At 44.4% G+C, this 70,587-nt stretch overlaps 2 protein-coding genes across 2 annotated transcripts; one reads left to right on the plus strand and one right to left on the minus strand.

Moving 5' to 3' along the window:
* The first annotated feature begins 3,532 nt into the window (after positions 1–3,532).
* On the plus strand, positions 3,533–30,200 carry ATP2C2 (ATPase secretory pathway Ca2+ transporting 2). Its single transcript, XM_041400785.1, has 27 exons — positions 3,533–3,631; positions 8,663–8,773; positions 9,380–9,496; positions 11,517–11,606; positions 12,204–12,239; positions 12,332–12,393; positions 13,568–13,676; positions 13,753–13,902; positions 14,265–14,333; positions 14,640–14,715; positions 14,941–15,007; positions 16,209–16,333; positions 18,097–18,194; positions 19,581–19,682; positions 20,503–20,592; positions 20,999–21,100; positions 21,658–21,814; positions 23,382–23,552; positions 23,884–23,981; positions 24,071–24,121; positions 24,667–24,833; positions 25,481–25,549; positions 25,629–25,745; positions 26,348–26,495; positions 27,065–27,160; positions 27,462–27,603; positions 28,241–30,200. Exons 1-27 carry the CDS (start codon positions 3,533–3,535, stop codon positions 28,351–28,353), a joined length of 2,832 nt encoding a protein of 943 aa, XP_041256719.1. The 3' UTR covers positions 28,354–30,200.
* Positions 30,201–31,303: 1,103 nt separating this feature from the next.
* Positions 31,304–41,556, minus strand: MEAK7 (MTOR associated protein, eak-7 homolog). The gene is made up of 9 exons (XM_041400786.1): positions 41,381–41,556; positions 41,030–41,144; positions 39,752–39,928; positions 36,935–37,165; positions 36,265–36,409; positions 35,187–35,627; positions 33,851–33,969; positions 32,860–33,039; positions 31,304–31,846 (listed from the first exon to the last, which is right to left on the minus strand). The coding sequence occupies exons 3-9, from the start codon at positions 39,917–39,919 to the stop codon at positions 31,712–31,714; spliced, it is 1,419 nt and encodes a 472-aa protein (XP_041256720.1). The 5' UTR covers positions 39,920–39,928; positions 41,030–41,144; positions 41,381–41,556; the 3' UTR covers positions 31,304–31,711.
* Positions 41,557–70,587: the final 29,031 nt, after the last annotated feature.

A 70,587-nucleotide genomic window follows, 5' to 3' on the forward strand; every position in this document is an offset into this window, starting at 1 on the left:
GCTGGATTTCCCTTTGGAGGTGGGGTTGGATGTGCATTGATTGTCTCTCTATGGCAAAAGGATTTACTGCATCATCTAGGATGCTTTAATGGTAAATTAAAAAAAAAAAACAAACAAACAAACAAACAACAAAAAAAACATACGAACAAACACAATCCAAAACAAACAAACAAAACCAAAAAACAGCCAAACAAAACCCACCAAACCCAAAACAAACAAACAAAAAAACAACAAAAACAAACAATGAAAAAAAAACAAAAGCAACCCACCTTATTCTGGTGAGTCTGCAGAGGTAAATCCTATTTCTTCCCATTATTTTCTCCTTGTCATTTTTCCATGTAGACAAAATAGCAAGAACAAGAGAGGCTGTGTAAAACAAAAAAAGATCTTTAGAGAGTTTTCCAGACAGAAATGTGGATGGTGGGCAGGTTCCACCCATCCTGAGCCCCCCACCAGGTGAGTCTCCCAATTTAAGCAATGGAAACTGTGCAAAAAGAAACCAAAAGCTTTCATTAAATTCCCTCTTCCTTCTCCATTACACACCTGGGGACAGACCTAAGGATTTTACTCAAGCTTGATGGGAAAAGATGTTTTTTGCTTTAAAAACCAGGAGCAGCAGAAGTTCTGCCCAGGAAAATCCCAACCCAAAAGTGAAGTATTTGGATTTTTGGGTAGCAGCAAACTCCATTCTACCCGTGCAGAAGAGATTTTTTCCCTCAAGGTGGCACAAGAGGAACAAAAGTGCAACAAGCCCTGGTTCTGGCAGGGGAGCAGGTGAAGGAGCTGTGAGTTTTGAGCTCACAGCATCATAATTTTGCACTCAGGGAGTCTCAGAGAATGGCTCCTTTGCTGTGTGTGTCTTTGTAACAGATATTTTCTACTTAAAAGACAAAAAAAAAAAAAAAAAGGTTTTCCAAATAATCTCCTTAGAACTGGAGCTTTATTATCCAATTAAATAGGAAATACTGTAAGGGCATTGTAATTGGGCTGTGTGTTATGTTTTTAGAGTGTGAAAATGATAGAGTGAAGAAATACAACTTGTATTAGTGTTGTTTTCTTAACTTTATTGTCCTGATTCAGTCTATTCCCAGCATTTTCTGAGCCATGGGATAGCAAAATACATTAATTTTTCATTAGATTTCCTAACATGCAGAAATCAACAGCAGGAAGAAAATGAAACTTGAGTCCATTCAGCAATTTCTCAGAGTGAGTGGCAAACAGCAACATTTTTTTTCCTGCATTTATTCCATCTCACCAAATATAATTTCCCATAACAGAACTGAGGGAGCACAAAGATGAGAGAGAGAGATGTTGTCCTGAGCCCAAACCACGCTGTTCCTCCCCAGTTTCCTGGATAATAAACCATCCTGCACTGATTGTTATGGTGCATTATTATACTCATCAACACGTTTTTCTCCTTTTCTGTGTCCTTTTTGTCTTGGAATTTCTCCCAGTCCCACTCAGGGCATTGTTCTTCCTCCCTAACCCGGGGTGTGGCCGTGGTGCAGATTCTGGATTTTGCTCTTGCAGCTCCATGTGTCTCTACAAGCAGCAGGGTTGTGCCAAGGGGATGATGCTAAACAAGGAAAGGATCAGCCTGTTGCTCAATTAGCCACGGTGGCTAACGAGGGCCACGCTGGGGCTGCCCAGACCACGGGCACACCGAGCACAGGATGCTCTTCATGGGCAGCAGCTTCATGGATGATGGGTGAGGATTTGGGGTGAGAAAATCAAAAGCAAAACCAAAGGGAAGTTTTCTTCCTACCTGCCTAGAGAGAGGGAAAGTATTTTCCACCACTTTTCTGGCAGAAACACAAGGATTTGGAGTGATGTTAAGATTGTGGCGACCACAAACACGCTCAGGTGGGCAGGGGGAGGGATTCCCTGGCAGGTAGTGCTGCTGTGCCATCTCAGGAGCTGGCAGAGCCAGCTGGGCGTGCTCCAGCTCCTTGGAAGAGCTGCACTAGGAGGGGGGACCAGTTCAAAAGCACAAATGAGCTCAGAGATGTTTCACTCCTGATTCCCATACGATAACGTCCAAATCCCTCTGTATCTGCTCCAAGCCCTGGCTAAGCACCTTACCTAAACCCTGGGCAGGGCCTGGATGTGAGATTCCCAAAAATCAGAGCCTAGCATCACCCCTGGCTCCTTTCCCATGGGAAGGAGCGCTGCTGGGTGATGCAGGAACTCCCTCCCTCCCTCTGCCTGACGCATCCAGCTCGGATCCTTGCGAAAGCATTGCTCAACCGAGGGAGCCAGGAAGACCCAGCTGGGTTTTACCAGATGCTGGCTCCCTTCAGGGTTTCCCAATCGCTCTGTTTTTCTCCCCAGGCTGGGAAGAAGCTCCTCCCTCCCTCCACAGCACCTCGGTGGGTGCTCTCTGTAGCTGCCTGGGGTGGCCCAGGGGCTCCTCAGCTTTTCCTGGACCTGGTGAGACCCGGGGGATGCAAAGAGGATACAGATGCTCCATGGAAAAGCAGTGTTTTGGTGAGGGTTTTGGCACCACAGGCTGTCACAGATGTCTAGGGGCTTGGCCTCATCATGGTCCAGAGCAAAATAAATGTGCAGTTTTCTGGACATTGTCCTTGGAGGAAACTCTTCTCCTGCAGAAAACTGCACATCTATTTTTCTCTGGCTGGGAATGACTTTTATTCCCTGGGTGCAGTTTTTACTGTCAAAGGAGGATGTGAATCTCAGGGACAGTTTGAGGGTAAGTGGATCCTGCAGTCACGGTGCCTGGAGGAGGATGTCGGTCTCCTGGGGCAAACCAGAGCATGATGCTCCCTGACAGGTAGACATAAATCTTTGGGAATGATGCAACCAGTGCACTTTATCAATCCTAGAATCACAGAACCAGAGGATATCACAAGCTGGAAGGGACCCACAGGGATTATTGAAGTCCAGCTCTGGACATCAAAATCCAACCTGAGCTGTGTGTTGGGCTTCACCACGAAAAGAACAAATGAAACACTGTGGATTTTATAAATGATCTTTACAAATGCCCACATCACACATCCATGATGTAAACACTTCTAAATCCCGGCGTTGTGCTGACTGGAGCATTTCCTAAGGAGAACCATCCCAGCCTGGAAGTTTACAAACAGGCTCGGCCGTGCGCGGAACCTGCCCCTGGCCAAACACCTTCCCTATCTCCCCGCCGACGCTCCTCCCGCAGCAATCCTTCGGAGGGCGGAGGAAAAAACCCCAACCTGCTCTTCAGGTGCACATGGAGGTGTGCCTCGTGTCGCAGCCCGGTGTCACACACAGCCAGCTTTCCCGGCCGGCTTTTATGGGAGCAGCTCGCAGGGCGCGCACCTCCCTCGGGCTCCGGCGGCCGAGGGAAGGCGTGACTTGGCGGCAGCTCCAGGTGCCTCTCTCTCCCTGCAGGTAACCCCGAGCTGCCGGGGAGACCGAGCCAGCCCTGCCGCTGGTCCCAACCTGCTGCTCCCGGTGGTCCCAACCTGCTGCTCCCGGTGGTCCCAAGCCGCTGGTCCCGGTGGTCCCACCCCGCTGGCCCCGGGGCGCGGCGAAGATGGGCGAAGGGAGCATCACCAAATTCTTCCAGAAAAGGTCGCTCCTCCGCTTCGTGCAGAAATATCAGCCCCTGGGAAGCGGCGAGCCGGAAGAGGAGGTGAGGATTGCCTCTTGCCCGGACCTGCTGAAATAGTTTGTGTGGTTGGGGTTCGCTCTGTGCGCTTCGCCTGCTTTGTCCCGCCGGTAACTCGAGATCGCTGTCGCTGCGCTGTCCCCGCTCCGTGCGGGCTCCCGGCAGCACGGGGATCAGGTGGGTGCTGCTTGCCAGGGTCAGGAGCCATGGGGAGCCTTGTTTCTGTGCGGTAATCCAAGAGCTGAGTCCCGAATCCTGCCCAGGAGCTTTGTTCTCTGCTCTGAGGAGCTTCCAAGATAAGGAAGAGCCTGGGAGAGCCCTGGAGCGCCGTGGGAGCTCTCTGGAGTGCGGGCACAACAGGGGAAATGGAGAGCAGGGCTCCCCTGTCCCCAGGGTACCCCTGCCACCAGTGCTGCTCACTGGCAGAGGGGCTGTGACCCTTGGGCTCTCCTCCGTGCTGTTCCTGCAGTCAGGGCTGGTAGCCAGTGGCCAAGGAGAGTTTTGGCTCAGAGCTGCAGATTCCACTGGGAAATACTGCTTTCCTTTCCCGAAAAATGCTGCACTGATGTGCCCTCCCAGCACAGATGGAGCGGCCAGTGGTGGTTTGGGTGACATATTTGCTGTTCTTCTTGGTTTTTCACCACAAAATCTTCCAGTCTGGGATTATCTGACTATTTGTTCGGCACAAGGTTCCTGTGGCTCAAGCCCCAGTTTTTCTGGCACTTGGCAGATGGGTTGGGTGCTCTGCCACGTGAACCCCATTTGTCTAATACCTTCAGCACATGGGCCCTGCCCTTACTCCCATCCCAATGAGCTCCATCCACACACTTGGAGAGATTAATTAGCTTTTCCTGACTGACTGAAGCCTTTCCCAGATATCATTTCAGCTAATCCCCTTTCTGAGGCTTGTCTGTCAGTGTGGCATGGGTCAGTGTCACTGAAGAAGAAAATGAGACAATGAACTCCCACCCTGTGCAGTGCATGGGGTGATGCTGCTCTGCACTCCTCACCCAGAGCTCAAAACCCCAGGAAAAGAAGATCTTGATGAGGTTACAGAAAGTCCCTGTGACCTGGCTTGGTGGGAAGCTGAGATTTCTGATTGCACGTAGGCAGGAGGCCACTGGCAATTAGGCTGGCTTGTTCTTAGGCTGCACCATTTATGCTGTGCCAAAATAAACAGTGACATGTATTTACTTCTAAATCTAAACCCCTCTTGAAATTTAGCTCTGGTCCTTGCAGAGAGTGGTCTGTGTGTAAGAGGAGAGGGAGCTGAGGAGAGCTTTGGCACGGGGTAGGAAGTAGACAGCAGCTTAAAAGGAAAATAAGAACCTGGTAAATCAAGAACTTATTCCCAGAGTATGATTTAGGCTGGTAAATTACTCATTTTTCCCCTACTTGATGGCATTTTGCTACTTCACTTGAAAATAGTTGCAGAGCACTTTCAATCTTATAAATATTTTGGTCAAAGCACTGTGCTGGGCCATAAAGGCGTGATTCCAGGTGATCTGGTGGGATTCCATGCAGGATAAATGCCCGAGTGTTTGTGAGGAAATGCCTTCACAAACATTTCCTGTGAAGGAAAGCCCCAGAGCTGTCACTGTGTCACTGTGGGGCCAGCTCTCCTGTGGCCATGGTGTTACCTGGAGATGGCAGGGCACTCCCCTGGCACAGCAGAGCACACACCCAGCCCTGTCCAGGCTCATGGTTTAACCCCTTTCCTGCAGTGCCCCTTGCAGAACCAGGGGAATTCTTGTGAGGCTGACTTCCAGTTTAGGAAAATTGTGTGTTTCCTGCAGAAATCTGAAGAACAGTGAAAGATTTTTCTTCTGAGCATCCCAGTGTGTGTGTGAAAGTGGGAGAAAAGCCTGGGCACTGCTTCTTTACATCCTCCTTTCCCACTGCCCACGTAGCAGGGGCACCCCAGTGGGCACAGCCCAGGGCAGGACTCTCAAGGGGCTGCAGCTGGGTGCTTCAAATCAGCTTTACTGGCAAACCTGGGGCTTTTTGGACAATCAAAAGAACTATTTTGAGGCTTATATCTGCAAGCAGGGGGACCAGATCTTTGTTTCATGTAAAAAAATATTGGAATTCTGTTGACATATGTTCAACAGTGGAGTGGGAAGTGGTGTGGGAGGTGCAGAAATCGTGGTGGTGGTGGTGGGAAAGGGGTGGGAGCTTGGAGAGGGAAGCCCAGCAAGGCAGCTCTCACCTGCAGGGCTGAGGGTTGCTCTGGGCTGGATTCTGCATTCTGCCTGCACCCCTGCAACACGGGTCTTTTTGCCTGTCATGTCCACCCAAAAAAAAAAAAAAAAAAAAAAAAAAAAGGAAATGTAAAAGGCTTTGGAGAGAATGGTTTGATTAATTTATTGGATTTTTGGCAGGGATAAAGTTTAATGTTTGGAAGGGCTTCATGTAGACTAAATAACCCAGCCCACTCTGGATTGCAGTCCATTAGCTGGTCCAAAGTAACCTAAGACAGGGAAGAGAATATGCAAAGCCTCAGCAGAGGCAGAGGTGGGGGAAAATCCCGAGAACTGATCTTTTGGGCTGTTTGCCAGAGTACACAAAAAGGGCTGTGTGCTCTGCAGAAAGCCCCATGCTCTCTTTCTTCCACATGGGCTGCTCAGTGGCACAATTGATGGATTGTTTTGGGATGAGGGGTGCTCAGGTACCTCCAAGGTGGCTCCCAGCCACACCAGCTGCTCTTTACAGCCTCCAGTATCTCCTGATCTTGCAAAGCAATAGATAAACTGATAATTCCCCTTTTGTTATTTCTTCCTGCCCTGCTGTGTGGAGTCTGCAAGGATAAAGGTTATAAATGTAAATGGATATTGTGGATAACCCACATCTGCTTTGCAATGTAAATACAAAAGCCAGCAATGCTCCAGGAGAGGTTTATTTGTGGAGGGATTTGCACAGGACACTGCCTGGAGCCCCACATCCACGGGGTGGGATGGGATTGGGGCACAGGGGCTCTGCTGAGGCAGCACATGCAGAGGAGGAGGAGGAGAGATTTGGGGCCTCACTGATGCATTTCAGAGGCAGTTTTGGTTGGGAAAAGCTGTGCTCCTGAGGGAGAACCCCTTTCAGGTGTAGCTCAGAGTGCAGGTAACTCATCCCAATAAAGCTGTTCCTGTCACACCAGCCCCTGGCTGCCAGGAGCAGGGAGCTGCCAGCGTTTCTGGAGAAACCAGAGGGCTCAGACCCATCCACAGCCTTCGTCATTTATTTCCTCCACACCTTTTTGAAGGTAAATATTGCTGATAGAGCTGGGCTCTGCTTCCCTTGGGGACTGCAGGCATGTTATCTTCATGTCCAGGTCTCTTCCTGCCCTCTAGCTGCTTTCATTAAAATTTAAACTCCTCCAGGGCAGAGCTGTACCTTGATACCTGTGTGTGTCACCTGCAGCACAGAGGAGCCTGGAGAGGCCACACTAATCAGGGAATTCCAGGATGTGTCTATCCATGGCAGCCTTGTGTTTTCTTCCCTCCAATGCCTTCCATCTCCATAATTGGCTTTTGAGATTTAAGTGTCTTAATGTCAACAAAGTTATAGGGAATGGATGGATTTGTACAACCAGGACACCCAAACAGGGATATAAATACAATAAATCATGAGTTTTAAACATGGAAGGGGTATTTTTGTCCCTTCTCAAGAGGTCTGTTAAGGAGATGTGGAAATAAGGGTGATGTCCGATCCTAGGATGGCTCAAAAAGGGGAGCAGTGCTGCAGCTTCTCTGGGCAAAATGGGATCACCATCTTGAGGGAAATGTGGGAAAATCTGTGGGATCTTGGGCAAATTGCTGGGGGTTTGGAAAGGCAGGTTGTTCTTGGGACAAAATGGTTTCTAAATGAGCCCAGCCCAGACCAAGGGGTCCCAGCAGACTCCTGTGCTGTTCCACTGGGAGCAGGGGGTGCTGGCATCCCTCGTGTTGGCAGCTGGGCTGTGGGTCAGGAAATGGCCCTAAAAAGGGGCTGCAACAGATGGATATGGCTAAAGCCTGGTCAGGAGCAGGGCTTAGAGATGCTCCGAGCTCTCCAGAAACGCCAAGACTGAAACCAACTCCATGAGAAAACAGCCAAGGACATTTTCTGCATTTACGACTTCTGCATTTATGATTTTCTGCATTCATCTCAGGCTTTAGATTGCAAAGCCCTGGATGTTCCTAGAAAGCTTCTGAATATTCAAGTCCCCAAATACCCCTGCAGGAGGATGAGCCAGAGCTGAGTGCATCCCACAGCAAACACTCCGGGGTGCTGGGAGCTGGTGCCAAATGCCTGCCACGCTCTCTGGGGGTTCCTTTCTTAATGAACACACACTCCTGGGCTTTATGGACGAAGGGAAAAGGGAATGGAGCTCCTGCCCTTGGGAAGGGGGAGATTTCTCCCTCTCTGTGCTTGGTCTGATCACAGTGCCTTCATCATGGGCCTGGCAGGGGTTTTGGGGATGCTGCTGCTGTGGGAAGTGCATTTTAGAGAAGGAAGTGAAGTGGATTGGAAGGGAGAGGTTGGGATGCTGAGGGTTTGGGCTGCCTGGATGGGCAGGAAGGGTTTACCCTGCCTGGAGGCAGCTGCAGAGTCAGTGGTGGAGCAAAACAGCCCTGGACACAGGAGGGGAGGTTTCACTTCTCCTTCTGCCTCACATTTCTAGCTCACATTTTCAGTTCATTTATTATATTTTCACATGGGGAAAGGCATTTTCCTTGCTCTGAGCATCGAGTCTGGGCTGTGAGACATTGGCAGGGGACAGAGCTGCTCTGGGGCAGGACACTCAAACAGCACAAACCTTTCCTGAACAGCACCTTGAGCTTCTCTTTGTGGTTCCCCAGCTCCTCACAGCCTCTCTCCCCCCACGAGAACCTGCTCCTGCCTTTGAGCCTGCACTCAGGATTAATTAGAGCTGGTATTAAAGCGCTGAGATTTGGGAAGTGTAATGACTGAAGGAGCCCAGCTGGCAAGGAGAGGGAATGGGATGAAGGGAAGAAGCAAGGAGGTGCTGGAAAGCTTTAATTGACACTGCCCTCACCTAACAATGGCTTTGCTGTGTTCACTCAGCCCCAGGAGGAGTGTGAGCTGAAAATCATCCAGCAGGAGAAGGAGGTGGCAGTCCTGCCCCCGAAGGACGCCTGTAAATGCCACAAGGAGGACTTGGCAAGAGCCCTAAACGTGAGGATTTCCCCTTGGGAATGTGGGAAGGGCCTGAGCTGCAAAATCAGCCTTTAATTGCCTTGCAAACTCCTGCAGTGCCCAATTCCTCTGCCATTTTGTGGGATGGATCCTCTGAGGGTCCCACTGTCAGGGAAAGCTTTGGTGCTTGGCTGTATTTTCTTTTCTGACCTCAGTATTTTTTAAATCCAGGCAGAATAGATTTTATCCCTTCTCATTTTGTTCCCTCTGATTTTTGTCAGGGCGTGTTTATTTTTATTTTCTCTTTAAAGACACAGTGCAACCAGAAAATCCTTCTTTCTTTTACTATTTTAGATTTCTAATTTGTCATCTATGATATAATTTCTCCCTTTTGGAAATAATTTTTTTTTTTAATTAACTTGTGATTACTTTATGGGTTTCTGTGGTGGCTGATGGTAAAATTTTATAGTTTAACAAAAGTACATATTTAAACAGAAAAACAACAGACATTGATTTTTTTTCATGTGGGACTGAGCCATGAAGATCTTGCCTAGTCTGCTAATAGGGGTTTAATACAAATTTGACATAATAAGTTTTCTGTAACTATAATATGAAATGATTGGGTTGGGGTTTTTTCCCCTCTAGGTTGATTTACAGACTGGACTGTCCGAGTTTTCTGTGCTCCAGCGCCGGTCAAAACACGGCTGGAACGAATTTTCAGTAGAGAACACAGAGCCAATATGGAAGAAATATCTGGACCAGGTGAGGATTTTCTGCACAGATCCTCATTTCTTGGCAGAAACAAAACCTGGCTGGGTTACTCTGAGCGTGTGCCTGCATTGAAATATTCAGGGTTTCTACTTCCAGAGGCTGAGCCTTGGAACAGGCTGTGCCCTGGGCACAGGAACTGCTCCTTCTCCTGGGAAAAACCACTGTGAGGCTCCTCTGCAGCTCCCTGAGGGTGCAGATAACATCTGCAAACAGAAATGAACCTTTTTATCTCCACACAGCCCACAAATCAAACGCTGTAGATCAGATTGCTGCAGCATATTTATTCCCTTTAAGGCACGTGAGAAATTTGTGAAAGGTTTGAGGAGAACCAGGGCTGGCTGGAAGATGCTCTGATTTTGGCAGTTCCTCCAGAAAAGGGGCAGCTGTGGAGCTCAGGAGAGTTTTAGGGTTGATGCCTTGTGAAGGCTGACCTAGAACAGGGACTAGATGGAGATAAAGTAGTCTCTGTCAGTAACACACCAGTGACAGGTACATTCAGAAATGGTGCCATGTGCTGTTGACATCCACAATTTCATACCAGCTGCCCCCAAAAGCCAGGCAGAAAGTGATATTTGTTATCTTCTCTTTCCCCAGCTGTGTTATCCTTGAGTTTTGCTTTTATTATCTATTTTTCATCAGTATTTAATACATCTTTCACCTCTCTTTGAGAGCTTTTAACCAGACAAGAAGAGCCTTTTGTTTGTTTGTTTTTATTTTTCATTTCTAACCAGTGATTTGACTGATCTTACTTAGTTGAATCACCAGGATTTGAGTTGCTTTAAAAGACTTCATTTTTATTTCATGGTTTATCCCTTTTTTTTTATATTATTTGATTTTTTTCTATTCTTTAAACTTTAGTGGTAAGGATCACTAAGTCTCTCCAAGGATTCTTTTATTCCTGATAAAAAGTAAGATGGTGTTTTTATCTGCTCAGCTTTAAGAACCAGTTTCTCCTACAGGGACACCAAAGGGATTTGTTGGTACATCTCTGATCCTCCTGCAACCTTTTGGTGCCTCTGGTCCTGCACCATTCAGCAGCCCCTTGCTGTGGCTTTTTCCAGCTGCTATTTTTGTAAACATCCCCTTTGCCTCAGTTTTCTAAAGAGAAATGGAGGGACTTTCACCTTTGGATCCAGCCAGGAATAAATTTAAACCCTGGCTTTCCTGCTGAGCATCACCACACATCTGTTGCACAAAGCAGGCAGATTTATCTTTATCCATTTAATTCCTTTCCATCAATTCCCACATCAGTTAAACAGAGCTGCAATTTTCTCAGGTAGCAAAGGGGCCTCAAAATCTGTTTAGAAGTGAAACAAGTGAGCACCTGACTCCCACAGCCCTCAGTCCAGTGAAGATCTGAGCAGATTAATTAAAGAAAAAATGAAAAAGAAGAAGAAAGAGGATTTCTGGTTTCAGATTCTAAAAAGACAGTAAAGGTTTTGTTTGTCCCTACTGTGCATCTAAGAAGCTTTTGGAATCAGCTCTGTGTCTGCAAAGGGGAGCAGTGCCTGTGCAAAAAAGGGGAAAAGTGGGGGGATTCAGGTGTTTTGGTGTGAACTTCATCCTGCTGGTCCCCAAGGCCACCCAACCCTGGGGGGGGCAGGAACCGCAGAACCTGACCACGATGCAAGGAGGGTCCTGCAGCAGAACTACCCAGGGTTGGTGTGGTTCTTCCTGAGGGACCCTTCCTGCTAGAACCCTTCCTGAGGGACCCTTCCTGCTGCAATCCTTCCTGAGGGACCCTTCCTGCTGTAGTCCTTCCTGAGGGACCCTTCCTGTTGGAACCCTTCCTGCTAGAACCCTTCCTGAGGGACCCTTCCTGAGGGACTCTTCCTACTGGAACCCTTCCTGTGTGACCCTTCCTGCTGGAATCCTTCTTGTGGGACCCTTCCTGAGGGACCCTTCCTGTGGGGCTCTCCCTGAGGGACCCTTCCTGAGGGACCCTTCCTGCAGGGTGTGCAGCCAGCTCACCTTCAGCACCTCTCCTTCCACATTTTCCTTGTGCTCTCAGTTCAAAAACCCCCTCATCCTGCTGCTGCTGGCTTCGGCTCTAGTGAGCGTCATCACCAAGGAGTACGAGGACGCCGCCAGCATCACCATGGTATGTGTCACCTGTCCCCGTCACCATGGTATGTGTCACCTGTCCCCATCACCACAGTGGGTGTCACCTGTCCTCGTCACCATGATATGTGTCACCTGTCCTGCACCCCCATAGTGGTTGTCACCTGTCCTCTATCACCCTGATATGTGACACCTGTCCTATCACCATGATATGTGTCACCTGTCCTCTATCACCCTGATATGTGACACCTGTCCTTTATGCCCATGATGGGTGGCCCCTTGTCCCCCATCCCCACCGTGGGTGCCACCTGTCCTTTATCCCCGTGGTGGGTGTCACCTGGTGATGGTGAACCCATCACCCATGTGACACCCATCCTTTGTCCCTGTGATTGTGGTCCTTGTCCTTGTCCCTTTGCTGGGTGTCACCTGTCCCCCATCACCATGGCAGGTGTCACTTGTCCCCTATCCCCATGGTCAGTCCTTTGTCCCCATGCTGGGTGTCACCTGCCCCCCATCCCCACAGTGGGTGTCACCTATCCTTTATCCCCCATGGTCAGTGTCACCTGTCCTTTGTCCCCACGGTGGTGGCCTCTGTCCTGCCCCTGTGCCCACACGTGTATCCCCCCTCTGTTCCCAGGCCGTGCTCATCGTGGTCACCGTGGCCTTCATCCAGGTGGGTTGTGCAGAGCTCTGCTCCGTGGCCGTGGCCAGCAGGACAGAGCCCTCTGCTGTAACTTGGCTTTCCTCTCCCTTCTCCTTCGCAAGGAATATCGCTCGGAAAAGTCTCTGGAAGAGCTCAACAAGCTGGTGCCCCCCGAGTGCAACTGGTGAGACAGGGCTGCAGCAGGGGCTCAGCAGGGAGGGGGCTGAGAGGGCAGCACCAAAGGGAGAAGAGAATCATTCCAGGTTCTTGTGCACTAGTGAGAACCTGGTCTCTGGAGGGGTGGCACTGTCAATGGGTGGAGCTCCAGGCTGCAGGGAAAGTGGATGAAATAATCAGTATTGATCAGAAATGATTGGATTTTTTTGTTTAATTATTAGGAAAAAATTAGAAATAAGGAGTAGGCACACTGTGGAATTGAATAAATGCTAAGACAGGAGAGTCCCAGAAGAATCCTGCTCCACATCCCTGCAGCATCCTGCATTCACTGTCTCCCCAGGCAGGAAAAACCTCACCTCTGTATATATGTGGGTTTTTTTTTTGCTTTAGGGTAGTTTTTCCCCACAAGAGCTGGGCACGAAGCAGCCCCTGAGTGCAGGTGCAGGTGGGATGGGGTTCCTGTCCTGCCTGGTGCTGCACACACGTGTCAGGCACAGGCACAGCCAGGTCACAGCCCATGGAGCAGCTGCAGGGTGGATCAGACACCGCTTTCCCCACGGCTTTGATGTTTGTTATCAGTGCTGGAAATCACAGGAAACGTTTTCTATTCTTGTCTTTGCAAATCAGTTTTCTCATGGCCAACAGGAATAAGTTGTGAGGCTCAGGGAAGCCTTGCCCTGCCAAAGAGGTGTGGGTTTTCCTCTGGTCCAAAGTTCACCCTGGAGCTTACAAACCCCACTGTTGTTTCTTTATTTATTTATGATATGACACCAGAAGCATCCAACTGCCTGGAAGGCTCCACTTTGAATGCAACAGTGGAATGCCAGGGGTAATTCTAGCTTTAAAAAGCCTCTTTTTAGGTTCAAGAATCTGCAATTCATTATTTAAAGCATGAAAGCACAACTTCTTATTGCTCCTCTACTGTATAAATAATGTTTAAGTCACTTCTGAAATGTAAATCATCCATAAACTGCCCATCTATTTATGAATTACAGCCAAGCCCAGGCTGAACATAATCCTCTGCTCATTGCTATGAAGATTTTCTGTTCTTATTTACATTGGAAGCTCTCTGGGGCAAGGCTTCTTGCTTTCTTGCCAGCCACATTCCCAAGCTTGCAGCAGGAATAAAACCCTCACAGCCTGCTTCCCTTTCTTATTTTTCTTCCATTTTACTCCTGTAGCCTAAGGGAAGGAAAACTGCAGCACCTTCTAGCACGAGAGCTGGTTCCTGGAGATATCATCTACCTGTCTGTGGGTGACAGGGTTCCTGCAGACCTCAGGCTCATCGAGGTAAATTCAGCTGGAAACGAGCCTGGCTGGCAAAGTCCTTGTCTTAACAGTGCCAGAAATGCATTTTTTAAATTAGGTTACAGATCTGCTGGTGGATGAATCCAGTTTTACTGGAGAAGCTGAGCCTTGCAACAAGACTGAGGGTGTGCTGCTGGAAGTTGGGGACATCACCACGCTGAGCAATGTGGTTTTCATGGGGACCCTGGTGCGATACGGGAAGGGAAAAGTGAGTCCTGGCATCACTGATCTTTTCCTGGCCATTAATTACAGATTCTTTTGGTGTGGGCATGGAGAGACAGGAAAAGGTGGATGACACAGGGCAGGTTAGGTTGGATATTGGGAAGGAATTCTTCCCTGTGAGGGTGGGCAGGCCCTGGCACAGGGTGCCCAGAGCAGCTGTGACTGTCCCTGGATCCCTGGGAGTGCCCAAGGCCAGGCTGGACAGGGCTTGGAACAGCCTGGGACAGTGGCAGGTGTCCCTGCCCATGGCAGGGGGTGGAACAAGAGGCTTAAGGTCCCTTCCATCCCAAACCAGTCTGGGATCCTCTAGGTTTTTCCACCTCCATCTCTCTTTTTCCCTTTTTCCAGGGCGTGGTTATTGGCACGGGTGAGAATTCCCAGTTTGGCGAGGTGTTCAAGATGATGCAGGCTGAGGAGGTAACACAGCCCTGTCTGGGGAAATGTTGGATGTCCTGCATGAAAGCTTGTGAGCAGGAGCAGTGCCAGGAGCCAGTGCACTGGGCTCAGCTCTGCTTCTGCCACAAAATGCCCATGTGAGTGAGGGACACCAAAGTGACAGAGAAGGACAGGACAGGCTCTGCCTGTTGGAGGGTTGAGGGTGGGAAAAGCACAAGGGACCATGGATTGAAACCAGGACTGTTGGGTCACTTGTTCTGGGCTAACCATCATCTCCTCATCCCACACAAGAACAAAAGAAAAACCAGTCAGCTCTGACTTTTCCAGACTCCCAAGACACCTCTGCAGAAGAGCATGGACAGGCTGGGGAAGCAGCTGACCCTCTTCTCCTTTGGGATCATCGGTGAGTGGGATGCAGGGCTCACACTTGCATGGTTGGCTGTGGGATCCCCCTGTGCTCTTCCAGAAGCACTGCTGAGTCTGGGTTACCTGGGCTTTGGGGGTTCCAGCAGAGACAGCAGAGAGATTTGGGTGCCTCACTGCATTTTTAGTTCCACAACATCAGCTAAAACAGGTTAGGGAATTTTTTAATTCATTCTTTAATCAGATCCTTTACCCACTCCCCCAGGTTTGATAATGCTCATTGGCTGGCTGCAAGGGAAGCATCTCCTCAGCATGTTCACCATTGGAGTCAGGTGAGGACTGGAGAGCCCTTTTCTCTTTCATTTCTAATGAAACATCCCAAGGAATTCCCTGTTCAAAACAATGGACCTTTCACATAAGAGAACTTGAGTAAAACCTTCCACAAATACATATTTCTCATGCACTGGCAAAATTAATGTGAGGTTTAAGCAGAGTGGAGAAAAACGGAACCAAGCTTGAGGGTTTATTTAATTTTGTAAACTGTTATCTTGAAAATCTTCACTGGCATCTCTACCTCATCCTGCTGTGAGTGCCCTTTCCTATCTGTGCTATGAATTTAGTGGGAGTGTACCAACAGCAAATATTACTCTTTGCTGTTCCTGCTGGATTTACATCTAAAGAAAGGAATGCACACATCACACAGCATAAAGAAGCATGCACAGCTTCTTAATCAAACACAATAAAAATGTGTTTTCAGCAGTGCCCATAAAACCTGTTCACTTGGTGTTGTCATGGTTCTAAAATCAATTCTTAAAAAAATAATTGTTCTATGGAAAAAAAAAAAATCCAGGTGAGGAGACAACAGAGAAGCCAAACTGACTCAGTGCCACCTTCCTGTCTCCAGGGGATGTGGTGGCAAAGGAAAGTGGTTAATCCTAAATTTTGGAGGGCAAATTATAGTTTTGTAAAGTCTCATTTTGCACATGCCTAGAAGCATTCAGAGTTTCCCAAGGAATATCTAATATCCAATATACAGACTAGGCTGGATTTTTCCAGCATATCAGGTGTTACAGGTTTTGATGGTGGGGACATTTGAGGAGCTGGTTCTGTCCCCCACTTTGTGGGGTAAGAGAGCAGGTGAGGGGCTGCACATGGCCAGCAGCCAGTGGCTAACATGTGAGCCCTGATACCAAGGAATATTCAACTCCCATCCTCAGAAAGTTAAATAAATGAAATTAAGTCCAGCCTCTACACCTCTGCTTAACCAGAAATTACTGCTCTTTGGCAATGTAAAGAAGAAAAATAACTGCTCTGTCAAAATCATCCAGGAAAAGTTTGAAGGGCTGGATAAATATCCTGCTTTTGAATTTAAAGTGTGCCAGGATTGTATTGTATCCTGCTTTTGTACTTACAGTGTCCCAGTGGCTATCCCCTTAGGAAAACTCAGCCCTGGGGATGTCCCTTTGGCACCCTTGGGTCAGTAACTGTGGTTTGGCTCCTGTGTTGAGGCTGTTGTGTCTCTGCTGTCCCCAGCCTGGCCGTGGCTGCCATCCCTGAGGGCCTGCCCATCGTGGTCACTGTCACCCTGGTGCTGGGAGTGCTGCGCATGGCCAAGAAAAAGGTGATTGTGAAGAAGCTGCCCATAGTAGAGACCTTAGGTAAGGCTGAAGAGGGGCCACACGGCTTGGTCACTTGCCAGGCTCCAAAATCTGAGCTGGGCAGCCAAGGACTGGTCCAGAAAAATAAATTTGGAATAGGCTTACTGGGACAGAGCAACCCACTCAGAAATAAATACATTTTCTACCCTGTGGTTCTCACTCTTCTCACTTAGTTTGGTGATAGGAATACAGGCATGTGCTTGGAATGGTGAAGCCCAGCCCACAGGGAGCAGACACACATTGGGTTAAAATCTTTGTTTCTCCTTCCTCTCCATGCAGTGGGATCCTCCTGCAGGTCCATCCCATCCACTTCTTCAGTGTCTGGCTAAAAAAACCTCCCCAGCCCCTTCCTGACAGCAGAAATAAAGCCATTTTTCCTTCTGCAGTCTGGTTGGCCATCCTCCTGATATCCAAAAGGTCACGGAGAGGGGGACAGAGGGGACTTGAGAAGGTGCCCAGCACATCCTCACAGCTGCAGGGCACAACACACCGGGGTGGAAATGTTCTTCCACCTCCCCTTATCTTTAATTTGTCCCTCACTCCCAGGTGGCTGTACTCCAGGCTGTGCTGCTCTGCCCTGGGTCAGCGTGGCAGGGATGTGGAGGAGGAGACTCAGTGTCTCTTTAGCACCACTCATTAAAGGCACAATAAACACCAAGGCTGGTCCGTGCAGTTCCCAAAATCTGCACGGCCACGTCCTGCAGCTAAAACCTGTCCTCTTAGGAAACACTGGTTTGTTTGAACTGCCCTTGTTTGTTCTGCAGTTAAGGAATCTTATCAGCCTGATTTTATTGTCTCTGCCCTGACCCAGGACATCTGAAACAGCTTTTCCCTCCTGAGGGAATTTGTTCTGCTAGGGCTGCACCCACAGAGGCGGAACTGCAGGTGCAGAGAAGGCACAGCCAAAACTGGCTGTGGAACTCCTGAAAAGGAGAAAAACAATCCTTCTTCAATTATCAGTCACTATAAATGAGGTATTGGAGGTCACAGCTTTGCTCTCTGCTAATGCTTCCAAAGTGTGATTCATTTAACTGCAGCTCAATCTGCTTTATTTTCTCTCCAGGCTTTTACCTGGAGGTCACTGTGCTCATGGGGTCTGTGCCTGAGCACTGTGATCACCTCCAGAGCCAGGGAAGATCCCAGAAGGGAGCTGGAGCCTGATGCTTGTTTTGTATTCATTTCCCCCCTTCTTGGGAGTAGAAACTGCTGGAAAGTGGTGCCTCTGCTAATTCACCCTTTTGTGGTATTTTGTAAATGGGCTCTGTAAAAGGTGCTTTGCTGGATCAGGATTGGCACAAAGCAGAGCAAAGAGGCAGATTCTGCTCTCAGATGTGGATCTTTGAGTATTTTTTGTGACAGTCTTTAACCCTTCTCCTCTCACAGTCCCTTGGTGAGGCAGGGAAGGGCTGCGATTCCTGATTCAGAGAAGCAAGGCTTAATTGGCAGGGTGGGAATTGGGTCTGTCTTTTTGGAATAGAGCAGCTGTTCTGTTGAGTGATATTGCAACTCAGAACCATTAACCAAGACAATGTGTCCCTCTTCAGGTGTCCCCTACCACATCTCACACCCAAATGAGGCTCACAATGCCCCAGTGTGCACTCAAATCCTTCCCTTCCCTGTTAGGAACCTCACCCATTTCTCGATCTTTTCCCCCTTTCACCGGTGCAGTTCAAACACCACGAGTGAAACTTGTTCTCCCTCCTCTCAATCTCACTGCTGGGCTGCATTATTTACCAGTTCTGACTGAGCCATCCCTGCCCCAGGTTGCTGCAATGTCATCTGCTCAGACAAGACGGGCACTCTGACTGCCAACGAGATGACGGTGACGCGCCTCGTGACCTCGGACGGCTGCCAGGCTGAGGTAGGGATGAGCAGCTAACCCAGCCTTTCCTGCTGGAATCCAGCAGCACTGAATCTGCCTTTGGTTCACTCAGACCCAAACCAGGCAGGCTGGCCAGACCCAAACCGAGCAGTTTCTGTCACTTTCCATAAAGAGAAGGGATTTTTGCAGCCCCGAGGACAAGCAGAGGTGGGGCTGAGGGTGCAGAACTGCTCAGGTCCCACAGAGATGTTCATTGGAGAAAAGGAGACTCAGAGGTGACCTTATCACTCTCTACAACTCCTGAAAGGTGCCTGTGCTCCGGTGGGGCTGGGCTCTTTCTCCAGGCAGCACTGACACAACCAGAGCACACAGTCTCAAGGCTGTGTCAGGGGAAATACAGGTTGGATATTAGGGAAAAGTTTTTCACAGAAAGAGTGATAAAGTTCTGGAATGGCTGCCTGGGGAGGTGGTGGAGTCACCATCCCTGGGTGTGTTTAACAAAGCCTGGATGTGGCACTGGGTGCCAGGGTTTAGTTAAGATGTTCAGGGCATGGGTTGGACTCAATGATCGTGAAGGTCTCTTCCAGCCTGGTGATTGGCATAACCTGCTGTTCCCTGCACTTACTGTAAATCCTGCCACTGACCTGTGGATGTGACAGTCTGGTCAGAGAGAGAAAGCCAGATAAACTTTCCCAGGAATTGTTCTGGGGAGTTTTGAGAAGGCTGAGAGAAAGAATTAAAACAATCTTGCAGCTTATGTTTTGGTCAGTTGTTTTCTCACAAGATGTTTACCAAAGTGTGTCTCCTTAATTAGCCAGTGGTGTGATGGGTTGTTGATTAAATGATCAATCAGGTCCACCTGTATTGGAATGGTGTATAAAAGAATAGGTTTTCAATAAAACTCAATTTAACCTCCTGAAGAAACCTGGAGTCTATGTGTCACCTCACTCCTGTTCCTGACTCAATGGTGACACTGAGCCTTGCTGGTCCATCTCCTGCAGGAATATTTATTGTAAGAGCAGCTTCATTCACTGCTTGGTTCATTCCTCTCTATGCAAAATGAGGGAAAATGCAAAATGTGAGGCAGAGGAGAGACAGACAGTCAAGGAGGCAGGGCTTGAACAAACCCAGTGATGCCACTACTGCCAAAGGTCTGCATTTCTCCCCTGAGCTGCAGGAAACTTCTGGAATCACAGCAAACAAGTTCCCTATAGGACAAATTCATCCTTTTGTCCCTAAAAATCCATTTTTAGTGTGATATTGCCACTGTCTGCAGCCTTTCCTTCAAGCATTGCCTTGAGAGAGAAAGCAGAACCCCTGCACTCCTTCAAAATGAGAATTTTCTTGAGTGCAGCCCCCTGCACACATCTGCAGTCCAGTCCTGCCTGGAAAAGGGGAAATTTTCCGTCTCTGTCTCTCCCTCAGGTCAGTGGGGTGGGCTACAATGGAGAAGGAAATGTTTACCTTCTGCCATCCAAGGAGACCCTTAAAGAATTTTCCAACATCTCCATTGGGAAACTCGTGGAGGTAAGTATAAATTATGAACCAGCTTATCCTAGTTACATTCAGTTTTCAGTTGCACAAATATGTTTGGATAATTAGTGTGAAAAAAACCCACTTTTGTAACCCTAAAATGGACTGGCTTGCTAAAACATTCTCATGGAAAGACTGAGTGTGATGTAATTCCTGAAGTTAGGAGTGAAAAGCAGCGATCATAAGGCATGCAGGGAGAGACCAGAGCCATCAGCTTCAGGAGTCAATGATATTCTGGATAAAAATACAATTCTGGCAGAGGAGAAACCAATACATTTTATCCTGTCCAGGTTTTTAATGTGCACAATTTCTAGCCATTAGCCAGCTACACAGTCAGTTTATAAATGTAATTGTGATGTTCTCTGGGTTTTGTGTCAGCTTTACATAAAATTTTGAACATTCAGCTGTAGGCTAAAGTGGAGTGTTTGGGTGGTGAAATGATTTGAGCTGGAATCTCAAATGGAAGCTAGGTCCTGCTTTATTCATGCTGCACATTAGAAACAATAGGAGGAGAGACTGAGCTTTCATTTTCATGATCTATGAGCTCATTAGATGTATCTTATGTTTTCCTGATGTTAATTTATCCAAAGCATAATATTTTACCAAAATACTGGTGAATGTTATGCATTAAGTGGCTTTAGAAAACACAAGAACTGATCTCAAGTGATGCTGCTAAGGGGAAACCTTCTTCCAAAACTTTTGGGATGTGGCCTCCCTTCATTCCCCAACCTTCCATTATTTCATTTAAAGAGATGAAAAAGCTGTGACTTCAGTATGACAAAAATATCTCATGTTAACCTGTCGCTTTCTCCAGGCTGGCTGTGTAGTCAATAATGCTGTTATCAGGAAAAACAGTGTGATAGGACAACCCACAGAAGGAGCTCTCATTGCCCTGGCAATGAAGGTAAGACCCTTAGAGTTTAAAAATTCCCTGCAATTCGAATAAATAAATAAATAAAAGCAGGATTTGTGAATAAACCCAGAAATCTGCTCAGTCCAGTTTAGGGAACGGACTTGATCCTCCTTTGACCCAAAGCCTCACAAAAAGGCAGGGCAGCTCCCTAATTCTTTAAAATGTATCAGGAATCAAGCTTCAAACTCCAGTTTAATTTATCCCATATCAGGCACACCAAAAGGGAAGAAATGGTTTGCAGTATGAATTTTGCTCTCCTCATGCTTCTCTTGAGCTCTGTGGTGTCTGACAGCCTGGAAGGACACAGTCAACAGTCAGTCCTTGTGATATGGAAAATACATCCAGCTTTTGGCAATGCCCAGCCTCACAGTGCTCTTTTTGTTTTACCTTGCTTCAGATGGAATTAGCTGACATAAAGGACATTTATGTAAGAAAGAAGGAAATTCCATTCAGCTCCGAGCAGAAGTGGATGGCTGTGAAATGCACACTGAAAAATCAGGTAAAGCAAACAGGCAGGGGCTGGTTTCGTGTTTCTAATTGTGCACCTCAACAATGGGCATGAAATGGTATCTCTTCAGCAAATAATGTTTTCAGGAGTTAACTATGTCGGGAGAAAACGGAACAAACCTCAAAATTCCCAGCTTGGGTGGATTTTTAGCCTGTAAAACTGAGTTTGAATGGGAGGGAGGAATACTTTTCATACAGTGGTTCCAGCAGGAAACCAAAAGCTTTTCAGAGATAACTGACAGGGAGAGGTCTGGTGTTTGGGAGGAAAGATTGGCCCTTTATCCCTTACTGGGTTAGGGAGCTCATTTTGGCTGATATTATGCTCTGGTTTAAAAACTCCCCAACCTTTTCATCACCATGCTGTGTGTGAGGGCTGAACATGAAAAATGGCCAGAGCAAAAAATATCCCATCCTATCCATAATATATGCTCCTGGGCATCTCTTGAAACAGGGAAAAGAGGAAACAGGATCTTTTCTATCTACAATTAATGACTTATTTAAAATGTCCTCCTTTTTTTGGATAAAGTGTATTCTCTCCTTGCTTTCAAGGATCAGGAAGATATTTACTTTATGAAAGGAGCATTTGAAGAAGTTATCCAGCACTGCACTCTGTACAACAGTGGTGGCATCTCACTGGCACTCACACCCCAGCAAAAAGCCCTCTACCAGCAGGAGGAAAAGAGAATGGGCTCCTCAGGACTTCGAGGTCAGTCCTTACTGCTTCTTACAGGTTGTCTGGCCTAAAACTTTCCTACTCTGTTATGGTTAGGATGGGCAGAGGCTCAGTCCTCACAAAATCACAGAATGGTTTGGGTTGAAGGGACTTTAAAGCTCATCTCATTCCCACCCCCTCCGCCAGCCCAGGTTGCTCCAAGCCCTGTCCAACCTGGCCTTGGACACTTCCAGGATCCAGAGGCAGCCACAGTTGCTCTGGGCACCTGTGACAGGACCTCCCCACCCTCACAGGGAAGAATTTATTCCTAATTTCCACTCTAAATCTCAAGTTTCACCTTAAAGCCTTCAGTTCTTAGCATCACTTTCATGGTCTCTTCCCAACTCTTGTCAGAGTGCCAAGGGCTGTGTCTTAGGTCTGCTAGCTGATCTGTTTTTTTGTGCTGGGTTTAAATTAGTGAGTTTGAAAGGAGCTGAAAACAAGCCCTGGAAATGTGAGTGTTTCTGTTCCACGGAGAGCTGTGATTGTGTGGGACACCCTCTGGGCACTGCACTGCAGAGCTTTGTGCTGGGCCCAATATAAGTGCTGCTCTGCCAATTTTTGTTTTGGAGAAGACAGCAACAAAAATTCACTTTGGAAGGAGTTCCAAACATGGATTTGAGTGCTGAGATTTCTGTTTGAACCTTGGTTCAATCCTTTGCAAGGCCCCAATCTCTCGATCTCCTGATCCCAGCTGCGTGTCAGCGCACAGCCCACAGGAGCTTTATCCACGTGTCACCTCCTTCATCACCAGCAACATCCCCTCAGAAACATCTCAGATTTCCACACAGTGACACAGACACCATTCCCAGCTCGTAAGGAGATGAGGACAAGCCTTGGCAGCTGGATCTAGAGGATGGTGGAGTTAATGTACAGATTCTCCCACCCTGTGTCCTGTGGTTAGGAGCTCCTGTGCAGCGCTTGATTTACAATATCCAAATTATCTGCCCTCGTGGCAATGGCAGATTACTGCTCTGAAGGGAAGTGATTAACTCAGGCAGCTGCTGCAGCTTTTGATTCCATCATCAAAGCAACGCTGACATGAACCCCTGGCAAAATATCCTTGAGTGATCTAAAAATGATTGAATGATAATGGGTGTGCACCAGAACAGAGACAGAATGTTCAGAGCCTGGATGTTTACATGATGGGAGTTTCACTGGTTTAACTGAATTTACATTTCACATTTTTAGGTTTTAAAAAAAGTGTAAGTTTTTGCAGGAATGCTATTGTTTGACTTAGGAGTTTAGCAGTGTCTGGTTTAACATAACACTGTCCAGATTTAATCCATCTGCATTTAGGCAGACAGCTTAAAATTAGAAAGAAAGAAATCCTAAGAGAAACATATCAAACAGAAATGCTCTCATTCAGAGAAACTATTATTTAGTGGACTGAATTTTTGTGTCTATACAAGATCTGATTGTAATGACTAAAGAACTGCTTTTAATAACTTTCTGCTGAGAAACAGGCAATTTAATATATTCTCTAAATGTTCCTTTTAAAGCACGGAAATACATCATTAACAATTTAATCTTGTCCTGTTTTTCTCCCCTCTGTTACTAGTACTTGCTTTGGCTTCAGGTCCAGAACTTGGCAAACTAACATTTCTAGGTCTGGTGGGAATAATTGATCCCCCAAGGGCTGGGGTGAGAGAAGCTGTGCAAATCCTGTTTGAGTCTGGTGTGTCAGTGAAGATGATCACTGGAGATGCCCTGGAAACAGCTGTGGCTATAGGTACCAAACTTGGCTGCTCTCCTGGGGGTCTGTGGTGTGTCTGTCACATCAGTCAAGTGTTTTATCCCTTAATAATCAACTTTGTCATCGTTTCTGTGTGTGCAGTAGAGGCTTTAAAGGTCATTGAGTTTTTGCTTTTCCATTGAAACAAGCATTAAATGGAGTATAGAGCAGCTACGAACTTTGGGCCAAATTCCAGTAAATTGATTCCACTATTTTAGCACCAGAAATGGCAAAATCTCACTGTAAGCCTCTTAAAAGACACAGATAGCATTGCTAGGATTATAGAATCCACTAATTTTTAGAGTGTGAGTATCTCTTTTCCTTGTAGGACAGAATATTGGTCTCTGCAATGGGAAGCTGAAAGCCATGTCTGGGGAAGAGCTGGACCAACTGGCAGAGGCAGAGCTCTCCTCCACTGTCCAAAATGTAATAGCTTTGATTACATAAAAAAAGCCTATTTCCAATAGCTTCCATCTAATATGAGATTATATTTTGTCTTTTCTGTTGTTTTTCAGGTTTCCATTTTCTTCAGAACAAGTCCAAAGCACAAACTAAAAATAATAAAGGTACTAAGAGCCTGTGAAATTCATTGTACACCTCGCAAAAACAAGGGGGAGGGAGCCTCAGTTCTCTGGATGGTCTGGTCTTCCCCAGCAGCTTCAGCTCAAACTAAAGGACTGTAAAACCCCAGCTAGAGCTGGGGTTTCTCTGAAGGCATTAGCTGTGGAATTGGATCTGATGATCCTTGTGCGTTCTTTCCAACTCAGGATATTCTATGATTTTATTTTTCTTGCAAGTCTGGGCCCAGGCATACAAAAGAAACTAGTGAGGTATTAGCGGCTACAACATCAGGAGAATGATTTCTGAGGGTTTTACTCCCCTCTTCTAACTTCTGCTGGAGTTGTGACATTCCCTATACTCCTGAAAAACCTAATTCTTGGTCTGAGCTTTGTGCTCTGTGTGGTGCCGAGTCCATTTCACCCTCAGAGTCCAACAGAGCTTCTGATCTTTCAATACAGAAAGAGCAAAGCAAACAGTGCAGACTCTGAAATTGCCAGCATGGCTTGTTCATGTTCTGGCTTGGGAGCCTCTGAGCTGTCCCCTCCCGCAGGCCTTGCAGAGGGCTGGTGCCGTGGTGTCAATGACAGGGGACGGTGTCAACGACGCCGTGGCCCTGAAATCCGCGGACATCGGGATCGCCATGGGACGCGCGGGGACAGACGTCAGCAAAGAGGCTGCCAACATGATCCTCGTGGACGATGACTTCTCCAAAGTCATGTAGGTTTGGAGATTCTCTTACTCTGCAGCTCTTTTCTGGCTGTCCACTGCAGCAAGCTTGTAGTGTGAGGAGGGTTGGGAATGGAAGTGGGGAGCCCCAGGCTGGCTCTCGCCTTTAGTTGCACACATGGCAATGACTTTCCTTCCAAGTGGTGCTGACCAAGCCACCTTTCACCTGAAAACCCTGGCTCCTCACTGCTGTGGCTATCTGAAAACACCTAGAAATCTGGGTAGATCAGAGCTTTTTTGGTCATACTTTGGACTTGGTGATCCTGGAGGTGTTGTTCAACCTTTATGATTCTACCTCATGCTCTGCCTCATCCAGGAAGCTCAGAGGAAAAATGTAATTTGCAATGCTCTGTTGGTTCATAACAACAGAGAGTGGGCAGGGTACAGTGAGTATATAAATAGGTCCCAGGCCTGCTTTATGAACCAAAACCTGGCCACGTGACCCAGGCTTTCAGATCTACACGTTGACAAAGGAATTGTAAGTGAGAAGCTGCATTGACAACCTCCTCCTGAGCTGGGCTCTGAACTTCCACTGAAATAAGGGCTACAAAAGACAATTGTGTTTTGAGTATCACAGGGAGCTCAGTGTAAAACAGTGTGAGTGCTCTTTACTTAATAAAATCCCCTCTCCCTTCCAGGAATGCAATAGAAGAGGGAAAGGGAATATTTTACAACATAAAAAATTTTGTCCGGTTCCAGCTGAGCACGTAAGTTCCTGTTTGCTTCAGCTCCTGTGAAAGCACCTTCGGGGTGAGGCCCTGCAGAATAATGTTCTGTGCTTTGCAGGAGTATTTCAGCTTTGAGCCTTATTACCCTGTCAACAGTTCTCAACCTACCCAACCCACTCAATGCCATGCAGATCTTATGGATCAACATCATCATGGATGGGCCACCAGCACAGAGGTATGGAAGAGTCCAATGAGCAAAATAATCTTGGGTTTAATATGTCTGAATTTGGCCTAGGAACACAAACTGTTGTGATTCCTCATCAATCATCATCAGTGGTTCAACAAGCTGCACTTCTGTTCCCTCCTGGTCTTTTGAAAAGCACTTCACATTTACATGATGTTTTCTGTATTTTCCTGGTTTATGGTGGAGTCACTTAACTATTCCATTTTTTTGCCTAGGAATGGCCTGTTATCCTGAAAATACCACCATGGAATAGTGGGGATATGCCCCAAAATCACAAGACTTAGGAACCTCATCCAACTGCTAATTACAACTACAGCTAAATACCATTACAGCTTCCTCATTATGCACGCTCTCACAGTTAGCTCTCACTCCGGCGTGATCTGATGATCTAATGTTATTTTAGCAGCTCAATATGCAGAAAAGACCTTTGCTATCAGTGTCATGGACAAATTTGGGCCTTATGTCACCTCGCTTGAATATTCATGCTGTGTCCCAAAGAATTGCATCCTCCATCTCCATCCTGGTTTCTCAGGATAAACACTTTGGGACACCCTGCATTAATTAACACATCCCTCTGCTTCTCTTGGAGGCAGCTTGGGGGTCGAACCTGTTGACAGGGACACCATCAAGCAGCCCCCCCGGTGCATCACAGACACCATCCTCAGCAAATCCCTGATCCTGAAAATCTTCATGTCAGCAATCATCATCATCAGTGGAACCCTCTTTGTCTTCTGGAAGGAGGTGAGGGAAATCTGCACTCGGATCTTGTTTCCATCAGGGTGGGTGGAGCACAAAGTGAGGGCAGTTTCTGAAGGACGTGAGGACTTTCTGGAATCCATCCCATGGAGAAGGCTCAGCGTGAGCAGAGGGTTGAGAAAGCAGGGTCAGCTCCCAGCTCTGCTCCTGCCTCCCTCTGTTACCTCTAATTTGGTCCTTCCCATCCAGAATGGAAAACCTATTACATGATGTGGCATCAATACTTTAAGGGACTTTTCACCTCTAGCTTTCCATTTTCCCAGCAGAAAAGTACAACGGACTGCTGTTGGTACTTGAGGTTTCAGTAATTTAATTTAGGATGTTCTTCATTCAAAGTCCACATCAGTTTAAGAATTTAGAATACAGTTGATAAGGTCATAAACTTTAAAATTAGCAGAGAGAACTGAATGCTACCTCTAATAGCTAGAACTAGATTTACTCCTTTATTACCCTTTGATTTGACTGAGCACATTAAAGGGAACATTTAATTCTTCTATTGAATTGGTATATTTTTATAAGGTTAAACTAACCCCTGAATTTTTGTGTGCTTCCAGAATCCAAAAGGGGGCATAACTCCTCGAACCACAACAATGACTTTCACCTGTTTTGTGTTTTTTGACCTCTTCAACGCCCTGACATGTCGCTCTCAGGTGAGATGGCTCTGTCAGCAGTAATTTCTTGTCTCAAATCACAAACATAAACATCAGAACACCAGCATTTTGCATAGTAAGGGATTTTTTAATGTTATTTAAAGTAGTATGATTTTTATCAACTTTTTATACAGATAAAATTATCCATCACAAGTGCAAATACACATTCAATTACGTAGCTCTAAGTTAGCGTTTATGTAACTTAAAAAGCAATGGAGATGAAATGTAAAGGAACAGGTGTCATTTAGCTCCAACAGAGATTGGGAAAAGCTACTTTTTGATTTTTTTTTCCCTTTTCTAGACAAAGTTGATATTTGAAATCGGCTTTTTCCGAAACCGCATGTTCTTGTATTCCGTGCTTGGGTCATTTTTGGGACAGCTGGCAGTTATCTACATCCCTCCACTACAAAAGATCTTCCAGACAGAGAATTTAGGAGTGTTAGGTAAGCTGCAGAATAAATAATGGTTTGTTTTGTTTTCTTTTCCTTAAAGTGACTTTAGAAAGCTGATGCCATTCCCGGTTTGCTGCTGGCTCCCCACACATCACTGGTAGAGGAAATCAACCAACAGCTCCAATCTCTGTGTATTTACACAGAGCTGTACCCCAATAGTACAAGTATTTCATATTATCCCACCTTACATTATGAATTTTGATTTACTGCACGTAAATGGAGACATGCCAAGATTTTCCAGCTCTGTATGATGATATTTCTCAGATCTCTATGCAGACACTCCCTTTGGAAAGAGCTGAGTTAAACTTCACTTTCCCAGCTGAAATGGAGCACGGATTTTCATTTAAATCAGCAAATTGCACTCTACCACACCATTTTCCATCGACATTAGGCTGTGTCATAAGCAGGGGGCAGGGATCCCAAATTATTCCTGTTTCCACCCTCCAAGGGGACCATCCCAGCTGTGGCTGGCCCGTGTCTGCTGCAGTGGTGTCCCTAACTCTCAGCTGGCAAGGCACAGCGAGGGCACACGTACCCAAGGGCTCACCAGCCCAACTCCCAGCTGCAGGAAGGCCCTGGGCTGGGATTCCTGCCCAGCTGAGCTCACCTCCACTCTCTCCTCTCCCAGACCTGCTGTTCCTCACCGGCCTGGCTTCCTCAGTGTTCGTGGTGTCCGAGCTCGTCAAACTCTGTGAAAAGCGCTGCTGCCCCCCAAAGCACACCAAGGGACGTCACAACTGACTGAGACTGCTCTAAAATACACCTGGAACAGAGCTGTGATAATCCAAATCCATGCTTTGTGACCCACACATCCTTCCTGAAGGTACTCAAGTCCAGCTGTACCAACAGTCTTTACACCAGAGACTCTTCTACCCACTCCACTTGAGCTGTCTGCAGAAACCTCCAGAGTGGCTCCTTTTTTACACCAAAAGCAGGTATATTTTTATAACACTGATCTGTATTCCAGAAGGCTGAGCTACTCCCAGACAAATGAAGACTTTCACACCTGTACAGAAAAATCTATTGTGCATAAACTGAAATTTTATTTATTTAAATCAAAATCATTTTTATTAATAAAATCTACATTTTAAAATGTTACTGACAAGTATCTGAGTGAGACTCGTGATTTAGACACATCCTTTAATGTTTCTCTAGAAGAGTGGAAACGACCTGCCTTGAAGTATTTCTTTTCCTTCAATCTGTAGTGTTTGTGGATTCCCAGATACCCAGGCTTGACTCAGCAAGACTTTCTAGGAAACTCTGGGGAGCTGTCAAACAGAGCAGGGAGCTGAAGTGCCAACCCTCAGCTGTCAGTTTTGGTACCCGTGTGACTGACAGGAGAAGAAGGGAAGGCTGATCAGACCCAGTGCTCAGCAGAGGATGGATTTAATGGGAAAGGGACTCACTTCCAAAGAGCCTGAGAATAAAGATGAGTCAGGAACAGATCAGGGATGTTGGGCTTTGCAGCTGGGCCAAAACTGCACTAAAGAGACTGAGCTGTTCAGATCATAGCTAAGCCTACTGCTGACAAAAGCTTTCTGGACATTTTTAGGTGCATGAGCCCAGATTTCTTAATCATTAGTTTCAGGTTAAAATAAAAATTGAGTCTTTCCCAAGCCCATCTTTTACATTTAAAGAACAATTTGGAATAATCCCATCTGATGGTTGGATCAGTGGTGTCCTAGTAGATAATACTTCACTGAGACATTTGCTGAAGTGTCAGTGTCAGTTTTCTTCTTGCCCCAGCTTAACACCTTCAAAGTGAAGAGGAAGAGTCTCAGACACAAACTTGTCAAAAAACTACAACTTCAGAGGTCACAATGCTATGCTGATAGTCACAAAATGAAGTTTAAACAGGAGTACATTTTGGATTCATAGACTAGAAAGAAACAGCTATATTGATACTCATTAAAAATCAAAGAAAACTTGGCCACTGAAATATTTTTGGTGGAGAGTAGCTTTGTACAATTCAGGGTTTTTTCTATACCCTTGCAGATGGTTTCAGTTCTCAAAAACAAGCTTGTAATGGAAGGAAAATAAAGTCTAGCTGCTTATTTTAACTGCAGAAATTCAACTGTCTCATCCTGTATGCCATCTACATGGGAGTGTTCAATAGGCTTAGTCACTGCTAAGTGAAAAAGACCTCTGAGACTCATGGTGGGAGTTTGAGAATGCTCAAACAAAAGCTGCTATCACCACACTTACAGACAGCATCATGTACTTACTACTCCTTACATTGTAAAACTTAATATTATTAATACATATCGAGAAGAAAACTATACAAAAGTATCAGTGCAATTGTTCTGATGCTTATTTTTTTCTGTGTGTTACAAACTTGGGAGACTATTTGGTTTCTCTAAGCAAATACAGGAAAAAAGGACATTCTCCCAGGCCTTTCACAGCACTCTCTGAACTGGAACAAACAGCATATAAATGCCCCAAGCATTAGTTCAGGTACTCCACAAAACACACAGCTGAGTCCTAGGATACCTGGCTGGAGTGATTTGTTCATGCTCTCCTTTCAAGACGAAATTCATATTTCATTGTTTAATACAATTTTTACAAATGAGATCTATGTTAAGGCACAAGTGCAGATTGTTCTGAAATTCATGTTGTTCAATACAATTTTTACAAATGAGATCTATGTTAAGGCACAAGTGCAGATTGTTCAGAATATTCCAATCTGGCTCTCTATGAAAAACAACAGGTGGGGGGAAAAATCTCATACAAGAAAACACCAAGGGAAAGAATTTTAAGGAAGGCCACATGAGCAAAAATTATAGAATTCTATTGTTTTTCTCTAAGCTGCAAAGACAAACTCATGCCAGGACAAAGGGGATTGGACACAGTCCTGTTCCTCAGGAGGAGGAAGAGTGACAGTCAGAGACACTGATAACCAAACACTTCTTGCTGAGTTAGAAACTGCAGCCCCTGGTAAAAATCAGGGTTGTTTTTGACAAGTTAATTACACATAGAATTAGCAAGGTCAAACGAATAATTACTGAGTGATGGGAACCAATTCAAGTAGAAAAAATCCTGAGTATAAGAGACCTGACAAAACTGCTGCTGACTGGTGAAGAGTCACAAAACAGAGCACAACCCCCAACAACTGCACTTCACATTGTGGGGATTCTTTTCCACAATAATGATTCATTATGTGGAAATAAAGTGTACAGCAAGCTTCTTTAAACATTTCACAGACATAACCCAGATTTTTGTTTCTTTCACAAGGTATCTGCAGATCCTATTCTCAATTAAGTGTGGCTGCTTCTTACTCAACCTTTTTTGCAGCCTGATCTTTTACTCCAGTGTCACGAGGCTAGTAAAGAATGTACCTTCTCTCGAGAATTCTGCTGGAGGTATTTTTAGCATAAATATGGCTCCAATGATTCTGGTCTAAGTTTAAAAAGCAACAGACAAGTTTCTGCAGGAATAGATGAAGTGAGATGCACTAGGGGTAGTGTAGTACTATAAAACTTGTTGTGGAAAGTCCTACAGCTCACATGGAACCGTCTGCTGAAAACCTGACTTAGAAAGCTCGAAATTTAATGCTTTAACTGAAGCAATGCAAATTTACAGCATCCTTCATGTGGCATCATGTGGACTACTCTATGTTCACCAGAGTAAGATATTGTTGCAGTTTGTAAGCTTTGCTGACTAACTTCACTGCATGCAAATAAATACGTGCAGCTGAGGTATAAGAGCTTTAATCAGTGCCTCCAACAGGTTTTATAAATATATAACTATGTACATATCAATTCTCCAGGACAGAAAGCCATACTGTCAATAACTTCTGATGCTTTTAATTCAGTGTGCAGACATGATCTATGGGGAATGAAAGCAGATTCATATTCAGCTGGAGCTCAGCCATGCCTAATGATTATGTCCCCAGTTAATTTTTCTGTCCTCCCCAAACAAAGCCCTTCAGGCAGATTAGTGCTTTAGACCTAAATATTACACAAGTACAAGGCTTATGCTTTGTCCCAGACAATTAGCTACATTCAAGGAGAAAAAAAAAGGAAAAAGTATCTTGTCCAAGGAATATCACCACCACTTGAAGCAAATAAAAGTGAAGTTTTTACAAGTTACTGTGGCTCCTTTAGCTCTCATCATCATCACCTTCATCCTCCTCCATGGGCTCCCGCAGACCCTCGCTCTGACGGCTTTTCCCAGCCATTTCCAGCAAGGCCTGAGCCTGAGGATCCACATCCAGGATGCTCTTCTTACCTTTTCTCTTCAAAACAAAATAAAATACAGTCAATTTAAAGGGTCAGTATCAGGCTACAGGGAAGAGACACCCTCAAAAGCCTGTAAGTGATGAAATCTGCTAGCTTGGCACAATGGAGAAGATGTATTTCCAATTTCAAATTTCACAAATACATCAAATTATTTTTACTGCTGCAGCAACATAAAATAGCCATAAACTTTTCCTAAGATGACAGTGAGATATATCAAGTTTATTCAGGTTACAAGCCATCCAGGACATCCTGGTTAACCCCACCCCAGTCTGAAGTGCTGATGTGAGGTTTTTAAAGAGATCCAGTTACAATTCAATATTTTCTGTAAACAGTTTGCTCTGTTTCTCCTTAGAGCTACATGCCCAGTGGAATCAGGGTACATGAATTAGTTTGAAAAGAAGTAAAAATTAAAAAGAAATAAATTTAAAACCCCATCAAACTGTACAGACCAGACAGTTTATAAAGAGAATAAATTGCAGGGATAGAGGAGACTGGAGAGAGGGCTCCTACTCATTCCCAAAAAATAAATGAAGCGCAGAAAGACTGGCATAAATCTATTCACAGAAGTTTATGGTAAAGCAATAATAAATTTAAAGTTACTGATAAAGAAAGCTTTTGGGTCTCTTCTTGAACTACAGTATAGACTTTACTTGAGAGTTTCCAGTGCTTTTAGAAACTCTGGGTTTTACTGAGCCCCTCCAAGGAGGTTCCTTCCAGAGTCCATTCCTCAATATCAAAAAGGCCTTTTGAAACTCAAAGTACTGCTATTCTGACTCTATCACCTCATGGCTCCTGATATTCTTTCTTGTTGGCAACCTCAATAACTCCACTTCAGTTGTGCTATTTGGTACTACAAAACACAATGCACCACAGGGCCAGGTAAAGAACATGTTATTCACTAGAGTGGAGAGAGTGTTGAAACACACAACTGCAACTGTGAGCTTTGCATTCACATCTTCTGTTCCAACCAGAACACATTTTCACAGGTTCAATTCACAATTTCACCTACCCCTGCACTCTCAGGGGCATCTCCCACTGCCCAAACTTCCATGGCATCCAGTGTAAAATCCTCTTTGGCTGACAGCTGGGGGCTGTTGTAGGTGGTGCAGCGAGGTTTGGCTTTGCTGTGGCCCTTGCCATAGTCACTGTCTATCCAGAGCCCAAAGTAGCCATGCTGTCCACCCATACCCTGTGGAGAACATCAGCACATTAAACACATCCTGCACAGGAAAAAGGGACTGGCAAAGTCAGGAAACCTGAGAGTAAGCTGCTGTGGTCAGTATTTATGGCACACTTCTGTGGGTAGGTGATAAAAGGGGACACCCACATCTACTGTTCCTGAATGCAACTGAAAATGCACCTGAGTGATACTGCCCTGCCTCTGTGCTTCACAGAATACAAATATCTATGACTTGTGCCAGAAATTAATCTCCTGGCTTTTGTTTATTGACTATTAACAGTTCCATTTCAAACAGTGCTCGGGTTTGCTGCCTCCTTTCCATCAGGAAAGTATCTACAGAAACCAATAATGTAATTTGATGTTGTTCACATTTTCTAGGGCAAATTAATTCCAGCCTGCTCCAATTCCCAAAGTTATGGGCACATAATGCTCCAAAACTGTAAACTATTTCCAGGACAGGTGGTGTGCTGTAGCTCTGTAGAAACTCCTCTGCATCTGGAGAGCTCATTTGTGAACTTGAGTAGGAGTAGCTCCTGCCACTGTCATCACACAGCAGCAGCAGCTACTTGCAATGTCTGCACTCTCATCCTGCTGGGCTTTCTCCTCCATAATTCCAAAAGCAGTTGCTGTGGCAGGGAGAGCAGCCAGTGGAAGAATCCTCAGTTACACAGATTGCTGTTTTGTGCTGCTACAGGCATGCAAATTTCCTCAGAGAATAACAAGTGAAATAAATCTGCTCTCAGAATGAAAAAAAACCACAAAACACTTCCAAACACCAGCCACAAATCCAATTTCCAAATCATCGTTTCTGAATACTTACAAGTCCATTTGGCATAGTCTGTTGGCCATGGTTTAAATACATGTAGTGGTCATTGTACCCTGTGTATGTGTATACAGCCAGAGTGGGGAAAACAGAAAACAGAAAGCATCTGTTGTCACCTGCAAACAGAGAAGCACCTCAGGTCAGACAAGAGGTCATGCAATAACTTTCCTACATATAAATTAGAAAAAATAATTTAAGCTGAATAATTCAAAGACAGCAGTTGCCATCTCAGAAAGCCAGTAGATCCCCCATCAAGATTTAGATCTATTTTTTGTTCTCAGTGAACTCTGTGCAGCCACAAAAATCAATGCAATTACAGGCTGTGATCAAGGGCAGAGTCAGAGGCACCACTAGGACATTATGTCACTATGTCACCTACCCCAGACTGCATTATATCACCTAAAACTGGCCAACTCACAGATCTGTACAAACTGGAGTGAATGCAGACATCCCAAGTTCTGACTACACTGATAGATAAATCAGTTTAGAGTTGATGATTTAGAGCAATTTTCACCATGCCCAGTTCAGGATTCAGAGGCACCTGTGGTGTGCTTCCCCTGGAGTCTTTGTATGTTTCTCTATTAGGAAAAAATAATACAAGGAAAGGGATGTGTAATCAGTGTAAAATAATATTATACCAACTGTCTGAAGTCAGTTTTCAAATACTCATTTAGGACATGAACTGAGTTTCTTATGTAGCCAGAGTGAGGATTCCCAGCAACACCAAATACCCATAGCCCATGGTTTTTTCTTCACAAATCCATCACAAACATTCTTGTCAAAGAGTTCTCCAAAAACCCTTTCTTCTCCCTCAAAGTTTTATGGGAACAAGAAGTTTAGCTTGCCCAAAGAATCCTCTGACTGCTGGATTTTACAAGGGGAACAAAGACAGTGCATAAATGGAAAGAGCAGGCTCAGGTGTTCCTGATGGAGGACTGCCATCCTGTGGTCAAATTATTCAGACACTAATTCATCATCTGTGCTCCACTTCATTCATTTTCATTTGATTTTCAACCTAAGCAGCTACAGGGCTTGGTAGATTTCCCTGAAAATTTGTTCTGTGGTCAGTAAGTCCTGCAATTTTAAAAGCCTTATCAAATAACAAACTATAAATATTAATCAGCAACACGCCTGACTGCCATTCTAACTCTGTATGTGTTTTATATTCTTTGAAAATTAGTGCTATTTTTGCCACAGAGAAATTCATTTGGAAGTGTAAGAAACACTTTGTGTCATTAAAGGGACAGTATCCATTAAGGGGACAGTATTCTTGTGCCTGTACAAAAACCAGGGAATTTATCAGAGATACTAAAGAAAGCAAAATGAGTTTTACCTTGAAACTGTGGCTTCACCTCCCAGGAGTGAGATGCAAACCCACCAAAGAGGAAACCATCCAAGTCCCTTATGATCACTATGCAAGGACCTTTGTTCACTATATGGGCACACAGCTGTGAGAAGCTTTCCCCGTGGAGCCTGGAGGAAAATAAAAGCTGCCACTTGTGCTGCATCTCTGCAGGCAGGTGGGAGTTGATGTAGATGATGGCTGGGATGTCAAAGAGACTGACAACTCCTCTTCCTTTGATGCCTTTGCAGTGAGGAACCAGGTTGAGGATGTCGTTGGTTTGGTCTGGGAGCGAATGCAGGACGTGGAGGCCTTGCCTGATGACAACACTGAGGAAAACTGAGATCTGGGGAACTCGGTACACCCAATCCTCAATGACACTTTGGTCAAAATTTGCCTCCAGCAGCTGAGAACCCACAGGTTTTGTCCCATCTGAAGAAGACACACAGGGAGAGGAGTAAGTCTCCCTGTCTGGAAAATAATCATCAGGTGATGATTTTTTAGTGTAAAAATAATAGTCCATTATTGTAATGGACAGAAAACCACATATTAAAGGAGCCAGGAACAGTAAAGTGTCAACTGCATTAGACAAATGCAACCATAGAACTGAGAAACCTCTACCAGTGACATTCTTTGGCTGGGCTGTCATGATTTAGAAATACAGACTCAGAGCTACAACTCATGAAGGGTTCTTTACAAGACAGCAAAATATGTCATTACAACAGTGCAAAGACAGACCAATGCTTTATAAAAGGACATAGCCAAAAATACATGATAAGTTTTATTTAAATAATTATTATTTAGATGCCCATTCCTATAATTTTCAAGTCAGGTATTTGTAAAATAGACATGTTCCATGACAAACTAGGACTTCAGATCAAGTCTCAGCTGAACTTAGAGGAGAAAGATGGTAAGGTTAAACAAATAAAATTCCAATGTCATTTTCTAAGCACTAGGTTTGAAATTTTGGTCTCACCCTTAAAATTCAGAGATGTGACCTAAAGAGAGAAATTCTCATGAGATCACTGATTACACAAGCTCTGGGATAAGCTGAATCAGGGCTGCTTACCTGGAAGCTTCAATTCCGAGAGCAGCTCAGAGGCCAAAGCTTTGACTCCACCTGAAGAATCCCTCGTATTCTCCAAACTCCAACCTTTCAGCTCCTTCCTGTAGCTCAGTACATGGACTACAGATGTGATCAGATCTTCTGTGAACTTAAAAGATTAAAACATCACCATTTTGGTATTTCTTAAGTGAAATTTCCAAGAGCTTCAAAGGACTGTCTGAAGATAAATTCAAGCAGTAGTGATACAAAATCATCTCTTGCCATGACAAGTCAGGCACTACAGAAATGTTCAAGCAGTAGTGATGCTGTAATCCCAAAGGCAGAATCATCTCTAGCCATGACAAGTCAGGCACTACAGAAATGCTATTTCAGTGTCACAGGCCTTGAAAAGGATCCTTTTTCAAGACATTTCATACATGTTACTTCACAAAGCACCTCCATAAAATAGGGAATGAAAAAGGGAGGGGAAGGTCAAGTTTTGCAGTGTAGGAGCTGCTAGTGAATTACTGTTCTGTGAGATCTCAAAAGCTACACAGTTGATCCTGCAACTAAAGCTCTAGAAAGCATTTTGCTCAGTTCCCAGAAGCACCAGCCACACCACAGCCCTTGCTGGCTCTTAACCACAGCCCTGCTCTCTTACTGTCCCCCCAACACACATTTAACTCTTGTTTACCTCTTGGATCTGTTTGCCCTTCAGAGGCCCTCCCGTCTTGGCGATCATTCTCATTATTATGCTAATCTTCTCATCTGCATTCCCTTTTAAGAGGTTTGACATAAAAATTACAAACTGCTCCTTAGCAATCTGTTCACTGAGCCCGGCTGATTTGCCAGGCAGGTCAATGCTTTTCATTCCATTGTACAACCGAGCAGTCATTGCCTCTGGCAGGGGCTCCCGGGTGTGTGCCTGCAGTGAGAGAAACAGCAAAGAGCACCTTTTACAAAGGAAGAATAACTGATGTGTTCCAGTTAATCTGTGCTGACATACAGTATGTAGTATCAGCAATAAAATTTTGTCAAAGAACTGCTTTGCCAAGAGAAAAACTAAAAAATCTCTATTTTTATAGTGATTTTTGTAGTGAATTAGGTTGATACTGTTTTCTAGAAACACCACGGGCTTCAGAAAAATCAACATTAAAGTCTTAATAGGATATTAGCAAAGGGTTTCTAGGTGATAACTCTGGTGCAAAGGTTTACAGCTCTGCCAGTATAACATTCAAAATTTGTGTTTTAATTCTGCTTTCGACAGTGCAGCTCACTTAAAAGCAAAGTGGAGTGTTTTCCATATCTCAGTGTTGGCATCAAGGCAGTGTTTAACCCCAGATACACATGTAGAAACAATCCTGGAAAATTTCCCCCTGCATGGCAACTAACTGAAGCACAGATCACCTGATTTTTAAAAAGCATCCCTGGTGTTAAGAGAGTCAAAATCAGCACTTATTCATCTGGATTGCATGCTTGGGCCTTTGAATTGAAATCTAGCTGGAATATATCATCATTCATCACAGCACTGTGGGAAAGATCTGACTCTGGATTCAACTTTCAGAGTGTTCAAGTTAATTACACAGCTTAAAAATAAATCATCTCGTATGCACAGAGGAGGAGGAGGTGATTACCCAGTGCCCTCACTGTGCACAGAGGTGTGCTGAAGACCTGGCTTGACTCTTCCACACGGGCTGTACCTCAGTGGGGACTGTGCTGAAATCAGTGGAGCCCCGCTTGCCTAAAAGCCCAACTGCAGCTCCACTGAGGGGAGCTGCTATTGCTGATTCCTGGCTCCACTCAGGGGAGCTGCTATTGCTGATTGCTGGCTCAATACCACTCTTGGGAAGCCTGGGCTGCTCCTATTTGCTGTGAATGGCTGTTGCTGGGCATGAGAGATCCAACACCCTGAGCTCTGTGCTGCTGGCACTGACGTCAGTGCTACAACTCCCATTGATTCCAGCAGCAGCAGGAATAGCAGCCACAGCTTTTCACATCAGAGTGCTCCACAGAGAGGGAGGGATGCTCACAGGGGGTACAGCTGTCTTTGAGAGGCTTTCTAAAAATCCTGCATGAGCCTCAAGTGGGAGAGGCAGCAGGGAACACAACTAAAACATTAAACTCAAGGGTTTTTTACTTCACACTGCTGATTTACCTACCTACTCCCTACCTAATCCCACCACTCCACTGAGCTGTTTCATTTTGCTTCTAGCTATTCCAAAGAGTGGACCTGGGGTGCGAAAAAAAGAGGTGTGTAAAAAAGGAATCCTTAATAATCATCTAACTCACACCTCTGAGAGCTCAGAACCCTTGTTTTAAAAAGGCTTCATGAAATTATCAAGGGATTCCTGCTCCACCTGCTTCCCCAGCTATGCAGGGCAGTCTGTCCTGGGCCCTGGCTTGGAGCCTCACCAGTGGTACCAGATTGTTTTGGATCAAATCTGTCACATCTCAGCCCAGGCATGAGCATTGTCACCTACAAGGCAGAAATGCCATTGCCATTCTCCCTGCACCTACAGGAAGTCTTCCAAAAGATTTTAATTTAAGCTGGCAAACAAAAAAGCAGGAAGGGAAAAGGCAAATGTTCATTAAAGATCACACTGATCTGGGGCAAAGCTACAAAGAGAACTTCTGCCAGGTCCCAAACAATTAACAGGCACCAAGGACGTTGGATGAGCTAGTTTGGGAATGATGTTCCTGCAGAAAAACCAGGCAGCAGAAACATCATTTCCAAACTTGGTGCTCCAAGAATTGGTGACAGCTCACAGCCAGCCAGGCTGCAGGAAGGCTGAAGCTGGTCTGTATGCACAGGCATTGCTGAACACCTCAAAATAACCTGCTGCCTTCAATGAGTTTTAATTTGACTCCATTATCTGTGTAATATATATCAAACTGCACTTCACCACCACATTCATTTGGCCACTTAGTTCCTGACTAGCTGAAGTTATTAAGGATCTAAATGACTCATTTTTCTCTCTCCTTGATTAGAAAATGAATGCAAAGTTAATCAGAAGCATAATGCATGTTAATTAGCTAAACCAGGGAGCCACAGCTTAATCAAGTCAAATTGAATTCTCTCCTTTTAGTACAAGTGAAGAGATTAGAGACAGTGATATGTCAAGGGAGACAGGCATAACCAAATAAAAACTGACTTTGTGACAGCTTCTCAAGACAATCTGTAAATGATCCCACACTACAGACTCCATAGGTAAAAATATTCTTCCCATTTTTCAGGTCTCTGTGAAAATATTTCCATACACCCTAACTTACTTCAGAATCAGGAAAGCTGCAAATGGACCCAAAAGTGCAATTTAAGAGATAAATGCAAATCTGAAAGTCACTACTCTGGTTAAACTGCAAGAAAAAGTTAAATATCCATCCTGCCCCAAAATATAAAAAATTAAATTGAGATGAGCAATCCTTAAAAAATACCCTATCTTTATAGGTTATTTGTGGAATTCTGTTCAATGCACTACATCCCAGATATATGATGAGTAACAGACTGTCTTGCCTGTAGTGCTGCCAGAGTCACAGTTTTCTTTGCAGCTTTGGCATTTTTTGCTCCAGCTGAGCCACTGGACCCTGATAAGGTGTCGAACAGTCCATCAATGTCAGACTGCTCCTCAGGAAGAAACCTGGAAAGGTGATTCTGATAGGCATTGCTTTCAGCATTCCCCATCTTTTCAACCTGAAGCAAAGAGAAAAAAAAAATCAAAAGAAACATTAAACACAGAAAGGCATCACAAGGGCCATGAAAGACACATCAAACAGACTGACATACCAGTGCAAGCTTTACAAGAAGAGCAAATTAGCAGCCTTACAGGAAAATATTAAAGCTACTGTTTAGTCTCTGTATTCACCGAGGCTTAATGAACCTGGAGAACATCTGTGAACAGTAACTGTGCTTTAAAAGCTGACAGTCTGACAGCTCTTGGCTAAAACCACCCTGACCACCAATGCTAACCTCAGTCAAGTCTCTATCAAATGGAAAAACCAATATGATCTAACAGCAAAATTAGTTTACACAAAGTGACCGCGAGTTTGACAGCTGGATTACATCCCTAACGTGAGGGGAAAAGTCTGATAATGGATTAGCTATGACTGATTATGCTGCATCTTTCTGGTGCATTAATGGACTGAACCTAAATTTGCCAATATGATGTGGTACTAAAACATCATCACTGCAAAGTCTCTGAAAATCACATAAGAGTGGGCTTTTTCATGGACACACTATAAAAATAATTTGAAACAAAGGAACAAAAACGTTTAGGAACACAACTCAAGACCCATTAAAGATTCATACAAAACAAATAAATCAATCACTGGGAGTTGGTACCCACAGAATTAAAGCTGGTGGTGGGGGGTTGGTTTGGGGGTTTCTTTGTTTGTTCTATACTTTTAGTGGTACAGCTATTTCTCTCAATGTCCCAGGAGTCACCTGCATTACAGACTGATTTTTAGTGTTGCCTGGGCCACGTGCTCTGCCCTTCTCCTTGGAGCAGCACAGCACAGACCTAACAGCGCCTGAAACCCCAAATTCCACCGTGACCACAGTGACGGCTGCCACTGCCAACAGCCTTCCCACCTGCCTGGGGAAGCCTGGGGTGGCAATATGACAAATATCAGATATGGAACAAAAACACCATTTTGCAGGGTTTTTTTCTGCAAATTCCATGTACTTCCTGACAACTCTTCTTTTGTACACGAACCCATCACGCAGCCCTTCAGCCACCTCCGAAGGACACACTGTTGAGCCCTATGCAGTACTTCTGTCGTTAACTTTGTTTACCGTAGACAAAAGGCCGGGTTGTGGCTGCTTCACCTTCAGGCCTAAAGCCTTGTTGGCCTGAGGAAGATGCCGACCGCGCAGTAAACACCGAGGGGTGAATGGAAACCACCGTAACCTAAAAAACAGACCGAGGACACGTTGTTAATTTAAGCAGCAAACCGCTGGAGAAGGGGGGGTCCTTGAAGGGTTTATTCCCGGTGTGCCCAGCTCAGCTCAGCCCTGCCCATCCCTCCGCAGCCGAGGGCAACAGCTCCCCGCCCCATCCCGGTGACGAGCCCGGGGCAGAGGCTGAGGCTGGGGCTGAGGCTGAGGCAGAGGTTGAGGCGAGCTTCCCGCCCGCCTCTCGCTTACCGGCAGGGCGGGCCGGCCCCGATGGGCCCCGGGCTGTGACACCGGCCCGAGCCCGGCCCTCGGTAGTCGCCGATGGGCCCCGGGCTGTGACACCGGCCCGGGCCCAACCCTCGGTAGCCCCCGATGGCCCCCGCGCTGTGACACCGGCACAGGCCCGGCCGGCGCCATCCGGCACCTCCGCCCGCACGGCCGGGGCGGAGCGCGGGGCCGGCCCTCGGCCACGAGGAGGAGCGGGCGGAGCGAGGTAGGCAGGGAAGGGATGGAGGAAGGCAGGGAAAACGAGGAGCAGCGGTGTTGTCCCCGCGATCCGGAGGGGACAGGCGGGCGGTGCCGCAGCCCGCAGTGGAGGCGGTGGGGAGGCAGCCTGAGGGCTCCGCACACAGCGAGAGCGCGGCCACCCCGCCTCCATCAGGGGCTCCTCGGCCTTGACGGGACCCTTCTCTCGGAGGAAACGCTTTTCCCTGAGGAAACCCTCATTTTTGAGCGGAGTTTTCCCTCCTTTTTTTTGAGGGAACCCTCCACCCTGAGAAAAGTCTCCATTTTGAGGGGACTGTCGACCCTGAGGGGACCGTTTTCCCTGGAGAGACTCTCCTTTAGGAAACTGTCCTCCCTGAGGAGACCCTGCTTTTCCAGGAACCCTTTTCACTGAGGAGACCCTGCTTTCCAGGAACCGTCCTCCCTGAGGAGACTCTTTTCCCTGAGGAGACCCTGCTTTCCAGGAACCCTCCTCCCTGAGGAGACCCTGCTTTTCCAGGAACCCTCCTCACTGAGGAGACCCTTTTTCCTGAGCCATCCCTTTTCCCTCAGCCTCCCTGGCCCCAAAAAGTGTTTCAAAAACAGTAAGAATTCAGAGCTGTAGCTAGGACACAGCAACCACCCTTCGTGGCTCCTGTCAGGGCTCAGGTGCCAGGTGCCCTGTGTTGAAGCTCATCCCAAAAAATATCCTGGGAAGGTCCCAGAAAGGTCGGTTTGTGAAGGTGTTGCTGGCCCTGATCTGTGCTGGAAACAGCCACGGCCTTTGGGCAGGGAGAAGCTGGGTGTGCCTGTGTGTAGTAAATACACACACACCGGTCACTTTCAGGGTGAAGTTCGGGCTCTGGTCAGTTTCAATGGCAGTGGGGAATGGAGGGAAAGCACAATAATTTCTCAATGAATGGGTTCAGTTTCTGTCTCCTGACTGGCAAAATCAGGCTGGTCTGAACTAAGAGGTAAAAAGGCTGTATATGGGCTAAGGGACAAATGCAAGGTGACGGGGACTGGCCATGCTTTCAGTCAGACATGTGAAGACTTGGGAGAAAAATTATAATCTCAATGGTTGCAAAACTCTGGTCCCACAACTCACTTTTTTTTTTTTTTTTTTTTTTTTTTTTTTTTTTTTAGGTGGCAACTTTTCATCCCATTTGCATTATTCTCCTTGTTCTTTCAGCTACAGGGTTTGGTTACTGCAGCACACCGGGGCCTTCATATTCATAGCAGTGACACATTTTTGTCGATGCTTTGTCTGACTGGTTGATTTTCTTGCAGCCTGAGCTCAGTGTGAAGCCTCCTTCTCCTTTGAGATGGGCAAATTCACACAAATCTGATAGTGTGTTTCTGCAACGAGGTACCATGGAACAGGCTAGCAGCTTTGGCATTTAACTTTTAGTTATAGTCTGATCAGTGTGTTTTCAACAGAAAGCAGAAATGTAGAAAAGAAGAGAATTTAGGGGGAAAAAATAGTTTCCCAGAGCAGTTATTAATGTCCCATCCCTGGAAGTTTTCAAGACCAGATTGGATGGCGCTTGTAGCACCCTGAGCTAGTGAAAGGTGTCCTTGCCCATGGCAGGGGTTGGTATGAGATGAGCTTTAAGGTCCTTTCCAACACAACCCAACCTGTCATTCTGTCTGCACTAACCATGGCAGAGCTCCCACTCTTTTGCTCTTTTTCAAGAATGAGTAAAAATCTTCATAAAGTTAAACCACACTTTTTTTATTTTTTAATTGTGGGGTGGTTTTTATAACCTTCACATGTGCAAAATTTCATAAAAACCCATAGAATAATCTTCCTGTTGCCAGCTCAGAAACAGATTGACCAGAATTCCAGGGTGGATGCTGTTTCAGATTCTCTCTGATCACCACCAGAGGCACAGGAGTTACCCAGCTCCTTCAGCAGGCCCAGGACATAGCAAGTAGAAATTAAGGAATTAATGGCACGTTCATATGATGTGAATATAACCTGGGCTAGTGGAAGGTGTCCCTGCCTGTAGCAGGGTCGAGGTGACCATTTTAACTCAAAACAGCTCAAAACATTCCAGGATTCAATAACATTCCTCTGGAAACTGCTGGAGATGTCTTTGCCCACACGATGGCATCGCATGTTTAGGAAGTTCCCCACACTGCGGGCTTCAGCACCGCTCCAAGCGGGTTTAGATTCCTCCGTTTACACACTGTGTGTTAGAGGTAAAACCTGTGTAATAAATTAGTTCATCCCTTTCCTGTTAACTGCACGTATGACTGTGAGGACAAAACTCGGTTCTTGGTGGAAATTGCTCCCTGAGCTTGTATGAGCAGGTCCTGGGAAAAGTCTACTGTGTGTTTGGTTTCCATCCGTGTTAATGAACTTCCAGCTGATGCCCAAGGAGAAAAGAGAAACATGCAAAATAAAAAAAAAAAAAAAAAAAGAGTTTTTTTTCATTCAAGTTTTGTTTTCTTCTTTATTTTGAAAGGTTATTGTTTCTGTGGATGTATTGCTTCACATGCAAGACTTTAGATTCTATTCTTACTGATCTTGCAGTGAGACTGACAACCAGCCAGCTAATTCTGATTGAGCAGTATCATCTTCACAAAGAAATGATGGTTTCAAGACCCTTTTTCTCCAGCTACTGAGCTCAAAATCAGTCAAAAGCTACTGAAAGGTACCTGGCCTGGCTTACCTCCAGTTTATTCTCTTGTTCAAGCCTTGGCCGTTTGTGACAGAGCTGACTGTGAGCTGTGGGTTTGTTTGCCCTGCCATCAATCTAACCCGAGCTTCCTGCTGCTCCTGGATGGAGTTTTGTCACTTGCCTGTGACATTAGGCTGTAAACTGCAGGGTCACCGGCTCTTAAAGCCCCAAGACACTCACACTAAATCGCACAGATTATGCTCCTGCTGCGGAGGAATTTCCAGGTCAGAGGCTAACCACCTTTTCAACGCCTGTTCTTTGCACCGAGAGTGTAAAAAGTCAAGCTGGAAACCTGGTGCATAAAGGGCAGCAATTCGCAGCTCTCCTTAAATGAGTCCTCACTTCCTCATGTGTATTTTCAGCTACTCAGCAGAGCTGGTGAAGTGTCTCGAGTGCTTTGTTTCTGCCAGTCAGAAAGAGAGAATACACTAAGATGCCTTTTAAGGACATTCAAGAATACACTGGTGTATAAAAAAGAGGAAAAACACACAAGAAGGTTCTTTAAGCAATTGTGGCTAATTTTGTGAACTGGTGTTAAACGTGTGTTTAATTGCAGAGTGAAAAAAATCAAAACCACTAAGCCCCAAACTATTTATTTAAAAGGCTATATACTTTTGACTTTAATAAAATGGAATAGGTTTGGTTTTATTAGTTTGCCAAGACCACAGAAAATTTAGATGATCTTAGTTCCAGGTAATCCTCATTTCAGTTCAGGTCTCTCAGTTCAGGTAAGTCTCCTTCAGTTAAAATGATTATTTCATGATAACAAAATAGAATATAAATGATGAGCTGAGCAGCTGTGTGTTTATATCAAGCACATCTGTTGTACCTCAGTTATCTTTTAGTTTCTTCAAAATTATTTTTTCTCCTCTCTTGAGTTGGAACAGAGAAATTTTGCAGCTCATTAGTTTTGTATCCATATGTTAAAGTTGTTACTCTCTGGTGTCAGTGACTCAGAATCGTTCTGATTCACCTTTGATATGATTCATACCTCGCACTGAGTTCTCACTGAAGGCCAGCTGAGAAAGGGACCCTGCTGTGCCAAAGACTGTGCAGACAGACAGGATTTCTGCTCCAAAGAGCTTATAATTAGCTGCACTCACACATGCAATGAGCAGAACTGCAGCCCTCTCAGCCACAGGCATCTGAGAACTCCAAAAATGGTGCTATCACACCGGAGGCACTTTTCAGCAGGCTGTTTTGGGGGTATGCTCACCTCCTGGGAAAGAGAGATTGGGACTATAGGTCAAAATAAACCGTTCAGTTTGAAGCCTCTTGCAGGCTGGAGTGTAGATAAGCGCTGCTGTAAGTCACATGAAGGAAACACGGCTGAAGCTTTTCACTTCCCAGTTATTACTCAGCATTTCAATTGCATTATATTGCAGAACTCTGCCCTTTGCAAAAGAGGTCAGACTTGAGTTAAAAGAGTTAAATTATAAAAGACCCTTTCCATGTTTCAGGGTCTAGTGAACACAAGTCATTTCACCTCTTTTAATGCCACTAGGCTCAGTGTTTCCTGTTTTGATGGACACATGAAGTTTCACAAGCCATCTGCAGTCACAGTGAAATCCTGCAATAATGGTATTTGATGAAACCAGTTGTAGGCTCAGCCCACTGATCATCTGTAGGGTGACCTCAGCACAAAATCCCTTTGACTTTAAAAGGTACAGCCCGAACCTATCCCCGATGCCCTTTTATATCCGTGTTGTTCAGCTCTGCCTGTAACTGGCTGCTGTAGGAGCTGTAACTTCACAGCTTCTCACCTGATTTGCTTTCGTGTTTTTGTGGGATTGCCATATAAGGGTAACAGAAAGTCTGATTCTCACCGAAACTGAGTCCTTAGGTAGTCACAAAGGAAGTCTGGGTTTTGCAAGTATTTGTACTTCCCTTTACAAACCCCTCTGCCTGCTGGCAACCAACTCTTCTATAAAAGGAGAAAGGGTGCAGTGAACAGATGAATCTGATTATTGGGGTTGGAACTAGGTGATGGTTAAGGTCACCTCCAAACCATTCTCTGATTCTGTGATTATGGGTAGAGGTTAGAACATGCAGTATTTTAGAAAATGTACTTACATGTGGGATAACATAAATATAAACCAAAACAAATTTAACAAGGCCAACAGTCCTTAACAAGAGAACCTTTTCCACCAAATATGCAACTTCTGATGCTGAGAAACCCTACACAGCCCCTTTTGTTTATTTTCTGCTTAGCCCAGGCCTAGTTTGAATTAAATTCCAGGTTACTTAGTGCATTACCCAACTCTTTTGTTTTATTTGCAAAGGTTTGTAATCTGTGTTTAGTGAAAACTGTAGAGAAGTACAGCAAGGCTGTAACTGAGTAAAGGAGTCAAATGGTAGAATTCTGAATATCAACAGTCTTTGGGTTTGCTTCTTTTTTTTTGTTTGTTTGGTTTAATTTTGTTGTTTGTTTGTTTGTTTGTGGATTTTTTGGGGGTTTTTTTGTGGGTTTTTTTTTTTTTTTATTTACAGGCTGCTTTCTATGAAGGAGTTTTAGAATTTGTTGAGGGTATTTTCTCCAATGAGGAAGTCTTCTGTAGAAAATACATAACTTTAGCTGTTTCCATATATAGTACTGCAGGATGGAAAGCAGAGGATGCAGATGGAAACAGAAGGTCTCATTTCCTCAGAACACAGCTTAATTCCATCTATTTCAATTGTAATGTGGGCAGCACTACACACGGTAACACTGTGACCCAGACTTTTTGTTCTGTTTGTGAGCGTGGATCACCTCACAGGGTGTTATCACAGTTGTGTCCTTGGGGTCAGACTGTTTGGTCTGCCGACCCCAAACCCTGGAAGTGCCATCGCCATCAGAAACAATGAGGTGCAAACACAGTGAAAAACATCAAACAATTTTAGAGCACTGAGTGTAGCAAACAAAAACATGTTTGAGTATGTGATGGGAAAGTTCTGGTAACATTCCTGAACTCATTTTCACTCTTGTTCACCTCTTTAATGCATGCAGATTCTTTCTCCAAACAGTGGGAGAAAACCCCTTGAAACATCCCAGATTTGTGAGGGAAGGCTTTTTCAGCAGGGCAGCTGTGTTTCTTGGCAGTGTGCAATATTGACACCCACCATGTAACAAGAAACCAGTGTTTTGTCCTCTGTTGTATGGAAAACCCTTAAGTTTTGAAAATAAGTGAGGAAACGTGATTGTGGCTTGTGATGTCAAGAGCCATTGAGTAAACAAGTACATTTCTTGCAGTTTCAGGGGTTTGTACAAGTGGCATTGCCCTGCTTTGTTACGTGCAGCTCCTTTTCCCACACAGCTTCTTCCTTTCCACCTGGGCTGGATTTGATTTATTCATTCTTTCTTTGTTCTTGTTTTTTGTGCAGCACAGTTTATTTTCCACCGTAACTCATCTTTTTGACTGCTTCCCGTATTTCTGTCCGGGTGTGGAGTGTGTCTCTCAGAGTCCAAAGCCTTTGGTTACCTTTCACAGAGTGACCCAGAGCCCATGATGGGATGGTTATTGCCCAAAACATACACAGTGCAGGTTGTGGGAGAGCCCAGTTGTTGCTGACTGCTCAGTGCTGGGATCTCTGCTCCAAGAGTATCCAGGAAAAGGTGAGACACCAAATCAAAGTGTGGGAGAGGAAGCTGTTCCTGCCTCATGCCTTTCCCAGGGGTGTATGTGTGTGTGTATATATATATATATATATATAGTATATAGTATGCAGTCATGTCCTTGTACATCTCAGCATTGCCAAATTACTCCAGTTAGTTCCAGGTTGGTTTTTTTTTCAAAACTCTGGGCTATAAAAGCCTGGTTCTAGAGCAGCTTCTTGTGTGATCCAGCAGCTTCTGTGTGATCCAGCTGCACTGCCTGGTGGAGCCATGACCTGTGGGAGGAAGTTAAGGCAATAAACTGCTTCCATCTCAGTGTTTATTCCATGTGTGGGTACTCCAGTACCTTCATAAAACACGTGTGGCAGATGTGTCCCCCACAGATGCTCTCCAGAGCAGAACACAGCAGCTTTCTGTGTTTTCTGTTTTCAAGTTGTACTTTATCATAAGAGAGTCAAACCTTCATTATCAACAAGCAGTCTTAAAACTGCAAATCCAACTCTTCTCTCCAGTACAAAGAGCTGTTAAAGGTCAGTCTGGCTCTTTACAGCTTGGGCCTGATTAGGCAGTGCAAACAAGCAAGAGGATAAACTGTGTTTTTGTACCAGTGAGATCAAGATAATAGCAGTGAGCTGGGACAGCTTTGAAGGGCTGCCTGTAAATCACCTGCTGCTAGAGGTGACTCAGAGCCTGTGTCCCCAGACAGGGCTCAAGTTGCAGTTTAAAGCAGCGATTTCCAGCACTAAACTGAAAATATGTCACAGGAGATCACAGTCCAAGCCAAGCTCTGCCTTTAGATAGGGCTCTGTGCTGGCAGCTGATGTGGGGGAGATTCAAGGTGGGAAAAGAAGGTGAAGTGGTGAAATGCTTTGTGTGAATGGTTGGGATTGAAAAATGAAAAAAAAAACCTCTTTTCTTTGGCCCAAGGTCTGTCCTTGCCTTGCTCTATGGCTTCAGGCAGGTTTGTTGTTCACTTGTACATCTCTCCACACAAATATTGCAAGAGTACATGGTGTAATGGCCCTGATTTTATTGCAGTGCTGTAGCAAAATGCTGTCTAATAACACAGGGAGGAAAAGTAACAGCTTTGTTTCTACAAGCACCCCTGGAGCCACCCTTTATTCCCATCCTGCAGGAAGAATCTCCCTCCCTTAGGTACCTCCTCTCGTAAGCAATGCCAAGCTGTGGAGCTGCACAGAATAAAACTGGTTCCAGTGGCTCGAAGTGCATCAAAAACCCCCTCACACTCAAAAGCAGCCACAAATCTGGCAGAGTGTGAGGCCAGCACCAAAAGTGGGTGTCACACGATACCTTCTGCCACTCAGGGAGAGCAGGCTGTTTCTATGGCTACTACTGCCTTTCTCTCAAATGCATGAACCACTGGTGCTGATGAGATCATGTTGTATTACAGAAAAAAATATTTACTCACATACTGCTTTACACTGCTGCATTTGTTGAGCTAGTAAATATCTGACTTCCCATGATAAAGACATTTTCCACTTAACGTATTTTTATAAAAGGGTAGGATTTTCCTCGTCTCTGATTTATAAATGCATCCATTTTGGCCTCGTAAATCCTTGTTCTGGTTTCCATGACAACAGGTCTGATTTTTGAGACTATTTCTTCCCTTTACTTCATCTCGGGTGGGGAAGACTTGATGTCCCCTTCCAGTAGCAATGGAATGGGCAAACAAAATGGTTGTCTTGGAGGAAAATCTACAGACTTGAAACCAGAAACTTCAGCCAGTTTTTTGAAACACAAGTGAGAAATGCACGAGAAGAATGGCACTGTTACCTAGCATAGGTTTGAGTCCGATTTTTTTGTACATGAAAAGTCAAGTGCATGTGTAATTCCAGGAAATTTTAGTCATATACCACCGAGTCATGTACTTAACAAACTGCTCTGGTATCCCTGAATAGCTCTGTGTTGGCACACAGCAAAATAACCAGACAAAGAGGATCCAGCCAGTCTGTTCATATTGTCACTTTACAGATTAATTAGTACTGAATGCACTTTATTATTTGAAATACACTCTCACCAGCTCTATTTTTTCCCTCAAGACATCCCGTTTTCAGTACTGAACTGTTAGGACTGTCTGTCTCACAGATCATTCATGGCTAAGGCATGAATGTGGAACAGTGCATTGGAGACCATGGGTAGTAAAGGCACCATAAATAATCCACAGCTACTCTGCAAGGAGCTTTCCAGTGGATTTTGCACTTTTAATATTTTCAGGAAAAATGAAGATAGACAGCTGCTGGTACTCCATGGCTGAAGTGGTTTAGTAATTGCTCTTCTAAAATGATAAAAAGGCCTTTTTTGCAAACTCCTCAGAAAATCCCTGGAGAGGGCTTGGTTCCTTTTCACTGCAGAGAAGCACAATGTACCTGCATCCTTTTGAGCTATAAGGACCTTCAAATGTGCTGTCCACTCAGCTTTCAGATGAAACTTCTCTCTTTTACTTCCTGCAGAGTTTTCTTAATTTATGTGGGTAAAAGGCATTAATACCACAGTGTTTAAGGTATCATTGTATTATGGGATTATAATCTCATTTTAGCTGGCAGTAGCTTGATAAATCATCTACCCATTCCTTAAACAAGTAAGGGATTGCTCCCAGTGTCTAATCCAAGTGCTGGAGATTCCAGCCCATCTTGGAAGCAGAAATCCAGGAGTAGGTCAGGTGTTCTCCATTAAGACAGAAGGCAGGAGTATTTCATTCAGGATGTTTTAGCCACTCCACTGTAACCTGTCTGTAATTTACATTAGAGGCTACTCTGACTCCACTGTCCCCATCTGTGCAGTCCCCGACACATCTCAGGGTAAAGTGAGATTATTGCTGAAAGGCAAGAGCAGTTAGGAGTGAACCAATACCAGGCACAACACAAAAGTGATTCAGTGATTGCCTTAAATAACCACGCACAGGTTTTGCCTTCTGTCATGACTAAAACATGCTGCCCATGCCGAGTCCCTTGGGGACAATGAAGTCACAGCAGCCCCATTTCAGCTGTGCAGCCAACTAGAGACAATATAAACACCCTCCTTTTCTATGCCCTACCGTGACATGCAAGGGATTAAAATGTGAGTCATCTGCTGAAAAAATACTGATCCTGAGGCAGTAGGATGGCTCTTAAGAAAGGTTTTGCATTCTGTGAATATTAATTATGAGTGGTGAAGAAAGCAGACATGACTGAAAACAATGAAACCTATGCAATTCCATCTGCACTTCTAATTTTTCAGATATCAATGTTTCCATCTAAATTGCTCTCGCATTTACAATGCTTCAGTGGTTTTATAACCCATTGAAAATTAATATTTACCTTTCTAGGTTTTTTCATTTCTTGTGGTACAACTTCATGTGATATTGCCTCCACAAAAGCATTGTGTTGAAAGCTTAAATTTTGTTTGTAGTGCTGTCTGAATGGTCCTGCAAATAATTAATTGATTCCTGCTTTTCGTATAGCCCAGAGCAAGTTTAGAGGAAATAAATGTAACATGAGTTAGTCATCCTTAAATAATCTCAAAGCAGGGAGCCCTACATTAACAGCAGGCTGATAATAAGCTGTGCAGTGCTATCTCCAGTGAAGCTCTGCTCGTGACTTCAAATAAATTGATGAGCTGTCATTTATTTGTTTGTTTGCTTTTTCTCAGCGGGTGAATTTACAATCTCCTTGCTGAAGTATCAATTACTCTTGTAGAATTGAATACTGCTGTTTTAGGATTATGCATGTGGAGGCTAAGGTGATTTGAAACACGATGCAAATTAATAAGATACCAGCTCTGTTAAGACAGCTGTGATAGGTTTGGGTTTTTTTGTACTAGAGATAAATATTATGTTACAGGAACAGCAAAGAATGGGATTAAAAAGAATCAGCAGACCTGATCTAACCATTTAATTTTTTATTTTTTGCAGGCTTCTGCTGCCAACCATCTGCAGCTGCCGTCGGTCAGGCATTGATCTGACCTCTGAGGGACAGAAATCCATTCTGTTCCCTGCCTGGTCTTCAAGGCTTTTTATCCTGGCATTTAAATTGGATTTTATTCAATTTTATTTAAATCCACTGTATCAACACTTAATGAACAGAAGCCCTCCCACTCTGCTCTGTGGCATCCCATTGTATACCAGCTTTTTATTCTTGTGTGTGTGCTATACATATTCATGTCCCTTAATCTTTCATGCTAATGTACATTTCCCTTTCCTATTCTTTTTCTCTTCTTATCATTAAATACCTGGATGATACTTAAATGTCAGAAAAGCCCTGAGAAATGCCACATACTGGAGAAAAAATAGTTTATGTTTAAAAAGCCCTGAGCATGGGAATATCTGCTTTCCAGGCTGAGGGACTATTCTGGCCAGCTCTGAAAAAAAAAAAGAGATCTCTTGAGAGAAATTAGGCTGAGGGACTATTCTGGCCACCTCTGAAAAAAAAAAGAGATCTCTTGAGAGAGAAATAGATTTATGTTGCTGGTGGTGTTTTGATTTTGAACTTTGATATTGAAATTGGAGGTTCAGAAATGAATCCTGTCTTCTCTCTAGTTCATCTGTGCCCTGACATGATAATGGGTCACTTGGAACAATCAGCTGGCTTCATTAATTATTAATCCTAACACATGGCAAAAGCAATCTGGAGATTTGCTGGATGTGTGGGGGTCTGTTGATGGAAATGTAAAAGGGGCAATTATCAGTCTGAAAATAAATGGGGCTGGCAAGTGCCAAAGAGGAGGGGGAATCAGGAAGCTGAGGTATAGCTGGAAGAATTAAAAGATATTTTATTTTACAGTCAGATTTCTATCTTAAGTTACATTAAAGTGAAAATTCCTACAGCAGGGCATGTAGTTCACATGAGGATTGGGTTACTTGGCTGAGCTGTGGTCTGTGTAGATGTGCATTTATAAACCTTCACAAGAGTTGTGATACTTGCTGAGTGCATAGGAAAAGCAGTGAGCTGTTCACTTTTAGGAACTGATACCCAGTCGAGCAAGAATAGAACTCTTATCCATGCATTGTAGTAGCTTCCTGGGCATTTATGCTGAGGGGAGAAAACAGAAGTCTTGAGACATGGAGTAAGAGCTGCTACATAACATGAATGCTGTTTGAAGGTGACTTTTTATCTATCTGCACAGACCTAGGTAGTCTAATGGATGGCAATACTCATTGCCACTGCAGAGAGGGAAATGTGTCCTTTTGCCCCGAAGTGGGATACAGTGAGAGGGGTTTTTCCTATGGCCTGTCCCTCTGTTTGCTGCACCAGAACAGGAGCTCAAGTTGTGCTGGTTTCAAAGGGACTCTCTGTACACTTCCTTTCTGTCAATAATACATTGATGAGGTTTGTGCACAATAGCATCTTATTTGGATATCTTAAAGAACCCTTCCTGGGAGAGTGGTGTGTTCCAAACCCCTGCCTGCTCTGTGATGCATTGCTGAGGTCTGCTGCTCTCCTCTGGATATTGTCTGGATTCAGCTCCCAGGTGAGCTCTTCCTCCCAACAGCCACAGGCCCTTGTGGCAGTGGAGCCATCTGTGGCAGCTCCAGATACCTCACCCCAGGTTTTTCCTGCATTATCCAGCTCCAGTGGCAGTGGAAGACAAGGATAGAAAGGTGAACAACTCCCCCTCTCACCCCCAAATTGCTGAGGAGGGCTGACAAACCACAAAGGGCTTTCTCCTGCTTAGCCTGCCACAGCTCAAGCAGTGTCACGGATTAATGGAGCTCCAGACTGTCTGATGGAGTTTTTCCCACAGAGCAAAATATTAACTAAGTCAATTGATTGCATTTTCATTTCTTGAGGGAGGTGCAGCCCACACATCCTATTGTGTGTGAGCACAGACAGTCTGCTGAAGCAATACTGTGTTATCTCACTGGTGCTTTGTGCTGCATCTCCAGCCCATGCCTCTGCTGTAAAAGGAAATGGAAATTCTTGCTCACAAGACCTATCTGACAAAGAAATAAATTCTTGTAAAGTCAGTGTCCCAAACTTAGGAAATTACAGTATCTGCTGCAGCAAAATGCTGTGATAAACCCCCATCCATCTGGAATGTTTCCATAATCCACTACAGATTGCCAATTAATTGCATACTTATTTCAATGTAATAAGGACAGATAATAGGCTGTATTAGTGTAAGTCCCTTAGGGGCAGTGGAAATACATCACAATATTCCTAAATAGTGTATTTTTATTAAAGCAATGCCTGCAAGCTTCTGTCTGCTACCAGAAACTGATTGTGTGGGGAGCTGTACGTGTAATGAAAGGCCAGATTTACAGCACACACTCCTATTAAGTGAAGCACTTAATTGCTTACTTCAAGTACCAGTTCAAATAAACTGATCTCATCTATTTTCTAATTAAATGTGGGAAATTATAGTGTGGCTGGTTGGGACACAAGGTTTTTAAACCCTCTTCAAGAGCAGGAGGAACTGTAAACAGTGTCTTGTGCTGTTAAGATTAAAATGAGACTGAAATCACAGAAAGATCCTTTGAACAATGGTGTGTAAAACATTTAGGATTTTGCACACATAAAGAAGTCCTTTTTTCTTTTGTGGCCATTTTGGATTTAGACTAAAATTCCTATTCATTAAACCAATTACATAATGAGAAATCGTAGCTTTTAAATAAACACATATAATTCATTTTATTTGGATGAATTGAGTTTTTCTGTGCTCCACTGAACATAATATCCATGATGATCTTTTTCTGCTCACAGGAGATTTAATATTTTACAGCAATGTAAATATGTAATGTAAAGCAACTTGGTAAACAGCAATTTTCCTCCAGAGGATAAAAAATAGGAAAATTGGTTTGGAAATCAAGTCAGATTGTTACAGCATTATTAGGATCTAAGGAAATTATACATCTTTATTTCATTTATTGCTACACTTAGTTAACCTTGCATATCTGTGACAACCACAAGAGAGTTGTGTCCATTCTCAGTTTTAAATTTTCTGAGCTTTTTGTGTGTGTGCTGTATAACTGCAATATTTTAGTACCCAAAGACCTACTGCTGGGTATAGCTCTGTACCTCCATGTGAAATCGTTGCTGTAGAACCAGAGATGGATACAGTGTTCATTTTAAATGGAGTTACCTCAGGAAAGTCTTGGATTGCTCTGGAATGCCTGGGAGGGCTCCCACTGAAATGTCTGTGCCTGTTACCTGTCCCAAAAATACCTGATGGTTTTCATATTGATTTTTAACACGTTCTCCTGTGAATTTTTCAGAAATGAGAAAGCTGAGCACGTTTAGAACAGTTTGCTGCTATCAAGAACCATTTTGTCTTTGCTGTTTCCTTCTCCTCAGGTTGTCACATGACTGATGAAGCAAAAATTCACTCCTGAGCCACTGCTTGTAAGAAGAGACAGAATGAAGCTGAGCCTCCCTGCCTACTCATGTATTATACATGTAAAAGTCATGATAATTTCATAGGATTTCACACTCTAAAAATAATGTCCCCATGATCCAGGGCCTCTGGATCTTCCTCGTAGCCGGCACCACATGAATTAATCACTCAGCTCCACTTTTGTGCCATAGACTCAGTTTAGCCAATTCCCAGGAGTGCCAGGCATTGCATTTGCTGGTTCCAGCGAGGGATATGTTATTTCTTACCCCTGGAAACATGAAGCACTCATGTCCACAGGGAGGGTCAGCTTCCATTTAGCCTCCCCCAAGCACAGACATTATTATTTTAGAATAATTTAGCTTTGTTATGCTGCTAGGGAGAAATTACTTCAGTAGATTACAACTAGATGGATGTTTTTCTCTCTTAAACGCAAGGTTTAGGGATTTTTTGCTGTTCTCAAATGGGTTTTATACTACCAAACTAGAGAATCTCATTCCTGTAATCTAATCAAAGATGTTAATATGGAGAGCAGTGGTTACTAACCAAACAGAAATCTGCCACTGTCTCTTTTCAGTCCTGATAAGACTCTTTCCTTTTAGCTGAAAACCATCTGGGAAGCATCTGAGTCACGTGCAGGCACTTGCCTGCCTTGATAAAAGGTTGAGAAAATACTGATTAGAGCCATTTGATCTGGTTTGGAATTAAAGTGCCTATACAAACTCCTTCCCAGAGTGCAAAATAAAACTACTGGTAACATGTAACAGATCTCAGGAAGCTTCTTACACCTTCAAATAGAAGGGCAAGGCTTCCTCAATCTGAAGTCTGAATTTTACAACAGAATTCCACCACAGCTTCTCTGTGCTAGAGATAACTTCTTCCTAGTTAGTACTTTTTTTTTTTTTTATTAACCAAAACCCTTCTGTTTTGTTGCCCCAACTGAGCAATAATAAGAGCTGACAAACCTTTTGTGTGCGTGTGTGTGGAGATCTGCTCTGTATTTAACAAACAGCACTCTTCTCCCCCCAGCTCTGCAAACACACTGTTGTAAATCTGAATCAAAACCCATTCAGGACATTTCATCTTAAGTGGTTTCATCTTACTGTAATTACCAAGTCATGTGAGGAGCAGCAAACAATTGTCTGCACAACAATGGAGATGAAATAAAGATAGCTTCTAATTAATTCCATCTAGGTTATAATTAATTTTGACTGAGTTGCTCAGGACAATATCCTTAAGTCTCACAGGCTGCTCTAAAAGGGGGCTGATCACCAGCTGCTGCTCTTTGATTTTCAGAGCAGATGGGGCTATTTCCAGCTATTGCTTAAAAGGAAATGATGAGGAGGAGGGTGGGCAGTGATTGATTGGCTTTGAGCAGGCCTTGGGGTGAGACTGCTGCAGGAAATGCTCTGGCTGAGAAGTAGACTCTGATAAGGTCTTTTGAAGATTTTAGACGTGTTTTGGTTTCATTTATATTTAGTTTTGCAAGAGACACTTTTTTCTTTATTAACAAAAGCTATGGTCAGTGATGGGATCCCATGTCAGTAATTATTTCATTATGTGATATGTATTAAGTAGCATATAAGCATATTAATTAAGCATATTAATGAACGTATAAGGCTTTGGTTCACAGTGGTGATGAAAGATACAAATATGAATGTTTCTAGTCCTTGCCATTTTGTAGAAACAGAAGATGAAAAATATCTGTTTAGATTGTTACTCTAGTTCTGTCTGTCAGCAGAGAATTGTTCCCTACCTCATTATACAAGAAGCTTTGGTAAATAATGGATTAAAATTAATTTGAGAAATTTTGACACTTTGTTTGCTGGCAAACTGCAAAATTCTCAGATGGATTTGTTGTTAGGAATTATTCATAATGCCTGGAATAAATAAATCCTGGATTGCTAGTAGACTGTACTCATAGGAGCAATGGGTTTACCAGTGTGGCAGTTTCTCAAACACCACAATATTTAGGTTTTCTGACTGGAGAGCATCTAGAACTCGCTCATACCTGGCATGGGCTCAGTTCTAAATGCAAAAGGTGAAAAAAAAGGTTGGAAACCAACACTGTCTGACTATCTCTAGTAAAACACTTGTGTAAAAAGACAGCAGATATGTGACATCTTCAGAGCTAAAATTTTCGAAGCTGAGAATTCTCCTGTGGGGAGGGAAAAGTCAAAATCATTCTTATATTATGCATTTCAACAGGAATAAATAGGAAGGTTGGGGATTTAAATGTTAAATAATAGTGTATCAAACGTGTTTTCTAGGAATTTCATATTCAGTCTGTATTTTTCTGTGCTAAATCCGCTTGCTGTCATTTTGTTTTGCTGCATTTTCATTGCTGTAGTGTACACACCATCCTACTAATTCCTGAGGACCAGTGCCATGTGCTTTTCCAGGTGAGACCCCCACAGAAAGCAGTGTTTAAAATCTTCTATGAAGTTCCTGCTCATATGTGAGAAAAGAAATTAGATGAGCAATCTCTGTCTTATGGTGGGGTTTGAAACTGGTACCAAATGCTTTCTCCAGTAATCATTTTACTGTGAACATGTGGCTCCAGTCCAAACCAGTTCTTGTTTCCTGTTTAGTCTGAGGGAGAAAAGTCACAGCTCTGTTTTTGGGAAAGCACTGCTGGGGTGTGTGGAAACACTGCCTGTCTTATCTGTTTGTGTTACCTTGAATGTGACAGCTGTTGAATCTTTTTTGTGATTTTTTTTTTATCCTTTCATTCTTTTATTTGCCCTACAAGTAATTTTTCTGAACCCAGTGAGTTCATTATAATGCTTTAATCTGCCTTTCCCATAATAGAAGCCACACAGTTTCACCTAATAATCCTTGTATTGAGCCAAATAATCATGTTCCAATTGTAAATTGTCTTTTTTTTTTTTACCCTTTAACACAGATGCCCTTAAACTCCTTGGTTTTCCCAAGTGTATTTTATTAATTGTAGGCATGTCAAGGTAACCCTTGACACTGCTTCTGTGGCTTCACTTGCTCACTATCATTGCTGATTTCCCAGGGAAGAGGCATGGCCCATCTCCTCTAGAAAGCTGTTACAATCCAGATGAAGCTGTCTGTGTTTTGAAATAAATTAAGACTGCAAGTAAGTTTTTTTCCCCATTTCAATTCTTTTTAGCAAAATTGTGCTTCCCTTGCTTGCAGTTTTAGGCCCTGTAAAGCACTGCAGGGCAGTTTCCCTGCTCTCCTGCAATTCCCAACCTGCCTGGACAACAGGAACATTTTGTCTCCTGAGACACCAGTGTGCTGAATCAGTGGAGTCATGGTTTTCAGCCTAATATCTGTCCCCATTAGAGTGGGTTAGTAATTCAGCTTTTTGTTGAAAATGAGATCTTTTTAAGTGACTCATACATTTGTTCCATTGTTTCAAAGGATTGTTCCATGCTGGCAAAATCTCCCGTGGAAAGTCCAAGAGAAAATTCAAGGAAGATCTGCAGTTTGCAGAGTTTTGCATTGCTTGCTTCTGCCTTATTCAGGTATGTTGTTCAATTAGCTCTAATTCCTTTTTATCTATTCTTGGAGGAGAAATCCCTCTCCATGTACTAACAAATGGTCAGACATGCCCATGGCTCATTACTGAACAGACACAGGGGACCTGTCCTTTCCAAGGCTTCCAAGATACTTCCTTTAGCAGAAAAAAAGAATAACCCACATGGAATCCTGAAATGCCTCCCTGACAGTTCTCAGTGCTAACACAAATTTTGTGCTTCAGGTTGGGATATAAAACCTTAGTTTAAAGGGCTTTATGGAGATGTGTTAGTGTTCTAAATATTGTTATGTTGAGAAAGAACAGCTGCATGTGTTGGTGGGGGTTCTCTGACTGAACCTTGTGAGGGTACAACAGCTTTCCACAGCCACCCATCACCAGTATTGGTACCTAATTCTGCCTAAAGATTGTGATTTCTGTAGTGTGTTTTATGACTTTAATTCTTATTCAGTAGTAATGCTGGATTGATGTATTCTTTCCTTCTAGTTTCTTCCTCCAGTTTCACTTTTTCCTGGTTTTGTCTTGCCCTCAGTTTTATCAAAGGAATTTTTTTATACAGCAAAGTGGATCAGGGAACTGATCAGCTTAAAAATCACCTGATATTTAAAGCCAGATCAGACTCCTGATAGGTTCATATCGTGGCCTCCTGGGTACCTGTGAGGAAGGAAATGGTGATACCCTGAGCTGGTGATGTGCTGTGAAGTCTTTAACCCTGTAAATCCATTCTGATGGTCACCTTTGTGATGTTGGTTGGGCTCTCTGCCCTGAAGAGGGGAAAATACTGCAGCTCTTCAGAAATCTGTGCTAACAGCTGAGCAGGAGACCCATCACCCAAAGAGGGAGCACAGCCCTGGGATCAGTCTAGGAAGGGTTGTTTGGTAGGAAAGTGCAGCTCTGTTTGAATAAACAGTTTTGTTTGGAAAGAAAGTAAATGTGAAATGTCCACCCTCCTCATTTCCATTGGGCTTGTTGTTCTGGTTTGTAGCAATGCCAAATGCATGAGGTGCTGGCAGGGGGGTGTGGGAGCATCTCTTCTCAGGAATGGATGGTATGAATTTGTTGGGGTTGACTTTGCTCTGAGCTTGGGAAGGAGCTCAGTCTGGACTCCTGCACTGGGATGCTCACTGAGTGCTGGACTCTGGGTTGTGGATCCAGTCTGGGATTTCTTTGGTACTGCTCCCACCCAATGGAAAGATCTTGGAAGGTGATAAACTTGCTGGTATGAGGGCAGTGATCCCCTTCTGCAGTTCCTACACTTAGGAAATTCTTTTTTGGTTCAATAAGACAAAGTTCTTATTCTCATGTATCTGCTCTTTGTTTCCTCCACATCTACATTTTTAAAATCTTATGTGTTCATGTGAACTACTTTTGCTTGTTCTGTTGTTAGAACCACAGAAATGTGGATATAATTCTGGCCAAAATTTCCAACTTTTCTTCTCCTTTCTAGACCTTGAACTATTCACAGCCAGTGGTGGAGCTTGGCCTCCAGAGCTGTTGCTCTCAGTTGTTGCTCTGTACCATTAAGTTGGTGTGGTGAGGGATCCACTAAATTTCACTTTTAAGCTGGTCTCCATCACAAAAGGCATAGATTCAGGTGTGGGAATGGCTTGCTGTAGGACAGTGATGAATTCCCTCTGTCACCCAGCTGCTTGTCCTGCATCTACTCCAGGAGCTCTCACAGAAACTCTGGGTTTGACCACAAGGCTTCTAAGGGGAATAGTAGTAATTAATAAGAAATAATAATAATAAAGCTTTAGTTTCTAGTCCTACCAGGTTCAGTTTTAAGGGCTCAGGCCAGAATCCTCCAAGGTGATCTTAGTGTGGCTAATTATAAGAGATGATTAGCCTTCTGACTTCTTATTCTGGGGGAGTGTGAGGTGTTTAAGGGGAAACTGAGGCACGCTGAAGTGACCAAGTTTGCTTGAAATGTTGTAGCCAAGAGGAGCAGACCAGCGGAACTGAGCAATAGCATGCAGCCTCTGGATATCTTGCTTGGCTCTTCTTTTTTCACTCTTTTGTTTCTGGACACTTGATTAATAAATTTAGCAAAACAATGGGCTTGCTTTCCTTAGTTCCCTTCCCATTCCCTTTGGGGTAATCTACAGAGCTCTAGTGCTTTATGCACTGCAGTTTAAAAATGCACCAGGAAGTCTCATATCCTGTTCTGTGACTTTCTTCAACTGTCCTTTGAACTGTAACTCAGAAATAATTACAACAGAAATAAACCCTGTGCGTGTCTCTAGAAGTGTTTTAGTACTAATGAGAGAGTTTCAAAATTACTGGCAATGGAAATAACTGCAGTTGATTCTTCTACAGTGAAGATCTTGACCAGCTTGTAAATTTTGAGTACTGATGAGAGATGCAGAATGGATTTTTGTCTTTTCCATGTCAATATTTTTTTTTTCACAGTTTCCAGTTAGGCTTGAAAAGGAACTTAGCCTGATCTTGAAATGCTTTAGAAAGCAGAAGTAGAGAGAAGTAGACAGCCCACACCCTGTTCATGCTTACCCTGCTCTTTGCTGTCAGTGTTGGTTAGTTCCCTCTTGAAAATGAGACCAGGATGCTGTTTCAAGTTGCAGACACTGAAACCAAAGGCCTTTTTATGGTGTGCCACTTCTGTCTCCTTTGTCCACTTGAAACAGGTTTTTCCAATATAAGAAGCTTACTTAACTGAGGGTTTAAGGCTATTTTTATCCAGTGTGAAATGTGCATGTAAAGAAAGCCTTTGGAGGTAGAGGACAGCACTGTTTGGTTTTCCTCAAGGTCTCCTTTATGCTCCAGAAAGATATAACTATTTTCTGGAAAACTGAGATAATATTCAGATGTCCTGCACACTCATATTGCTTGGGTCAATTCTTTGAGGGGTGAAGCAGCAGATAAATTTGCAAAATCACACTGGTGTAGTAATTCAAATGAACTGTAATGTCATTGCTTTGCAAGGTCCTGATTTCTACAGAGATTCTGGATCCTTAACTCTGAGACCTTACTGATCCTATCAAATAGATGTGGAATTTTTTCCTTCCCTGCACTAATTGATTACTGCTCCTGTGCTGCTTGCAATAATAAATAAGGGCTCTCCTGTGTTCACCTCACATTAGCTACTAAAATTGCCACTATTTCTTTATGTATTCAAGTGGAGGATCTTTTTAAACCACAGCTCCTTAGCACAGCTTGGGGGTCAGCACATCCCTTTGTGCTGCTGCTCCCCAGCTTGCCTTGGAGGCGTTTGTGTAGCTGCCAGCTGGTGGGGTCAAGGTTCCAGAATGTACAATACTGGTGCAGAGATGACAGCTAGGATTCCACAGACTTTCCCAGAGCAGCCCAGTCTCACTCCACCTTAAATGCAAAAGCATGTCTGTAACCATTGTGAGCTTTTAATCGCTCCAATTACCCTGCTTTCCCCATGCTGACAGCTGGCATGCACACCAGTCCCTTGGTAAGGCTTGCAGGAGAGGTGGATTTCTAGTTTTCAGTCGAGAAATATATGACCACAGCACCAAGCACAGCCCCAACAACACCCAGCAATTTGCTCAGCTGGAGTTTTCTGGTTTTTCACAGAAAATGCTTAATGCAGAAACCATTATAATGTGTAAGATCACAGCCCTTGCAGAGGATGCAGCAACACAGAGCAAACTGAATCCAGGGGGTTATTACGTTATTAAAATAAAATTAATGTTGCTAGAGTTATCATTAAATGAGATGTTGGTTTAAAAAGCTGTGCTGGTAGCTGGAGGTTTAGCAACAAAGACTATTTGCCTTTTGAGTTAAAAGGGGGTAAACTCTATGGTACCAGATTAAAAGTGTAAATATATAGAAGAAAACATGCTCTGCCATCCATAGAAGCCCTATTGTCATGGAATATTCTGAGTTGGAAGGGACTCACAAGGATCATGAGTCCAACCCTCAGGTACTCAGCTTTGTTCCTTTGCAGCCTCTCCTGAATGGCCACTCTGTGCTGACTTGCCCAGCAAGATGATCATGGGGTTTTTTGGCTAATGGAGGTGGACTCTTTCCTCTTTCTCTCTTCATGAGAAGTCCTGCCATGTTCACTGAGAGTGTGCCTTCTCAAGTATTTGATGAACAAAGAGACAAAACAATCCCAGCAATCATAACCTGCCTCTTTAGCACCTAAATCCCACCAGCAGATCCTGTTCCTCTTACACAAACTGAGCCCCAAAGCTTGAAGGAGGGCTGTGGATTTCACCCTCTGGGAGGCCTCTCATGACTTGGGATGGGTCAAAGATGGAGTAACTTGCCAAAGACCAGAGCTGGGCGTGTGTTTTTGTCTTAGCAGCAATGCCAGCTCATGCCACTCTCTAACTGACCATCCAGCATCCTGAACTGTGGGACTGGTTAGGCTGAGCATTTGCTTTCTAAAGGAAAATATGGGGCTGTTGGGTTTTTTGTTTCCTTGGGGTTTCCCCCCTGTGTGTCCTGCTCCTTTCCTTCACTTGGCTTATCCAAAGTCTGACAGATGCTTGTGGCTCAGGGAAGGAGATGGTTCTAGGTAATGCTTAGCAGTTGGTTCTTGCTACTGTTATACAAGATCTTACAAATACTGCAATGTCACCAAATTCCCAGGTGTTCCTCAGAAATGTGTTCTCTGGAAAACCTCTCCAAAAAGCGCTGAGTTGAGAGTCTCCACTTCAAAACACCCTGTCAAAATTGGATGCTAAAACCCTATTTGAAAGGAAACAATTGAATTCATTTGCCAGTCTGGCCCATTAACAGAAATTATTTATGCTCCAAAAGCAGCTGCACTGCAAAGTTCTCCAATGGTTTAACAGACAGCTGCTTCTCCTCTGTGCTGAGCTGGAGCTGTGGCTGCTGGTTCCTTCTCCAGTGATAGAAAGACTGGCAAAAGCCTTGGCTTCAGCTCCCTTACAAACAACAGTGAAACCAAGAGCCAGGAAATGTGGGCACAAATGTCCTGGAGGGAGCTGTCTAATGGCTGTGGTTTTACACCTACCTCCCATCTCTCCTGCTCCCTGCTGTAGCAGTTTGTTTGAAAGCTGCAGAATAAAAGTTGCCATGGGATCTCTCTCCATTTGTACCAGTGCAGAGCTGCATGCTTTCTTTTGTGTTTGATTCCACAGCAACTGCCTGCAGGGCTGTGTGCTCACCCGCCGTGTGTCCCTGCAGCTCCAGGTCCTCTCTGGAACTCCAGGCGTGCTTCAGTGAGCAAGTGGGTGCAGGCTCTCAGCTCATTGCAGAATAACCTTGGTGTGCTGTGGGAAAGGAGGGAAAATTTAGGATTTACCCTCTCCGTCCACAAATCAGTCCTGTTGTCCAAAGTAACTTCAAACTCTCCTTGATTTATGTGTATGAGGGCCTAGATCCCAGGTTTGCTGTACCCTCAATGTCCCCACCAAACCTCTCCTTGCCTTTGCCCAGCAACCCCTGTCCCTCTCCAGTGAGGAGGTGGTTGAGCCTTGGGAACAGCCTTTGAAATGAGAATTTGTTTTCAAAAGACACATTTTAATTATATAAAATTAAAAGTTATGTTTTAAGTGTACTAATCCTTCCCCAAAGTGCATGTGGCACATGCTGGTTGATGTTTCAGCAGATGGAGGTGCTCAAGCAGCCCCAGAGAGGGCACAAACCCTGCCCACTTGTGTGTGCCTTCAGCTCTATCTTTATTCAGACAGGCTCAGGATTGCTCTGGCAACCCCAGCCACAAACTGCAAAGGATTCATCTTAAAACCCCAAAAGGCTCATGCTTTAAGGGCTTTTCTCCCTCTTTCTTATTTTCTCCATCCCAGAAATCAGTTCTGAGCAGATGGGCCTACAGCAGCTTTATCAGGGACCCTTTGCTCCCTGATTTCTTAGCCTGAGCTAACACAGCTGCTCTTGGAGGCAGTGGGAATATCAGGTGTTTGTTTTCCAGTGCCTCAGATCAGAGGGATCCTTGCAAGGAAACCACCCAGTCTGGTGGCTCTTGTCAGCCCCAGAACATCCCAGTGGGGTGAGGTCTGTAACTGCAGCTCTTACATTGCTCTGCTTGGGGGAACTCTGCCTTGCTGCAGCCAGAAAAGCATTGGTGCATTTTCTGTGTGCCACAGTTTCAGAGCCCTGGAGAAGAGCTCTGTTAAATCCCACAGGAGTGGTGTGGGAGATTCTCTCATCTGTTCCTTACACCCTGCTCTGAAAGGTCACTAATCTGGTTGCAGAAGCAAGTGCTAATTAGCTGTGTGCACACCTCCAGCCTCAGCTGAGATGAGCACTGAGAGCTTCCATGGATCAGAATTTATTTGGCTGCTTCTTGGGATGGTTTTTTTCTCTCTGGCTGCTTGCTTGGTCTTGTCTTGGACATCTGTTTACAGTGATATAAATAAAACTTTATTTTTTCTGTCCTTGTCCTACTTATAAAGTGCACACAAAGCTCTGTCCATCAGATGAACTTTGTGATGAGCAGATTTGTGGAATTCCTTGGTGTGCCCACAATGAAGCAAAGTACCTCAGGGGATCTCTTGTTATATTTTATTCTCTTGATGCTGAATGCATTTCAGAACCATCTTCCTCTCCCAAACTGAAATGTGAAAAGCAATTCTGCTCCACCCACTGACCTTCATGTCCTTGCCTCAGGTGGAGCAGGAGTTCCTACAGAGCTGATATTTTCTCTGCTTCTGAGGAAAAATTTCTTTATTTGCTGTGAGTCACACTGGATGTTATCTGTGGCTGTGTAGTTACACAATTCATGTTCCTACTGCCTGCCTAGAATTTGCCACAGGATTATCAGAAAGCAGAAACTAGAGGACCTTTCTAGGTATGAACACAAATTTCCCTGATTTTTCTTGACTTCTGACCGTTTGCTGAAATGAGTCTTAGTCTAGCCAAGATTTTACACAAATGAATGTGGTGGTGAAACTTAGAGCAACACATTTGTACCCGCATCCTTTGGCTGAGAGGGAAATGAGCTCTGTGTCTGGGGGCAGTTCCTGGATCATAGCAGCTGAAATGGGGAATAGGGAAAATTGAACCAAAAAGACCTTTTCAGTTCTCTAAAGAACATGTCTTGGTGAGCTCCCACAGAAATCTGGCTTTGATTGCCTTTTACTTGATATAATGAAGAGATCTTGGGGTTGATTTTTTTTGTAATTTTATTTTTAAGAGGTAGCAGCTGAACATGGCCAAAAGTGAATAGGAACAATCTGAGGAATTGCAAAATGCTAGAACTAGAAAAGTAGAAGCACTGTAAGGGGTTATATTAGTGCCTCAGTAAAGACAGAATGTGCAGTATTTAATCATGGCCTTACAGGATTGTGCTTTATGAATGCATTTGTTGAATAGTGAGGTTGGTTCAGCAGTGCCCTTGGTGCCCACTGTAGGAAGAATTCCTGTTTGCTTGGACCCCAGGTCTGATCCCAGCAGCTGCAGCCTCTCCAGTGCCAGTTCTGACACTGAATAAATTGCAGTGCATCTGAAATGGCTGGTGCAGCGGGAGGGCTCTCCCACAGAAATAGTTCATGAGTGATTACCCCCTCTCTCCCTCCAGCAGACAACACAGCAAATGTTTGCAGAGCACAGCAATCCAGCAATCACTACAGTATCAATCCTATTGCTTCTGAATGGAAATGCATGAGAGAACTCTGTGTACAAACCCCAAAAATATTTCATGGGCACAAAGCCAAAGCAGAATAATTTAACTGCATTGAAGTGCTTCGTGTTTGGAGGGAGGTTTTTTTGTGCCAACACGTGAAAATCAACGTGTTCTCAAGGAAAGCAGAGGTTTTGTAGAAGCAGTGATGGTAGAATATTTTTTCATTGAATTTTGACCCATTTTCTTGAGGCATGCTGTTCAAAACTCAGGGGCACATGCATTTGCCATAACTGGAAGAACAGAATGGAAGTGATTTGGTGTTAGATGATTAATAACACCCCAGGTCTGAACAGAAGGGGAGTGTGAAGGGGTGGGAGGTGGTTCCAGTTCTATGATTCCTGCCAATGTCAACCCTGGCATATATATAATTAGCCGACTTGATTAACATCACAGAATAAAAATGTGAATAGGGGAGCTATTCTACTCTGGCAGCCCCAGGCTGAGGAGCTGGAAGGTGCAGACAGAGAGGCTGAGGGTGGGCAGCAAAACCTTGAGGCTAGAACAGTTGGTAATGAACTTTTGCTCACTGGAGGCTTAGCATGACTTCCCTTTGCCTTGTTGATGGCAAAGCTCCAGTCACAGCCTCCTTCCTGCAGTCGTGGTCTCTCTCAGAACCCTGTGCAGTCCTGTCCATGACTGCTCTGCTTTTCAGTGTGCTCTGGAGTCACAGAATCATGGAATGACTGGGTGGAAGAAACCTTCAAGATCATAGAGTCTAACCCAGCCCCAACACCTCAACTAAACCCTGGCACCCAGTGCCACATCCAGGCTTTGTTAAACACAGTCATGGATCTGTGCTCCCTGAGCCCTTGTGTGGAGCACCACAACCCTCCAGGAACTGCTGAATGCCACAATTCACACAGACAAAGGAAGCAGCATTAGCTGCTCTTTTTTTTTTTTTCCTGCTCACAAGAAAAATAACCAAGGGAATCCATCCTTCCCCAGAATGTGGAAGTAGGAATAAGTAGCTGTAGAATCCCACAGGGCAGATGTCTGATAACAAATCCATGCAAAGCTCTCCCTCTTGGAAAATAAAGGAATAGAAGAACTCATTATTACCCCTGCCCCAAGCAGAAGCTTAGCAGCTCGCAGGAGTGACAGCTCAGATTATTGGTGTATTTATAATAAAGTCTTTTAAGTCTGCCACATGGATTTGTGAGTCAGCAAAGAGAGCAGATAGGTTTGCAAGGGACAGCCCAGCACAGAAGGGAAAACTGTCAGGGATTATTCAGCCTTGAACATGCCCCAGTCTGCCTCCGTTTCCTTTAGCAATAACTATTGTTCTGGGAATGAGAGATTTATTTTTAATTTCTTTGAAAGCAAAGTCAGGGAAGGCAGTGAGCAGTGACAGATTGTCATGGAGCAGGTCAGGCTGCCCCAGCTGGCACCAGCACAGGGGTGAGCTCTGCACAGAGGGGTTCTCCCAAATCACCCTCCAGGCAAAGGCTGCTACCCAGCTATGAACCTACATCTGGAAATTCACTGTGCTCTACAGGTGCATATTGCAGTAGGTTTGGGGAAACTGATTGCCTTTTTAATAGATTTACAGCTGGAGATACCAATTTAGAGCTCATAGAAAGGATAGTCCTTAATCCTGTTCAATCTGGAGGCTCTTTGTAGGGCTGAGATCACAAAGAACCCAAAAATAAAACACAAGAGATGACTAATTGCCAGTGTTTTAACATTTAGTAGTTTTTATTATTTATCTAATACAGAAGACTGTAATGCTATGTAATTTTTTTGCACTGAAACTTTAGAAAAAGATAAATCAAGCTGTTGTGACTGGCCAGAAAGCAGGAGCTGAATGCCATGGTATAAAGGGGAGATTTTAATGAAATGGATGCACAACTCATACCCAAAGTTGGTTGGAATGGAACACTAATTCACATTAGGATCTTCCAAAGCCTTGCTAAACACAGCTCCTAATCACTCACTGATGGTCCCACTCTGCTTTTTATAGCAGTGGTAATCCAGGTAACCTGGACAAACTCCAACTTGGATAATTATGTTCTCCTGACCTAAATTCTCCTTGGTGTTTCAGATGGATGCTATTCTTGGGCTGATATCCTTAACAAGCATTGCTGCCTCTGAAGGCACTCTGTGTCTCACCTGAGTGAGCTGTGTCTCTCTGGACACACAGCCTGTCTGAGGGACACTGTGGGAGGTTTGTAGCCTTTAAAAACCCTCTGTAAGAGTAAAGTGGGAGAGGATTTAATGTATTTCATTTACAATTTACAACATCTACTTTAAAATGTTTTGGTTGATATATATCAGATGTAGTAATTAAATCAGATATTTTGGCATGCATACACACTCTGGGATGTGGGCATTGGAGGCACTTTAACAGGCAGTCCTAGAAATTCAGCTTTTCTTGGCATTTATCACTGGCTTCAAAGAATGAATGCTCATAATTCTGCCAAACACTCAGTAATGAGGATTTCAGCTGAGCATTTCCAGCTTGTTCTTCCCAGCTCCAGCTGGTCAGCAGTACCTGAAACAGATCAGTGGTTCCTGGAGCCACATCTCCTCTAGGAAGGGTCAGCACAGAGCACAGACTAAAGAAGACTTGCAGATAAACCCTCTGGAGTTTTTTTGAGGGAGAAAGCAGCAGGTGGAGGGTGTTTGGGGTTTTTTTGTTGGTTGAAAGCTTTACTTTAATAAAGACTCAAATATGAGGCAGCAGCCTGAGGAAACTGTAAAGCAGATCTAGTGGATCACCCTGGGGACATCAGCTGAGTCAACATTAGCTAAATTGACCAGACTTTCTTCCCTGTCTTGATTTCAGTCTGCTCTGAGTGTGAAATACTTCACTGCTGTCACTTATCTGGTTTGTGTTTTTATCAAAATCATTTTACTCATCCTCATCTTTTGCTTGGGCCTTATTTGCCCTCTTTCACCATTGTCACATGTTTCACATGGTCTGAGCTCCTGGGACGCTCCTGGACAGGCTCCCTTCACCAGTCAGACAAGAACAGGAAAGCAACAAAGCAGGACCAACATTTCAGGAAACAAAGAAATGTGTGCAGGAGGGGATCAGAAGGGAAATTGGGGTCAAACCCCCAGATGTGAGGAAGGATGGGACAGGAAGTAAGAGGGTGGCTGGAAGGAAGAGCAAAGCTGCTGCTGCTGTTAAAGGATGTGTCAGCAGAGCAGGAAAAAGCAGGAAGTGGAAAGGTGGAGTGTCAGTGGGTGAGGATGGAGGCACCAGTAGAAAGGACAAGGCCTGGGACTGGGAACAGGAAATAGCACAAAGCCCCTGCTCAGAGGAACCAGGCAAAATTCCAGAGTCCTCAGCAGCCCAGCCATGCTGACATTCCCTCTGACTCCTGCCAGTGAGCTCCAGCCATTCCCAGTGAAATCCCATTGGTCAGCATCAGGGCACAGCCACACAGCCATTGCATTTTCATTGTGCAGTAAAATCCACAAATTATGTATGTTTGACCATGTAAGTCCTGTTCTTTGCTTGGACACAGACACAGTTGCTGTTTTAAGCAGGCAAGCAAATTAAGATGAACAGAATGAGCCAGATCATCCCCCAATGCATTAAACATGGATGAACTTGACCTAAAATCTTTTAAAATTGCATTAACTTCCCTCTGTTGCTAGCAAAAATGTAAGTTATAAATGCTGGAGCCAGCTGAGGCCACCAATTCCTCGAAAAAAGGACATTATACATGTAAAACTCTTTGTGATAAGCACAAGAATGATTGCAGACTTCAGCTCAGGATCTTATAAAGCATTCCTGGGATTTCAGGGAGGACTTGGTGTTACTGTGCTGTGTTGCTGCAGCCACTCTGTGGGTGCCTGAAGCCAGAGCAGAGCCCACTGTGATGTTTTCCAGAGATGTTACAAGAATTAAAAAGAGACTACAAGATCACTTTCAACTGGCTTCCCAAATGGTTTTATTAGTGGATTCAGGATGTGAGTAAATTAAGCAGATTAACTGGGGCTTTTTATTTCCTTGTGTTTCAATGGAAAGAAAAGTAGGAAACCCCCTTGCAAATGAATCTGCCATGAACTCAGTGCTTCTTAGCACAATCATTTTTTGCTCCTTTTCACTCTTGTTTTTGGGCTACTTTGATATTTCAGTCTTGGGAAGTTATTAGAGCTGGATGACTCCTGACCTGCCAGGATTCATGTTGGGCTGAGGCCCTTTCCCTGTGTAAGCACAGACTGGAAACAACCAAGGCAGCCTGGGATAGGAGCAGCTTCTGAGAGGAACTGAGAAAGAGGAGAGGCCCTGTCTCCAAGGGGAAGTGG

Source organism: Onychostruthus taczanowskii, unplaced genomic scaffold, assembly GCF_017590055.1.
Source record: "Onychostruthus taczanowskii isolate IOZ18803 unplaced genomic scaffold, ASM1759005v1 scaffold18, whole genome shotgun sequence".
Lineage (NCBI taxonomy): Eukaryota > Metazoa > Chordata > Aves > Passeriformes > Passeridae > Onychostruthus > Onychostruthus taczanowskii.

Excerpts from the sequence above, each read along its gene's own strand:
- ATP2C2 (XM_041400785.1), top strand. The coding sequence starts at position 3,533 with ATGGGCGAAGGGAGCATCACCAAATTCTTCCAGAAAAGGTCGCTCCTC. Across the intron at positions 13,903-14,264 it reads TGCGATACGGGAAGGGAAAA|GGCGTGGTTATTGGCACGGG; the intron begins GTGAGTCCTGGC and ends CCCTTTTTCCAG. Across the intron at positions 26,496-27,064 it reads TCTTTGTCTTCTGGAAGGAG|AATCCAAAAGGGGGCATAAC; the intron begins GTGAGGGAAATC and ends GTGTGCTTCCAG.
- MEAK7 (XM_041400786.1), bottom strand. The coding sequence starts at position 39,919 with ATGGGGAATGCTGAAAGCAATGCCTATCAGAATCACCTTTCCAGGTTT. Across the intron at positions 33,040-33,850 it reads AGACTATGCCAAATGGACTT|GGTATGGGTGGACAGCATGG; the intron begins GTAAGTATTCAG and ends TGTTCTCCACAG. Across the intron at positions 31,847-32,859 it reads ATGCCCCTGAGAGTGCAGGG|AGAAAAGGTAAGAAGAGCAT; the intron begins GTAGGTGAAATT and ends TTTGTTTTGAAG.